Raw genomic sequence first — 65,100 nt, forward strand, 5'->3', positions numbered from 1 at the left:
TCTTCTATAATCTAGTCTCAGGAGTGGCATATAGCATTATTTCTGCCATGCATTGTTTCTGCGTGTGATCATGTAGGCCAATGCTGGTTTAGAGTGACAAGGGTCCATACAAGGATTTGAATACAAGAGGGAGGTCACTGAGGGCCAACTTAGAGCTGGCTATCGCCCATGTTAATGTATTACCAAATTCAAGTTCTTCTGTAAATTTAAAGAGATCACTGAGACATTCTCATTTAAATAAAAAAGAAACACAAAACCTACATGTTTCTATTATACATACATATGTAAAAATATAGAAAATGATCTGGGGGCTGGGGATGTGGCTCAAGTGGTAGTGCGCTCACTTGGCATGCGTGCGGCCCGGGTTCGATCCTCAGCACCACATACAGACAAAGATGTTGTGTCCGCCAAAAACTAAAAAATAAATGTTAAAAATTCTCTCTCTCTCTCTCTCTCTCTCTCTCTCTCTCTTTAAAAAAAATTGACTATGCTAGAAGTTCTTAAGCTGAGTGACATGCAGCTGTTAAGAAAAAAAAAAAGAAAATGATCTAGAAGGACACTGTTATATTATCTCCTGGAGAGGGAGATGGAATGGCAGGTATATTTTATTTTCTTCATTCGTTTTTTTTTTTTTTTTTTTTGTGGTGCTGGGGATTAAACCCAGGGCCTTGTGCATGTGAGGCAAGCAGTCTACCAACTGAGCCATAGCCCTAGTCCAGTAGGCATATTTTGAAAGGGAACTTACCATTTTTATACTGTTTTTCCATATGATTTAAATCATTTGCAATAACATTGTGTTCTTGGGTTGCTATTTTGACATTTTGTTGCTAGATAGCAAACCACCCCAAACTTATTGGCAGAAACAAGGCTTATATTCTGCTCATAGATTTGGTGGGTCAGAAAATTGTACAGGACACAGCATGACTAAAATATGGGGCTTAGCGAGGGCCTTTGACTAGAACACTACAAATGGCCTCAGTGTAGCTTGGGTTCCCTCACAGGATGGTTGCTAAGTTCCAACAGGAAGTATTCCAGGAGAAGTCATCTGGAGAGAGAATATTCCAGAAAAAACAGACAGTGCTGTGTGTCTCCTCCCCATGTCCCTGACCTCCTTGCCTAGTACTAGGGATTGAACCCAGGGCACTCTACCACTGATCTACATCTCCAGCCCTTTTTATTTTATTTTTATTTTTTTATGTTTTTTGGGGGTACTGAGGATTAAATTCAGGTCACTTGACCACTGAGCCACATCCTCAGCCTTATTTTGTATTTTATTTAGAGACAGGGTCTCACTGAGTTGCTGAGTGCCTTGCCGTTGCCGAGTCTGGCTTTGAACTCACAATTCTCCTGTCTCAGCCTCCTGAGCCACTGGGATTACAGGCAGAAGCCACTGTACCCAGCTCTCTATCTGTCTGTCTGTCTGTCTATCTATCTATCTATCTATCTGGATATTTATCTATTTATTTTTCTGTATGTGGTACTGGGGATCGAACCCAGGGCCTTGTGCATGCAAGGCAAGCACTCTACCAACTGAGCTATATCCCCAGCCCTCCTTTTTTATTTTTTGAGATGGAGTCTTGCTAAGTAGATAAGGCTGGCCTCAAACTTGCAATCCTCCTGCCTCAGCTTCCTGAGTCAATTGGATTACAGGCATGTGCCACTGTGCCATGCCAGACCTATGTCTTTTTTACCCAAACTTGGAAGTCATATTGTCAATTCTACCATACTCTATTCTTCTTTTTCTTTTCTTTTCTTTTTTTTTTTTTTTTTTTTTTTGGTACTGGGGATTGAACTCAGGGGCACTCAACCACTGAACTATGTCCGCAGCCCTATTTTGTATTTTATTCAGAGACAGGGTCTCAGTTGCTTAGCGCCTGAGGCACTGGGTGCAATCCTCACTACCATAGAAGAATAAATAAATGAATAAAAGGTTTTGTGTCCATCTACAACTAAAAAAGAAAGAAAGAAAGAAGGAAGGAAGGAAGGGGAAAAAAGAAAGAAAGAAAGAAAAAAGATTCAAGGAAAAAAAAAGACATTCTCCTCCAAGGGATGTCAAGGAATCTGTAGGTATTTTTATTTTTAAACTGCCTCAGTTAGCTGGGCAGGCCTGTAATCCCAGTGGCTGAGGCAGGAGGATCTCAAGTTCAAAGTCAGCCCCAGCAACTGAGTGAGGCTATAGGCAACTCAGTGAGACCCTGTCTCTAATAAAATACAAAAATAGGGGTTGGGTTGGAGTTGTGGCTCAGCGGTAGAGCGCTCGCCTAGCAAGTGCAAGGCCCTGGGTTTGATCCTTAGCACCACATAAAAATAAATAAAATAAAGATATTATGTCCAACTACACTAAAAAATAAATATTAAAAAAAAAAGTAGGGTATTCCACCTCTTGGGTCCCCTTCTTCCAAAGGAGAAGTCTTTTCTGTTGTCCTTTAATAAACTTCTACTTTCCACTCTGAAAAAAAAAAAAAAAAAAGTAGGGCTGGAGATGTGGCTTAGTGGTCAAATACCCCTGAGTTCAATCCCCAGTACAAAAAAAAAAAAAAAAAAACCCTGCCTCCGTTAGTTATAGAATCTAAAAATCTATTTTAAGAGTTGGAGATGGGCTGGGGATGTGGCTCAAGTGGTAGCGTGCTCGCCTGGCATGCGTGCGGCCCGGGTTCGATTCTCAGCACCACGTACAAAGATGTTGTGTCCGCCGATAACTAAAAAATAAATATTAAAAAATTCTCTCTCTCTCTCTCTCTCTCTCTCTCTCTCTCTCTCTCTCTCTCCCCCCTCTCTCACTCTCTCTTAAAAAAAAGAGTTGGAGATGACATTTGGAGGCTGCTTTTCCTAAGATGGCGGATGGGGAGCAGCTGGGAACCCACTCAAGGTGCTACATCCACACTCTTACTCCTTCTGTCCTTTTCTCCTTGAGCCTGAGCATTGTAGGGAAATTGAGACAACTTGTCAGTTGCAATTTACAATTAAAAAAAAAATACTTGGCATTGAACCCAGGGACACTCTATCACTGAGCTACATCCCCAACCCTTCCTTTTTTAAAAAAATGTTTCATTGTTTATTTATTTGTTCTAATCAATTGCACAGGACAGCAGAATGCTCTTAATTCATTGTACACAAATGGAGCACGAATTTTCACTTCTCTGGTTGTACACAAAGTAGGGTCACACCATTCATGCAATCATACATGTACTTAGGGTAATAATGTCTCATTCCACTATCTTTCCTTTCCCCATGCCCCCTCCCCACCCCTCTGTCCCCTTTGGCCAAACCAAAATTCCTCCACTCATCCCATCCCCCCCATTATGGATCAGCATCCACTTACCAGAGAAAACATTTTTCTTTGCTTAGCATGATATTCTCTTAACTCCATCCATTTACCTGCATCCATTTACCTCTTTTATTGCTGAGTAATATTCCATTGTGTAATATACTACAGTTTCTTTATCCACTCATCTATTGAAGGGCATCTAGGTTGATTTGACAGTTTAGCTACTGTAAATTATAATGCTATAAACCATGATGTCCAGCCCTTCCTTTTTATTTTGTACCTTGAGACAGAGTCTTGCTAAGTTGCTTAGGACCTTGCTAAATTGCTGAGGTTGGTTTTGAATTTGTAATCCTCCTGCCTCAGCCTCCAGAGTTGCTGAAATTACAAGAGTGTGCCACTGCTCCTGGCTATTATTTTTTGTTGTTGTTTCTTTTCAGTACCTAAAAACCAAGCCCTTAAAGCAAATATTAACATATAGATTTACTTGTTTCCCAGGCCTAACTCCAAAAAGAACTTGAGGAAGTCTGCAAGAATTCACACAGTATAATAATATGATTTAAAATCTATAAATATATCAAGAAACCAAGGTGATGGGAAAGGAAAAGTTGAAATAGTAAGATGAGACCAGAGGGGAAGTTAGTTATTAAAAATATAGGCTGCAAAGTCTTCAATAAGTATTTGCCTTTGTAGGAATGGAAGGAATTACATATGTTATGTGATCCACTTCCCCAACTGGGTTTTGAAATCCCTCTCCAACGACTCTGTCAGCCTGTTTGTTCAGTAAGGCATGTCTGGCCATTGGAATGTACAGACCCCAGATCCACAAACTCAAATGTCTCCAAGGGCCAGACAGGCAAGGAGAGGGAATGAGGCAGGTTTGGCAGGGATTGGTGCTGGGGTAGGGTGAGTGAATGTGCAATCCTTTACTCTGTAAAGCGTAAGGGGTGCTATTGTTACCCTCCAGCTAATTATTGTCGAGTGGGGACGTTGGTAGAATGTAGCCAGGTCTTTAGATCTGGGCTTTTCAAGAGAAGCTGAAAATCCCAGTTTTTATGGGACATCTCCTGGTTTTTATTTAGTCTCAATTTTGTAACACTGGGAAGGGCAAACAAAACGCAACTGTGGGTAGATGCTGGCCACAATCAGTTTGTGAATTCCAAAAAGGCCAAAGTCACAGGCTCTGAAGTTGAGTTAGAACAGGTTTGAATTTGGCTCTGAGACCTTTTCACTGGATAATGGGAGGCTCAATTCTCTTCTGTAAAATGGGGCTTTTCAGGAATACTTACCCATATTATTGAATGCTCTTCAAAAGTGTTTCTTTTTTTCCCCTTCCCCTTCCCCTACATACTGGGGATTGAACCCAGAGGTGCTTTACCAGTGGGCTACATCCGCATCCACAGCTCCCCCTCCACACTCTTTGTGTGTGTGACAGTCTCCCGAGATTTCTTAGGACCTCAGTGGCTAAGGCTGGCTGTGAACTTGGAATCTTCCTGTCTGTCTCCAGAGCTGCTGAGATTATAGGCATGTGCCACCATACCTGGCAAAAAACAACATTTTCCATGACAATATGGTATTTCCCCTCACCAACATTTCAACTCAGCTATCCATTCCCTCACGTTGGACATAATATTTCCCTGTTGTAAACAAAACCGAGATGAATATGCATGCGCCTACATCTTTGAGCATATTTCCTTGTTTCCTCAAAATCTGTTCCTAGATGTGGAATGGGCTGACTCAAATGCTTATTAATCATCATGATAATTTTCCTTACGATTTGTGCAGTTTCTCACTCCATCATCAGTGGGATAAAAACACTCTTCTGTCTATCCTTGCCAACACTGATTTATGCTTTGAAAAAAATCTGTGAATTTGAGACGTGAATGATGATAATGTATGTTTTATAATAAGTGTGCTGTGTGCTGCTGTGGGCCAGTCACAGAGGATCCAAACAAGTTAACACGAAACCCAGTCCAGAGACTCAGGTACAAGTCCCAGTTCTTCTATGGCCTCCTTCTGGCTCTAAGATTTTAATGTCACTGCTCTCTCATCCCTCGCCATTAACATGCTCTACACCTGGGACAGTTTTTCACACTCATTTCTTGGACAAATCCTCACAGCCACCCTGCAAAGGGGCAAATAGGGAAATGAGGTCTGAGAGGTGAACTAACTTGCCCAAGGTCACATAGCCCTTAAGTGCTTGGGAAGGAAGCAATTAGCAGCCAACTCTTGTCTGGCTTTCTTCAGAAACATCAAAGATGTGAATTTAGAAACCATTAGCTCAATTCCCAGCCTGGAGCCTCCCTCAGGTCCCTGAGTCTCATCCATATGGAACCTGGGCATGCAGCCAAGCAAGACCATCAAGTGTGTCTCAGGTGCTTGGCCTCCACCCAAATACAGCATCTTGTTTCTTCCTGAAAGGGGCTCTGGGATACCTCCTTGTATTCTAATAAATAATTCCTTTTGCAGTCTTTTTTACACAGCCCCTTTCAGTTCTCTTCCCCCAATACTATTAAATTTCCAAGAAGCCTGAACGCTCTCACCAGAAGGACTCCTCACATTCGCAATTATTATTTCCCTGGAGGACACCACGGTCCCACCCAATAAAGGAAGGAAAGAAATCTCCCATTTGTGGGACACATATTAGGTGGCAGGCATTGTCCCAGGCTGTATCTTATTCAATCCTCATGATAAACCTGAATAGTAGCATTTATAGCTCCATTTCGCAGATGAGAAAACTGAGTCTAATGAGGTCAGTAACTTGCGGTGAGTGGGTCACTCGGCTAGCTGGTGAGGCATGGAACTGGGATTCAAACCCAAGTCTCTTTGGACCTGACAGTTCCTCTTTGTCATTTTTCATAGCCCAGAGCTGTGGTGTCCAATATGGTTGTCACTAGCCACAGGTGATGATTTAGACATGAATTAATTAAATTAAGTAAACAGGATTCAGTTCCTCAGTAGTCTCATTTCAAATGCTCAATGGCCACATGTGACTGGTGTCTAGCAGACACCATCATGGTAGAAAGATTTGTTGAGTGGCAGCACTTCTAGAATGTCAGAGAAGGAGGCAGTCTAGTGATTTTACCCTTGCCTGGGAAGCCAATCCATGTCATTGGTCAGCTCTATAGGGAGTCCATCAGGAGTTCCTTTCTGTAAGCAAGGTCATAGTAAAGCCAGTCAGGGGTTTCTGGTCTGCGTTATGCGTTTCTCCTGGTTTGGGCTTCAATCAGTGCCAACAGGTTCCTTCCCATTTTCCCCTGCTGCCTCCCAATCCCCAGGTATCCAGTGGTCCTCCTTTATCACAGGGGATTAGGCTATCCCTGGTCACTAAAATTGGGGTGTCCCCACAGGAGAAAGCAGATGGGGATCAAGCAGTTTCACAACACAGTATACTTTGTCCTGGCTAGGTCACTGGGTGACATGCTTGCTTTTTGGAAGAGAGGGTCTCCCTGAGTAACTATGAGGTGCAGGACTGACCCACTCCTTGGCAAAGGGGACAGAAAACTGGTTAAAATGGGATGGCTTTTTCCTGCCCAGCAGCAAAACCTCCTTCCTGTGTTTGGGGAATCCTTGTTTATGCCTGGAAGGCAGAATTTCCCTCCTAGCTAGAAGCTCAAAGGGTCAGATATTTGCCTTTACAGCTTCTACTGCAAGCAGATGTGCATGTGGACCGGCTCAACCCATCTTTGAATGTGGGGAGGTTGCGTGCATGTTGCGTGCATGTTGCGGGGCGGTGCTGAGACACTGTCCATGGTCAAATGACCTGAACCTGGTGAAAGCTGGGGCATTTGGTGAACCCAAGGGACCGGCCCAGTACCATGTGGTCCCACATGACCTGAACTCTGTCCTTCCTGGCCACTTCTAGAAACCAGGACAGGTCAGCACTGCTCTAGAATGTCAGAGAAGAAAGAAAACTTGGTGATTTTCCCTGGCACAGGAACCAAAACATCTGCCATTTGTCAATCCTATAGGGAGTGCATCAGGAACTTCCTGGTAGTTTTGTGGACTTCCCATTGCCCCGCTAACAAATTCTTTTTCTACTACCATTAGTCTGGGTTGGTTTCTGTAGTTTCTGGTGAAATGACATGAGATGCTCACTGGAATTAGACCTCGTTTATAGGGTGGAGTTTCTCTAGGGGAAGCAGAGGGAAGGGTCTCCGCTCTGGTCCACCTGATCTTTCCAGATTGGGTCCCCTTGTCCACTTCTCCCTGGTGTCTTTCCCACTATTAAACTCTCAACATTTCTTCTCTTTAACAAATGGAGCGAATCTTCAGAACTGGAAGGTTTGGAAGCCTTGCTCTCACTTTTCAAGACTTCTTCATCCCCATTCAGACTTAGGAATCCAGAAAGTCCTTTCTCTATTTTTTTTTGCTGAAGCAACTCTTCTCTGAGTAATAAATGCCCCACCATCCAGGTTGAATGGAAAAGCAGGTAAGGTGTGAGAAAGAAATTCCAGGTGAAGCCAGAATTAGACAGGCAGTCAGCATAGATAGGTAAATCGAGTCAGGGCAGATCCAGGAGGCCAATTTTGAGTGAATCCGGGAAGTTGGAGACTGTCCCCTGAAGGATTGAAATGTTAATTCCTTCAGAGCCCTTCTTCCACCCTTGTCAAGAACCTGCCCCAGCACCAACCTGTTGCCAAGGTAACCTCCCTACAGGAAGCTATAAGGTTGTTAAGGTGTCCTTAGAACAAAGGAAGCCTAGGATTTACAAAAAGAGAAGACCTCACCTTGCTTCTTGGGATACCAGGATACCAGCTATGGCCCCCTTCTCCCTCCCTGGAGAAGTCTGTGGTACCCCTTTTTAAATAACCCCTGCTTTATGTGCTTGCCTCCACTCCTTTAAACTTCAACATGTGAGGAAGCAGAACTCCTCACCGATAGATAACCATAAGTATCACAGGAATGGAAACTCACAAGTCTGAGGGTCTCGAGTTTGAGACTACATCTCCACTGGTACTATATACTAATATACTGCTACTATATTAAAAAACAGGAGCCAGGCACAGTGGCACGTGACTGAAATTCTAGCAACTCAGGAGGCTGATCAGGACTGGAGGATTGCAAGTTATAGGCCAGCCTCACCAACTTAGTGAGACCCTGACTCAAAATTTAAAAAAAGTAAAAAAAAGGATTAAGGATGTAGTTCTGTAGCTCCGTGGTAAAGCTCCCCCTGTTCAGTCCCCACCCCCCAAAAAATTAGTGGGCTGGGGATGTAGCTCAAGCAGTAGCGCGCTCGCCTGGCATGCGCGGGGCGCTGGGTTCGATCCTCAACACCACATAAAAATAAAATAAAGATGTTGTGTCCACCGAAAACTAAAAAATGAATGTTTAAAAATAATTAGTGTTAATCCGGGAGTTGCTATGATCGGTTTAGCTTTTAGCAGCATTATTCTAGCATATCGTGAAAAATGGTTTGGCGGGGCAGGAGGAATAGAAGCAGATAGGCTACAGATGACAGTGCCTAGCCTTGCTTGGGGCGGCGCCACTGAAGATGGAGAAATAGAAGATATATCGAGAGGCAGACGAAGGGACCTGGGAATGCTGGAGGTGAGGAGTGAAGGGTCGAGGAAGCTGCTCAGGGGCAATCTGAGACACAAGTCGGATCATTCAGGTCCCAGCGCTCCAGGAAGGGTGCAGAGGCGGCAGGAACGGCATGGCGAGACCCAGGCAGTGCAGTGCATTCCGTCTTCCAGACCCCAGGCCAGGCGCAGGACGCCGGCGGGCTGACCAGCCACCCCGCGCGGAGCCGCTCCGGCTCCCGGGGCTGGGGAAACGCGGGCGCCGCAAGGCGCCGCCCAGACCCCGCCCCGCCCCACTCCGCCCCGCCCGGCCGGCAGGCTTTCCCTGGCTTTGCGCGTGTCCCAATAAAGTTATTGAAATTGACACCGGTTGCTAAGGAAGTGGGTCGCCGAGCCGGGTTGCTAAGGAAGTGAGCGGCCGCGGTCTCTCCCCATCCGGGGCAGTGGGGAATGGCTGAGCCCGGGATTTGCCGCTGTCGCCGCCGCCGCCGCCGTCGCCGCCGCCGCCGCCCGCTGTTGGCTCGGGCCGCAGGTGAGTCCGGAGGGGCCCGGTGTCCGCCGGGCCGATCCCTGCGGCCGCCTGGCGGCAGACACGGCGCCCGCGCCCGGCTTTGCTGCCCCGCGAGCCTGAGCATCCTCTGCCCTGCCTCCGGGCATCCTCCGGCGGTCCTGGAGTCCTCGCTCCTCCCCCAGGCGGGGTCGCAGCCCGACCCCCCCAGACTTGGCCGCCCAGGGTCACAGTCCCACAGGAGGGCCTGGGCCGGTGGTCAGGGACCCGTCTCGGAAGGATGACTGGGGAGCAAGAGCCTGGGGGACCACCTGGGCGCTGTCCCTGGCTCGCTGTGTGACCTTGGGCAAGTCCTTTCCTTGCTTTGCCCTCCGTTGACTTGTTTGTCTAATGGGTTCCTAACACCGTGCTCAGTTAACTAAGATGAGACGCATACGTGAAAGTGCCCTAAGTGGGAAGAGCGAGAATTCTTAGGGCGCCCTAGTGTGGGGCCAAGAGTCCTGTTTGAAGTCTGAGTGTCTTGAATTTGAGACTACATCTCCACTTAGTAACCGTGGCCTTGGGCAAGGTAACCTCCGTGAGCCTTCTTTTCCTTATCTCCAAAATGGGATGTTGGACTGCTGTGGGAATCCAGTGAGACAGGTATGTCAGCCAGTGTGCACATGGGAAGTGCACTTTGCGACAGGTAGGATTTAGGCCTGCCCTGTGCCAGCTCATATAGGTAGGTATTCCTACCACTGTTGACATCCTCCCAGCCCCAGTTTTACTTCTCCGTTCTGCTTAGAGCGCAGAAGGTTTCTGCAAGTAGTGACATGAAGTTCTTATAGATGGTTTGTGTTATGGTCATATTTTCTACTTGTGCCTTTTTGGTCATTTTAGAAGAAAATGTTGTTTATATATATATAAATTATTACTGTTTTAAGTATTTCCCCAAAGATATATACATAATATGTATATATCTTTGGGGAAATACTTAAAACAGTAATAATTATCTGTAAGTATATAATTAAAAAGAGCATTTCAGATATATTATCTCACTTAATTTTTACATAGACTGTCAAGTATTTGGTGATGTCATCCCCATTTTGCAGGTTAGAAACATGGTTGAGAAAATCAAATGAGAGTTGGCTGCAGTAGCACATGCATGAAATTCTAGCAAGTCAGGAGCCTGAGGCAGGAGGATTACAAGTTTGAGGCCAGCCTCTGCAAATTAGCAAGGCCCAAGCAATTTAGTGAGACCCTGTCTCAAAATAAATAAGTGCTGGGCATGTATCTCGGTGGAAAAGCAGCCCTGAGTCTAGCCCCAGTACCAAAAACAGAAAGAAAAAGAAATTCAAATAACATGTCTAAGAATCTTATGCCTATTATGTGATGGAGCCCTTACATGTTTCCAGGTAAATCCTTTGTGTGTGTGTGTGTGTGTGTGTGTGTGTGTGTGTGTGTGTGTTTTACTGGGGAGTGATCTCAGGACCTCATACATGGTAGGCAAGCACTCTTATCACTGAGCTACATCCCTGGCCCTTTTTATCTAATTAAATTAATTTATTTATTTATGACATTGGGGATTGAACCCAGGGGCAGTTAAGTACTAAGCCACATCCTCAGCCTTTTTATTTTTTTTATGTTGAGAACAGGGTGTTGCTAAATTGCTGAGGCAGATCTCGAATTTGAGATTTTCCAGCCTTAGCCTTACAACTAACTGGGATTATAGCTGGGCACTACTGTACCTGGCTAAATCCTGTATTTTATCCTCTGCTTTCTTAACTGTTAAGAACTTAACTGTATGGGCTGGGGTTGTGACTCAGTGATAGAGCGCTTGCCTAGCACGTGAGGTACTGGGTTCCATTTTTAGCGCCACAAATAAATAAATAAATGAAATAAAGGTCCATCAACAACTAAAAAAAAGAACTTAACTGTAGCTGTTACAAGGCCACAAGGGTATATTCTTTTGTCACTTCTAATTGCTTTCGCTACAGGCTTTTCTTCCAATGGCATGAAAATAAGATTTTTTTTTTTTAAGAGAGAGAGAAAGAGAGAGAGAGAGAGAGAGAGAGAGAATTTTAATATTTATTTATTTTCTTTAGTTTTCGGCAGACACAACATCTTTATTGTATGTGGTGCCGAGGATCGAACCCAGGCCGCACGCATGCCAGGCGAGCACACTACCACTTGAGCCACATCCCCAACCCCAAAAATAAGATTGTAAATAAAGCTTTATTTAAGTAGATACATCCAAAAAAGAGCTGGAAGGTTAAACTATGCTCCTTCGTCTCCTCCTCTTTAAAATGGTAGCAGTCAGCTAGATGATCCTGAAGGCCCTTAGAGGCCTGCTGTTTAGTTGTGGTTAAAAGCTGCCTTCAGGTCTGGCTTTTTATTTATTTATTTATTTTTTCCTTGTGGGGATCGAACCCAGGGCCTCGTGCATGCCAGGCAAGCACTCTACCAGCTGAGCTATATTCCCTAGCCCAGACTCCCGCCTTTTAACGTTGGTGCACACCTGTAATCCCAGGGGCTCAGGAGGCTGAGGCAGGAGGACCACGAGTTCAAAGCCAGCCTCAGCAACTTAGTAAGTCCCTAAGCAATTCTGCAAGACCCCGTCTCTAAATAAAATATTCAAAAAGGGGTTAGGAATGTGTCTCAGTTGTTGAGCATCCCTGAGTTCAATCCCCAGTACAAAAAGAAAAACCTGCCCTCAGGCTGCCTGGGTTAAAATCACAGTTTTCCCCTGTACCATTGAGCAGTTGACTTCACAGTTTGTGGTATAGTTTTCTCAATGGCAAAATGAGGATAAGGCAAGACTATTAAGATTTATTTGAGCCTAATCCATGTAAAGTGCCTGCATGTGTGGTCATTGTTAACTGTCATTATTTGGGTTTAACATGGCCCTAATACTATACTTTATATTCTATTTATAGTTGGTGAATGATTAAAGTATGTGATGATAATGCCAGGTCTGTCAGTCTCTCAAGGTCATTGCAAACATGAAACAGTAGTCATCACTGCGTTATGTATGTCGGTATTATTACAGGGTTGTCCCAAGACCGGCCCTTCCGTGCCAGAATGGATTGCAGAGAACTGGGAAGGCTGATGGGAGGATGCCAGGATTGGTAGCTTGACACCTAAATTCAGTAAATGTTTATTAAATCCCTCTGTGCCAGAGACATGGAGGACATTCCATCTCCATATCCTTCAAGGAACCCGAAGCATAGTTTACAGCTTACTGGCATTTGGCATGATTTGACTTCTTTAAATGAATTCCTATATTGTGTTTGTTCCAATCATAGAGTGAAGTTGGAGATTCACATCTCTTCTATTGTGTCCAGAGACTTCTGTTAGGGGGCTGGGGGAGAAGCCTCGGGTTCCTCCCTGTGCCTTTTCATCCACTAATTAATTGGTCCCTGGAAAAGAGCCTTCTCTTAGATCTTTAACAATACAGTGCTTTCTCTCCAGTGCCTAATGATTTTAAAAAGTTAAATGTGCCTTGGGCTGAGGCTGTGGCTCTGTGGTAGCACACTTGCCTGGCATGTGTGAGGCACCAGGTCGGTTCTCAGTATCATGTATAAATAGAATAAAGGTCTATCAACAACTAAAAAAATATTTAAAAAAAAATTAAATGTGCTGTTACTTATTTGGTTTTATTAGTAGTCCTTTATGCTGGTGTGGCACTTGCATAATCCTAGCCACTCTGGAGGCTGAGGCAGGAGAATGGCAAGTTCGAGGCCAGTTTGGGCAACTTAGCAACACCCAAAAATAAGAAGGGCTGGGGATGTAGCTCAGTGATGGAGCACTTGCCTAGCATGCGCGAGGTCCCAGGCTTTATCCCCCGTACCACGAAGAAACCAACTTCAAGGAAGATGAGGTGCAGACTAAGATCTCCATGATACAGTCAAGGAAGCTGAGTAAGAGAAGCCATGCAGAGGCTAGGGCTGGGACTGGGGCTCCGGGGCAGAGCCCTTGCCTAGCACGCGTGAGGCACTGGGTTTGATCCTCAGCACCACACGGAAATAAAACAAAGATATTGTGTCCACCTATAACTGAAAGCATATTAAAAATACCCAAAGAAGCCATGCAGCTAGGGAGTGGCCCCTTCATGTGGAGACCAGGTCTTCTGACTCCAAGTTCAACGCACTAGCCATGCTGCTCCCTCGGCTTCATTCCACATTCACTGTCATCTGGCATGTGCCAGCCCTGTGGGAACTTGGGGAAATGATGGTAGAAAGGTAGAGGGGTCCTTTTTTTGTGTGCAGCCTACATTCTAGTGGCAGCAAACGGAGAAATAAACCAGCCAATGAACAAGGTCATTGGAGTAGGAAAAAGTGCTCTGAAACAATACAAGAGTGGTCATGGCATAGAAATTGCCTTCTCTGGGGGACTGGGGACACTGCTACTTTAATTGGGTAAGGCAGTGACATTTTTTGCTGGGATTTGCTCCCAGGAAGGGGCCAGCCATTTGAAGATGTGTCAGAAGGAGCAGCCAGCGAAAAGGCTCGGAGGTGAGAACAGACTTTGTCAGTTCCAGGAACTGCAAGAAGGCCAGAGTGGCTGCAGTGGGTGAGTCCAGGCGAGAGAAGAGAGATGGTGGATGATGGTGGGGGTGTCTCAGGTTATATAGGACCTTGTTTGTAGGCTGGAGTAAGGAGTTGGATTTTCTTCTGAAAACAGTGGGGATGAGTGATGGCCTTTGGGATGGTGAGTGACATAATCTAGGTTTTTTTTGTTTTTTGTTTTTTTTAATTCCCTGTGGGCTGCATATGGTGGTCCAGATCTGTAATCCTGATGATTTAGGAGGCTGAGACAGGAGGATTGCAAGTTTGAGGCCAGCCTCAACAACTTAGAGAGACCATCTCAAAATAAAATAAAAAGGGCTGGGGATGTAGCTCAGTGGTAGAGTGCCGCTGGGCTCTCTCTCCAGTGCCACAGACACACACACACACATACACCAAAAAAAAAAAAAAAAAAAAATCTGAGGGCTGGGGTGTAACTGAGCAGTAGAGAGTGTGTATGGAATGCCTGGTGCCCTGCCTTGTATGCTCAGCACCACAAACAAAAAACCCTGGCCTCTATGTGCCTGGTGAATTTTGGAGGGCATTGGAGTGGCAGCCAGGAGACTAGTCGGGAGGCTAGGTGTGAGATGATGGTGGCAGTGGAGGTGGAAAAGAAGGATGGAGGGGTATGTTTTTAGTAGGATGGGGTAGGAGGTGAGAGGAATTTCATATGACTCCTGGGTCTTTGGTCTGAGGAATTAGGTAGATGTTGGAGGTACCATCTGCCTCTAAAATGACCGTAGAACTTTTGGGGGAGGTGCCCTGAAGAAGGACTGGCTGTGTTCCCTCTGAATTCTCCAGAGGAAAGGCACCAGCTGTGAATGTCATACCTCAGAATCTGTGGGGCAAGAAATCCCAGCTTCGGCTGGGAAAGAGAGCCAGGCACATCAGACCTAAGCCTTCACCTTGGCCACCCATCAGCTCTGCTTTTCTCCCAATCTGGCTCTTTGCCAGCTTGTGGAGTGGCAGGCGTGGACTTTGCCAGGGCGGTGCCCATCTGTCTCATGCTGTTGGCATCGCTGCCCTGACTCCATTCTTGGCTACTGGAGGCTGGAAGGAGGCTTGCCAGCTCTGGGAAGCAGAGTAGGATCACTAGCAGGTTTCACTCCCAGCGCCTCAAATGGCCATACCCTCCCTGCCAAAGCGGATCTTCCCTGGCCACGGAATGGTGATTCTAAAGTTTCAGGGCTTCTGATTTGGAAATCTTTGAAAAACTATTGTGTTCTGCCAGTATTCCTAGAGGATCCTTGAATGGAGTATCTTATCCTGAGTAAGAGAATTCAAGCCTCACTTTTATGTGTTTCAATAATCGTACTTGTAAATTTGGCATGTTGGTGTTGTAAATTCAACACTATGAATGGTGAGATCCGTAGTCTGACCACTGCCACTCATATAGCTTTGTTTGCAGTCAGTCAAAATCATGTGCAGTGTGTATTGTCCCATGTACAGATGAGAACATCGAAATGCATAAAAGTCATTCCTGTTTGTCAATAATATTAAGTACCTGTAGGTGCTGGGTTAGATAGATACTTGTTGCTCAGAGTGTGTTCTGTGTGACAGGGGTACCCATGTCTCTGGAACCTTAATGGAAATGCAGAATCTAAAGCTGGGCATGGTGGCACATGTCTGCAATCCCATCAGTTCGGAAGGTGAGACAGGAGGACTGTGAGTTCAAAGCCAGCCTCAATAACTTAGGGAGGCCCTAAGCAACTCATTGAGACCCTGTCTCTAAATAAAAAGGGCTGGGGATGTGGCTTGGTGGTTAAGTGCCCCTGGGTTGAATCTCTGGTACTAAAAAAAGAAAATCAATCAATCTAGGCCTAGTTCTAATAAAAACAGGTCTGCCTGTTTTTACCAAAATCTCCAGATGTTTTCTGTGCATGTTAACGTTAGCTAGGTAGTCAGATGGAAAACTAGGATTTGCCAGTGATGATGACAATAAAGTAATGTGAGTCACTAACATTTATTTAACCCGGCATTGTTCCTCAAATGTTGGCGCCTTCAGTCCTCACAGTAGCCCTGTAACACAGGTACCATTCATCCCACTTTCCAGAAGAGGAAACTAGAGACACAGAGAAGTCAAATAACTCCCCCATGTCGGCGGACTCCAAGTTCATTTCTCTTTCTACCACTTATTTGTTCATCTATTTTTCTTTCTTTTTTGGTACTAGGGATTGAACCCAGGGCCTCGTGTGTGCTGAGCCTGCACTCTACCTCTGAGCTACACCCCACCATCCCCACCTGTTTTTCATGTGGGTGGTGACACATCCTGATGTTGTGACTAATTTTAAGTGCTGATGCAAAAATGACTTCAAAGAACATATGAGGAAAGCAAGGGGAAAACCCTTACACTATTTTAGCGTAAAGATGGGTGTCAATGACTTGACTAAAGAGGCCACAGTTAGCCAACTTGGTAAGATAGCCTACTTCTCACACTTGATAGTGGTCTTACTCCAGGCGGGAACCAGTGAGCTTTTATTCTGAGTCAGCCTTAAATGGGTTCTTGATTCTGGTCCAAAGGCAATAGGTCCTGGGTAGAGGTGGGATTCTAGTAGCAATTCTGCCACTTGGTGTGTGCCTTGGAGTAAATAACTCAACCTCTCTGGACCTCAATATCTGTCTGTTTCTATCTCTGTGTTTATAAATACAAAATAGTGACATGGGGGTAGTCCTTTGCAAGGCCCTTCCAGCCCCGCCTAAAAGATTGAGCCTTGAGTTGATATTTTCTTGTCCCTAGGTGACTTCATGCTGGGTTTTTTCCCAGACCTGTGGGTGAGGCTCTTTGAGCATATTTCTTGGCCTTCAGGGGATGTTACACTCTGCTCATCTTATCAGCATCACACATCTACACTGCAGCTTGGAGTGTTCTTGTTTAAGGCTCACAGTGTGGTGACACATTGTGCCTCCTCACTTTGTCACACTGATTGTGGCCATTGAGCTCTTCACACACAGGCAGATCTATCTTTAGTATGCTGATTTATTTAAAACATAATTTGCATTGAAGAGTGAACCAGTGATAATGGCCTGGGGGTGTGGTTTTATTTTTAACATTTTGGCAAGATATTTGCAGCTCTTGCATTTTCTCACAAGGTGAACATAGCATGTGAATGGAAGCGGGTCCAAGTGAATTTAGGAATTGTCGGAGATTTGGGGGATTGGACCATGAACACGCTCTTATCCACCCTGGGTCCTTCATGTCACCTTCAGTAGTGGTTTTGGGAAAGGTTTGCTTGGGCTTTTGTGTTTGACATAAATTAAATGGAAACTAAAAGCTCATAGAATGATCTCCAGCAGCTTCATGAATTGCAGAGATTGTTACTTTTATAACACATTTTAAGAACCTAAGCAAAAAAATCTAGCTAGTAAATCATAAAAGATTCCACCCAACAAGGTAATATGTCAGCTTAAGTTGCTTAAGATAACCGCAAAAAGGTAGTATGTGGTGGAAGCAGATCCTGGTTTTGCAAGATCTGCAATAAGGTGTTAGATTCTAGCCTAAGAACTGTGTCCATTATTTTCACTTCGTTAGTTCCTCAATTATTGACTTTTCTAAAATAGAATTTTTCCTTCTTTATAAAGTAGTAATTATTATTCCATTGAGGAAAGGTGAGGAAAATCCTGAAAAGATCGAAGTAATAAGATTCAGCCAGGGGCTGGGGATGTGGCTCAAGCGGTAGTGCGCTCGCCTGGCATGCGTGCGGCCCGGGTTCGATCCTCAGCACCACATACAAAGATGTTGTGTCCACCGAAAAAGACCAAAAAATATATATATATTAAAATTCTCTTTCTTTCTCTCTCTCTCTCTCTCTCTTAAAAAAAAAAAAAAAAAAGATTCAGCCAGGCATGGTGACACATGCCTGTAATCCCAGCTGACTCTGAAGTCTGAGGCAGGAGGATCACAAATACAAGGCTAGCCTGGGCAATTTAGTGAGGTCCTGGCCCAAGATAGAAAATAAAAAGGTCTGGCAATGTAGTATAGGTGGTAAAGCACCTGTGGGTTCTGTCCCCAGTACTGCAAAAATAAATTAATAAAATAATATAAATAAGTTTATTCACCTGAAGTCCCATTACCCAGCAATAATCACTCTTACCTTTTTATTGCACATATACAAGTATATTCCTAAATATAGTTCTCTCATAGGTATATAGTTCTTATCTATTCCCCTGTTTTGTTGTCAGACAATGTTCAACATTTAAATACTATAAATAACACTACAGGGAACATTTTAATTATGGTTATCTTTATAATTATCCAGTTTGTGTAAAACTTTCTCTATTTTTGATGATTTCTTTAAATTAGATCCCTTAATCATTAAAGTTTTTTGCTGTGCTGGTGAGGGAATACAGGGCCCGCTCATGCTGGGCAAGTGCTCACCCAGGGCTGCACCCCCAGCCCTGGCAGCCTATTTCTTTTTTTAAAAAAAAAAAAAACACCTTTATTTTATTTGATTATTTTGTACTGGTGCCGGGGATGGAACTCAGTGCCGCACACATACTAGGCAAGTGCTCTACCACTGAGCCACAGCCCCAGCCCTGCCTATTTCTTAACACTTGCTAAGCTTCCTTTTTATTTATTTATTTTTGGTACCGGGGATTGAACTTAGCCACTGAGCCACATCCCCAGCCCTATTTTGTATTTTATTTAGAGACAGTTCTCACTGAGTTGCTTAGCACCTCACTTTTGCTGAGGTTGGTTTTGAACTTGAGATCCTCCTGATCCTCCTGCCTCACCTCGTGCACCACTGGGATTACAGGTGTATGCCACCGCATCCAGCCTCAAACCTCCTTTTTAACCCAGGTCTTAGGGAAGCTACGGTAGTTAACTAGACTTTAGTAACATTGATGTGTGTGCTTAACTTTATTTTCACAATTAGCTTCTATGTATAAGTGGTACTATTTCATTCATGGTAATGATACTATTTCTTTTAAAAAAGAAAAGAAGGGCTGGGGTTGTGGCAAGGTGGTAGAGCGCTTGCCTCCCACGTGAGAGACCCTGGGTTCAATTCTCAGCACCACATAAAAATAAATAAACAAAATAAAGATATTGTGTCCATGTATAACTAAAAAAAAATATTAAAAAAAAAAGAAAAGAAATCCTGAAGACTAGTACAGGTCTGGCACCATGGTACACATGTGTAATCCCAACTGCTTAGGAGGCTGAGATAGGCAGATCATGAATTCCAGGCCAGCCTGGGCAATTTAATGAGTCCCTGTCTCTACAAAATAAAGTTAATAAAAGTGCTGGGGCCAGATGCAGTGGCCGATGCCTATAATCCCAGCAATTTGGGAGACTGAGGGAGGAGGATTACAAGTTCAAGGCCAGCCTCAGCAATTTAGTGAGACCCTGTCTCAAAATAAAAAACAAAAAGGGCTGGGGATGTGACTCAGTGAGTGGTTAAGCGCCCCTGGGTTCAAACCCTGGTACTGCCTCATCCCCTCTCCCTCCGAAAAACAAAAAGTGCTGGGGATGTAGTTTAGTGGTAGAGCGAGTACTTGTCTAGCATATATGAGTCTCTGGATCCAATCCCTAGAACTTGGGGTCAGGGGAGGAAAAATAAAAAGACTACTATATGGCAGAAATTTGGAAGGGACAGTCAGATGACAGACACTTAGGGACATGCTGTTGTGGAAAAAAGACCATGGACTTTGGATGCTGGCCCCTGGTTTTGGCTTCTTTGTAGCTGATTAACTTTGGGCCCAGGCAATTTACCTGTCCCAGCCTCAGGTGTTTTTTTCCCTGCCATTTGGGTCAGGGCAGAAAGTTCCTCCGGTGGGTCAGACCCTGGTGCCTTTCTTACTCAGCTCCTAGGTGCAGGTTGTTAGTGTTGTTCCCAGTCTGCACACCAGGAAGTAGCTTAGAAGGGAGTGGAGCTTGCATGGAGTCTCAGAGTTAGGAACAGGAGAGCTGGGTTTCAATGGCAATGTGTCTGATTCTCTTTTTTGCTCTTTGGGCCACCTTCCCATTGTAGATTTTGCCTTAGCTCTCCGCCCAGCCAGGGGCAGCCTCATTAAAATGAAAAGCCACAGAGCACACACCCTTTTTACTGCAGCATTATTCACAAGAGCCAAGAGGCGGAGGCAGCCCAGATGTTCAGACAGATGAATGGAACAAAGAGAATGTGGTGATACACACAATGGAATATCCAGCTTTAAAAAGAAAGAAATCCCAGCCACATATTATAATATAGAGGGACCTTGAGGATGTTATGCTGAATGAAATAAGCCAGTCACAAAAGGACAAATGGGAGGCTGAAGCAGGAGGGATGCCTGGGTTGACAGTTTGGGAGACCCTGTCTCAAAATAGGAAATAAAAAGGACTGGAGGGCTGGGGTTGTACTCAGTGGTAGCTTGCCTTTCACGCATGAGGCCCTGGGTTCCATTCTCAGCACCACATAAAAATAAATAAAATAAAGGTACTGTGTCCAACTACAACTAAAAATATATCTTAAAAAAACAAAAGGACTGGAATGTGGCTCAGTGGAACAGCACTCCCGGGTTCAATCCCCTGTCCTGAAGGAAAAAAAAAAAAGGACAAATACTGTATGATTCCACTTATACGAGGCATCCAGAGCAATAGTCAAAATTATGGAAATAGTGTTGTTACCAGAGGCCGGAGGGAGAGGGAATGGGGGGTTGTTTCATAGGGATGAAGTTTTAATTTTAAAGGTGAAAAGTTCTAGAGATCTGGTGTACAACAATGTGAATGTATGTCTGTATATCTGTGTGAGTTTCACCATGTTGCCCAGACTAGTCTTGAACTCCTGGGCTCAAATGGTTCTCTCACATCAACATCCCCAGCAGCTGGGGTTCTAGGGATGAGCCACCTGCCCAGCTACTCTCTTCTCATTTTTAAGTATACACTTGGATACTGTTTATTATATTCATACTGAGGCCAGGTACAGTGGCATGTACCCTCAGCCTCAGCTACTCAAGAGTCTGATGGGGGGAGATAGATCACTTGAGCTCAGGAGTTCAAGACTAGCCCAGGCAGCATAGTGAGACCCCCATCTCAAAACAACAACAAAAATCTTTTACTGATTGATTGTGATTCTGGAAATTGAACCCAGGGCCTTACACATGTTAGGCAACTGTTCTACCACAGAGCTACTACATCCCTATCCTTTTTTTTTTTTTTTTTTTAAATATTTATTTTTTAGTTTTTCAGCGGACACAACATCTTTGTATGTGGTGCTGAGGATCGAACCCGGGCCGCACGCATGCCAGGCGAGCGCGCTACCGCTTGAGCCACATCCCCACCCCTACATCCCTACTAAGTTTATCTTTTTTTTTTTTTTTTAAAGAAAGAGGGAGAGAGGGAGAGAGAGAGGCAGAGAGAGAGAGAGAGAGAATTTTAATATTTATTTAATTTTTTTTTTAGTTTTTTTGGTGGACACAACATCTTTGTATGTGGTGCTGAGGATCGAACCCGGGCCGCACGCATGCCAGGCGAGCGCGCTACTGCTTGAGCCACATCCCCAGCCCTTCTTTTTTTTTAATATTTATTTTTTAGTTATAGGTGGACACAGTATCTTTATTTTTGAGGATCGAACCCAACACCTCAAGCATGCTAGGCAAGTGCTCTATCTCTGAGCCACAACCCCAGCCCCTAAGTTTATCTTTTATATATATATATTTTTTTTAGTTGTAGTTGGACACAATACCTTTATTTTATTTATTTTTTTGTGGTGCTGAGGATTGAACCCAGGGCCTCGCTTGTGCTAGGCGAGTGCTCTACCGCTAAGCCACAACCCCAGACCTAAGTTTATCTTTTTAATATATATATATATATATATATATTGTGTGTGTGTGATGGGGCCTTGGTGTGTTGGCCAGGTTAGCTTCAAGCTTCTGGGCTCAAGCAGTCCACCTTCCTCAGCCTCCTGAGTGCAGGGGCTGCAGGCACATGTCACCATGCTTGGCTTGTGTGGGATTTTTAAAATTATAATTAAAAAAGAATTTTAAATGAAAAGCCATTAGTCAGAGGGTAATTCCTCCAGCGTACAGAAAAGTAGAGTAGCATAGTGAGCCATGAGCCTGTTTCCCTGCTCGGCACATCACAGCCCTCTTTCCCCTGTAACCTCCCATTTCACTCCACCCCTGATTATTTTGAAACAAATTGTAGACAGCATATAACTTTATTTGAAAGTGATTTATTTATCTCTTAAAAAGATAAGAACCTTCGGGCTGGGGTTGTAGCTCAGTGGTAGAGTGCTTGCCTTGCATGTGTGAGGTCCTGGGTTCAATCACCTCACCACATTAAAATACATAAATAAATAAAAATAAGGATATTGTGTTCATCTACAACTAACAAAAAATTTTTAAAAAGATAAGAATTTTTTTTTAAAAAAATAAAACTATTTGGCCTGCGCAGTGATACACACCTGTAATCCCAGTGGTTTTAGAGGTTGAGGCAGGAGGATGACAAGTTCAAGGCCAACCTCAGCAACTTAGTGAGACCCTAAACAACTTAGGGAGACTCTGCCTCAAAAAATAAAAAGGGCTGGGGATGTGGCTCAGTGGCTAGGCACCCCTGGGTTCAATCCCCAGTAACTAAATAAATGAACTATTTTCACATTTCAAAAAGTAACAATGAAGATTGGGGATATGGCTCAGTGATAGATGTGTGCCCAGCATGCATATGGCCTTGAGTTCAATGCCCAGTACTGCAAAAAAACAAACAAATGAAACCTAAAACAAAACAATAAGGCAAGGTGCTGTGGCAAATACCTTTAATCCCAGCAATTTGGGAGGCTAAGGCAGGAGGACTGCAAGTTCAAAATTAGCCTCAGCAGCTTAGCAAGGTCCTTAACAATTTAGTGAGAACCTGTCTCAAAATTAACAAACAAGCAAACAATAAAAATGGGCTGGGGACCAGGGATATAGCTCAGTTGGTAGAGTGCTTGCCTCGCATGCACAAGGCCCTGGGTTCAATCAAAAAAATAAAAGAAAAATGGGCTGGGGATTTAGCTCAGTGGTAAAGCACCCTGGGTTCAATTTCCAGTACAAAATAAATAAATAAATAACATCGATTAATCCCTAAAGGTAAATAATAGAAGAACGAAAGGAAGCCTAGTAGAATAGAAGAGGGAACACAGGGTCAGGTCGGGGGAAGATGAGTGGGAAAAGGGGATTTCATGATTCATGAACTGAAATAGAATTCCATGTGCATATGAGTTTATTAAGATGAACTCAACTACTATGTATTATGTATAACTATAAAGCTCTAAGTAAATCAGGAACTCAAAAAATAATTAATTCCTTAACATCATTCACTACCTAGTATTCAAATCTTGATTATATTGTATATTTTTTGTAATTTATTTGAATCAAGATCAGTCCAAAAAGGGGCCCTAAATAAGAGCCATGCATCACATTAATTACGTGCCCCCTTTTTTTGGTACTAGGGATTGAACTCAGGGGTGCTTTACCACTGAGCCACATTCTCAGCCCTTTTTAATTTTTTGAGACAGGGTCTCACTAAGTTGCTAAGTCTGGCTTTAAAGCTGGGCTCCGTGGAGCATGTCTGTAATCCCAGCAGCTCTGGAGGCAGAGGCAGGAGGATCACAAGTTCAAAGCCAGTTTTAGCAAAAATGAGGTGCTAGGGGCCAGAGTTGTGGTTCAGTGGCAGAGCACTTGCCTAGCATGCATGAGGCACTGAGTTCGATCCCTGGCACCACATAAGAATAAATAAAATAAATGTTAAAAAAAAAAAAAAAGTGAGGTGCTAAGCAACTCAGTGAGACCCTGTCTTTAAATAAAATACCAAATAGGGCTGGGGATGAGGCTCAGTGGTCAAGTGCTCCTAGGTTCAATCCCAGGTTACCCCCTCCACCCCTCAAAAAAAGTCTGGCTTTGAAATTGAGATCTTCCTGGGGGCTGTGGATATAGCTCAGTTTGTAGAGTGCTTGCCTCACATGCACAAGGCCCTGGGTTCAATCCCCAGCATCACAAAAAAAAAAAAAAAAAGAAAGAAAAGAAAGAAATTGAGATCCTCCTGCCTCAGCTGGTAACACAGGCATGCACCACCACACCTAGCTGATTTAAGTTTCTTGCGGTGTAAATTTTTAGCAGAAAAATAACTTCATTTCTTTCCCAGAAACATGGAAAACCAGAATGTTTGGCCGGAATGCTCTTCCACTCATATCTTAGTGGGTGTTCAAAGCAAGGTCTGTCTGTCTGTCAAGGTCATGCAGGGAGTGGGTACACTGTTGAAGAGCCACAAGTGGGGTGGTCTGGGGAAGAGGCAAGATGGTGCCTTCTGTCAAAAAGGCACACGCCTAGCATTTTTACCTTGAGGAATGTATCTTGACAACACACTTCACCTTTCCTAAAGCTGTATGTCAGGATAGTCCCTGCAGCAGCAAAAGACAAGAACCAATCTGAAGGTCCCTTAACAGAGGACAACCATACCATGGCATTTACCCAGCTTTTTTTTTTTTTTTTTAAGGAGAGGGGCTTCTCTGAGATCTATATAGTAAGGCGTAGAATGGTATATAGTGCACTTTATCTGAGTTTTTTTTTATTCATAAGGGAATAAGGGAGCCATGCTGATACATTAATCTTTGCATATGCATCGAGTATCTAGGGTCTAGGGTTGTGGCTCAGTGGTGGAGAGCTTTCCTAGCACGCGTGAGGCACTGGGTTCGATCCTCAGCACCATAAATAAATAAACAAACAAACAGATAAATAAATAAAATAAAGGTGTCCATCTACAACTAAAAAAATTTTTTAAAAAAGTATCTCCCCTAGGGGTAGGGGGAAAAGGTATTTATTCACTCTATACTCCTCTGTACAGCTTGAATTATTTTAATCTGTTTAATTTTTTTTTTTTGTGTGTGTGTGTGTGTGTATTGAACCCAGTCATGAACACTTAGTGTGTTCCCTCACCTTAATTATAATAAACAAAATAAAGGCTGGGGATATAGGTCAGTTGGTAGAGTGCTTGTCTCGCATGCACAAGGCCCTGGGTTCAATCCCCAGCATCACACACACACACACACACACACACACACACACACGCCTTAGAGCTATAATAAACAAAATAATACGCCATCAAAAAAGTCCAAAGAAAGCATAAAAATCACTTCAAACTCACTACCCAGAGATCAATATTACTTGCATTTTCTGGGTGGTTTTTTTTTTTAATATTTATTTTTTAGTTGTAGTTGGACACAATACCTCTATTTATTTATTTATTTTATGTGGTGCTGAGGATCGAACTCAAGGCCTCACATATGCCAGGCAAGTGTGCTACTGCTGAGCCCCAGCCCCTTTCTGGGTGTTTTTATGCAGTGTGCACTAGGCCGTGTTTAACATTTATTAGTTTTATGTGGTTCCTAGAACAGTTCTTTAAAGTAGGTGCTGTTTTGTTTTGTTGGTATGGGGCGGGGATAGATTGAACTCAGGGGTACTTACCCACTGGGCCACACCCCCAGCCCTTTTTTGTATTTTATTTAGAGACGGGATCTCACTGAGTTGCCTAGGGCCTTGCTAAGTTGCTGAGGCTGGCTTTGAATCTGTGATCCTCCTGCCTCAGCTTCCCAAGCCAATGGATTACAGACATGTGCCACTGCACCTAGCATAGGTATTGTTTTTTTTTTTTTTTTTTTTTTTTTTTTTATGTTGCTGGAGATTGAACCCAGGGCCTTGTGCATGCAAGGTAAGCACTCTACCATATATCCCCAGCCCCACTAGGTGTTGTTTTTAACCCCATTTACAGAAGAAGATACTGGTTGATACCACTTTCAAGATTTTATACCTAGTAAGCAGGAGAGCAGAAATCCAAACCTAGACCTGTTGAACACTGGACCTCATGCTGGCTGTGTGTGTGTTAGTTACAAGGGGACCAAATTCAGAGGTGCTCTATTGCTGAACTACATCTCCAGCCCCCTATTTATTTTTTATTTTGAGATAGGGTCTTGCTAAGTTGCTGAGGCTGGCCTTGAACTTGGTGATCCTCCTGCCTCAGCCTCCAAATTGCTGAGTTACAGGCGTGTGCTTCCTTTGCCATCACACCCAGCAGAGCTCATGCTTTTCATTGCAACCTTACACTTTGTCCCCCCCATCTCTCTGCATGTGTGTGTACACATACATACACACATACATATTGCATCATAGTTATTCTTTTTGGTAGCCTGCTTTATGTCTTAAATACATGTAAATACCTAGAGGTTTATTGATTGTCCTTCTTAATAACTGTATAGTGTTACGTGGTATAGATATAATCTAATCAGTCCCTTTTTTAAAAAATATTTTTTTTAGTTGTAGTTGGACACAATACCTTTATTTTATTTATTTATTTTTATGTGGTGCTGAGGATCGAACCCCACGCCTCTCATGTGCTAGGCGAGTGCTCTACTGCTGAGCCACAACCCCAGCTCTAATCAGTCCCTTTTTTTTTTTTAAGATTTTTTTTTTTGTTTTTTAGAGAGAGAGAATTTTTTAATATTTATTTTTTAGTTTTCGGCGGACACAACATCTTTGTTTGTATGTGGTGCTAAGGATCAAACCCGGGCCGCATGCATGCCAGGCGAGCGCGCTACCGCTTGAGCCACATCCCCAGCCCCTAATCAGTCCCTTTTTGATGAGTATTTTAGCAGTTAGATATAAATGGAAAAAATGTACTACCACTCTGCACCTGTATTCAGTTAAGCAATTATGTCCTTAAAATAAACTAAGAAATGAAATTACTGCTTCAAAGAGGTATTTACATTTAGAGTTTTGGTATTGACAGCACAATTTCCTCAAATAAATTGTGCCAATTCAAGATGCTATGGATCTTATATTGTCCTGTAAGGGATATTTTGAAAAATTTCAGACCATTCACACACTGTTTGGCTTACGAAAAGATCAGCCTTATGTTTTGAACAGTGCCTGTAATTGCAATATATTTTACTTGTTTGTCATTCTGACATGTATACTCTGAATGCCTTTAAGAACTGAGGCCACATGACTCTTAAGTTGGAAAGTGAAAAATTCCATTGCTGTGGCCCTCATGGAAGTTCTTTTTGTTTTGTTTTGGTGTTAGGGATTGAACCCAGGGCATTGTGCCTGTGAGGCAAGCACTCTGCCAACTGTGCCAACTGAGCTATATCCCCAGCCCTCATGGAAGTTCTTGTATGATGCTTCTCCATAAAGTTGGACAAGGAGTTTTATTCCTAGGGTCCTCTGTTTGTTTGTTTTTTTAAAGAGAGAGTGAGAGAGGAGAGAGAGAGAGAGAATTTTTTTTTTTAAAGAAGTCTCTTGATTTGTACTTTTTTTTTTTAAAGAGAGAGAGAGAGAGAGGAGAGAGAGAAATTTTAATATTTTATTTTTTAGTTTTCGGCAGACACAACATCTTTGTATGTGGTGTTGAGGATCGAACCTGGGCCGCACGCATGCCAGGCGAGCGCGCTACCGCTTGAGCCACATCCCCAACCCGGGTCCTCTGTTTATCAACTAAAATGTTTTTATTAGCTTATATTCATGGTGGTCAGTAAAAGTGGATAGATAAAATGGAAAAATGAGTTGTAATGCCTAGACATTAGTTTACTTAATTTCACAAAACTTTTTTGACTAGGGAATATATTCATATGATTCCAAATTTAAGAGGTATAAAAGGGTATACAATGAAAAGTCTTTCTCTACCCTTGACCCTCAGAAACTCATCTCTTTTAGCGAAAACCAGTCTTATTATCTGACAGCTATTGTTATCTGGCTCTTTTTTTTTTTAAAGAGAGAGTGAGAGAGGGAGAGAGAGATAGAGAGAGAGAGAGAGAGAGAGAATTTTTAATATTTATTTTTCAGTTTTTGGCGGACACAACATCTTTGTATGTATGTGGTGTTGAGGATCGAACCCCGACCGCACGCATGCCAGGCGAGCGCGCTACCGCTTGAGCCACATCCCCAGCCTGTTATCTGGCTCTTACATACCCTCAAGATATATTTTATGCTCACAGAAGCAAATTCAGAATTATTCCCTCAGCACAAATACTGTATCCTTTTAAAAGTTCTGCAGTCAGTGTTGTTATTTTTCAACTGGAGATGGAAATATTGGTGTTTTGTTTTGTTTTTTATAACCCAGGGTTGCTTTACCACTGAGCCTGAGCCACCTCTTCATCCTTTTTTATTTTTTATTTTGAGACAGGGTCTCCCTAAGATGCTTAGGATTTTTTTAAGTTGTGGAGGTTGGATTTGAACTTTTAATCCTCCTGCTTCAGCTTCCCAAGATGCTGGGGTTATAGGTGTGCACTACCACGCCCAGTGGAAATCTTGTTTTGAAGAGTGCGTAACTCCCCTTGTGATAACTGGCCGTCAGAGAAACCAGAGACCCAGAATTGAACTTGCTGACTTGGTATGGTTCAGAGATTGCAAGTAAGAAACAAGGAGTCCTGATGCTTCAATAACAAGGAGAGAGGATTGTGAAAGAGAGCAGTGTTAGGGTAATGTGGTGGATACAGAATAAAAACAGTTACTCCTCCAGAGACACCTGTACAGGGAGTTGGCTTAGGCCAGTTAATAGGGAGTCACTTCTGTCTTCTTGCTCAAGTGTTGCTGTGCTTTTCTGATGGCTTGTGTGATCTGTGACTTGAGCTGCATCTCACATACTCTTGTGTCTTTGAACGCTGGGCTGGGCAGTTGGCAGGTGGTTGCCTGGTCTGACTGAGAGGATGTTGCCTTGGCATGCATTATTAGAGGTGTGTTAGTATGCACTCTGTGTGCTGCAGATTGCTCCTTCTTGCAGGCTGCTCCTGGGGAATTGCCAGACCTTCATTTTCCCATTCAAAGATAACCACATGCTTATTAAAGAGAATTTGGAAAATATGGAAATGTTGAAAGAGAAGGGCAAATCATCTGTTCTCCCATCACTTAAAGTGGGCCATTACTGAAGTTTTGATGTGTGTCTTATTTTTTATATAATTGTGATTGCATGTAGTCATTCAGTTTTTTTAAAAAAAACTTTTAGTTGTTAATGGACCTTTATTTATATGCGTTGCTGAGAATTGAACCCAGTGCCTCACACATGTGAGGCAAGTGCTCTACCACTGAGCTACAACCCCAGCCCCTAGTCATTTGACTTTATAAACTGCTTTTTCACTTATGAGCATTTTACATGTCATTTAAATGTTATTTTAAAAGATGGGCTAGCATGGCAGGACTTTTTTTAGGGGGGGCACTGGGGATTGAACTCAGGGGCATTTGACCACTGAGCCTCCCAGCCCTATTTTGTATTTTATTTAGAGACAGGATCTCACTGAGTTGCCTAAAGCCTCACTTTTGCTGAGGCTGGCTTTGAACTCGTGATCCTCCTGCCTCAGCCTCCCGAGCCGCTGGGATTACAGGCTGTGCCACCATGCCCGGCTAGGACTTCATAATCAGATCATATATACATGATTGGTTATGTATATATGGCTCCTACAGGAGCCAGGCAGGAAGTATAAATGAGCAAAGCATGCTGGGTGTGAAGCAGGAGGGAATGGGGGTTGGTGAGGACTGGAGGACCCAGATCCACCAGAGGGGCACTGTTGGTCAGCTCCCCTGGCTGCCACTTGGAGCTCTGGTCAAGGGCTGCCAGATACTTATATATATTTTATGTGAAACTGGTTGTTCTAATAGTATAGGAAACAGCCAGAATTGATGGTAATGTTTTCTCTTATTTATTTCAAAGTCTCATTTTCCCATTTTTATTTTTTAAAAGAAATGATAAATATGGGTTCAGGATTATGGCTCAGCGGTAGAGTGCTTGCCTAGCATGCATGAGGCACTGGGTTCATTCCCTGGCACCATATAAAAATAAATAAAATAAAGGTATTGTTTCCATTTTTAAAAAGGAAATGATAAAATATTATATATAAAATTGAAATATTCTTCTAATCCTCTGGTTTCATTTTCAGTACTTCCCACTGCCCAATTTGGGCAGCCACCATCATAAAATTAGTGCATACCCCTCTCTCCATTTTTTTTTTTTTTTTTTTTTTTGGTGCTGGGGATTGAACCCAGGGCCTTGTGCATGGGAGGCAAGCACTCTACCAACTGAGCTTTCTCCCCAGCCCATCTCCAACTTTTTTATACTTATACATACGTAAACAAGTCTATGTGCACCATATTATTTTGTTCTAATAAAAAATTACCACTCTGTAGCTTGTAACCTGTTTATTTATTCCTGTATATATATATATAAAACTCTAATTCAAGGCTTAGCAAATTTTTTCTGTAAAAGGCCAGATAGAAAATATTTTAGGCCGTATTGCCTCTGTTGTGCCACCTAGTTCTGCTATTTTATCATTAATGCGGCCATAGAGACATGCAGACAAAACTTACGGCTGTGTTCTGATGGAATTTTATTGGCAAAAATAGACTGTGTGTCAGATTGGCCTGTGGACTACAGTTTGCTGATCCATGCTCTAATTTATTCCTTTTAACCACTGACTAGTGTACTATCTTATCTATCATGTGAATGTACTATATTTTACTTTTTATTCTCCCATGTGTGGATGTGTAGGTGTCCAGTTTTCTTGCTGTTGTGCCAGTGCTGAAGGAAGCACCCTTGCCTGTGTGTGCACATATGCAAAGATTTTCACCAGTATGTGCATATAGAGAAGTTGGAATTGCTGAGCCTTTGCTGCTGCTGCTGCTGCTGCTGCTGCTGCTGCTGCTGCTGCTGTTATTGCTGTTGCTTTTGGTGCTGGAATTGATTGAATTCAGGACCTTAAGTGTGTACTGTACCCACTTGGCCACACCCTCAACTCTTTTTTGTTTGTTTCTTAATTAATTTTTGGATACCGGGGGATGAACTGAGGGGCACTCTACCACTGAGTCACATCCCCAGTCCTATTATTTTATTTTATTTTATTTAGAGACTGGGTCTCACTGAGTTGCTTAGCTCCTTGCTTTTGCTGAGGCTGACTTTGAACTCGTGATCCTCCTGCCTCAGCCTCCCAAGCTGCTGGGATTATGGCTATGTACCACTGTGCCCTACCTAATTTATTTATTTTTAATTTTTGGTACCAGGGATTGAACCCAGGACACATAACCACTGAGCAACATCCCCAAACCTTTTTATTTTGAGATAAGTTCTCACTTAGTTGCTGAGGCTGGCTTTGAATTTGGGATGCTCCTGCCTCAGCCTCCCAAATCTCTGGGATTATAGACAGGCACCACCATGCCCTGCAACTCTATTGTTTTTTAAAACACCAGGCAGGCAGGGCAAGGTGTTGCACATGTGTAATCCCAGCAGTTCAGGAGGCTGAGGCAGGAAGATTGCAAGTTCAAGGCTAGCCTCACAGCTTTGTGAGAATCTGTCTCAAAATAAAAAGAGCTAGGAATATAGCTCAGTGGTAGAGTGCCCCATGGGTTCGATCCCCAGTACTAGGGGTGGGATGGGAGATTTTCAGGTGGAGGTCTGGGGTTTAGCTTGGTGCTGGAGACTTGCCTAGTTTGTGCAAAGCTCTGGATTCCATGCCAGCACCACACATCCAAAAAAAGTTTCAGATGGAATTTGACCAGTTTGTGACCTCTGTCCTAGACTCTCCATGGAAATCAGTAGTTAACTAAGAACCTAATCCACTCCTAGTTCTAGACTTTGAAGTGAGACTCCATGAAAACAAGCAAAAGCAAGGTTGTCTGAATCCAAACAAGAAAGAGCTGGTGGCCGCCATGAGAATGGGGAGCTGATCTCAGCAGACAAAAGAGATGAGGCTGCGGAAGAGCTCAGCTTTTCAAGGATAATAGCCATTCAGATAGTGGGTGTTAACATTCAGTGACAGGTTCTAGCAGAAAAGGTATTCAGGAAGCAGGTGATGAGCGCTGACCTGTGGTTCCTTTTTTCCTGGCAACACTGTGAGTTCCTTTAAAGATTTATCACTCTGTAATTAGATCCACTAGAAGAGAATAAAGAAGGTAATAAAGAAAGAGTATCAGGGCGTCCTTCCAAGAAAACCGTCTCCTTTGAGGAGGACCCAGAACAAGACTGTAAGTCCTGATGGCAGGAAATTAAATTAGTCCATCTTCCTGAAATAATACATCAATAATACACGACTCCTTCGGGTGAGTCAGAAAAGAATGAATTCTATGTTCAGAGTTGGGGAGATTTAATTAAGAGGACTCTTGCTTTAGGAATTCCTTCCTTTTTAAGGGCTTTGAAGATTAATGTAGGTCATTATCATTCCTTTGTTTTTTATCATTTTGGAGAGCTTAAAAATACATGGAGCTGTATGAAGTAGCCCAGCCTCTAGGTTAGCTTGCTGAAGGCTTTTTTGAAAAGCAGGCTTGGGGCCACATTGCTTTGGATGGGTAAATGTTGGGTGGCTTTGCTCCTCAGGGCTGTGTGGTGAGAAGAATCGGTCCCTCCCTGCCATTGAATTTCTTTCAATCTATCAAGGCTAGAGTCTTGTCCGGCTTCCCACCACCACATCTGAGGCCTCCCCAAAGGAGGTTCGTGGGACTGGGGTTCTCACTCTGCACCCAGACCAGCTTTGGCTGGCATCTGTTGAAATGAAAGGAGAGACAGACCAGACCACGGGATTGACACAGCCAGGGCTTGGGGACTGTTCCCCTAGAAATGAAAAGGAGACACTAGAAACTGGCCATTCTGGCATCTGACTCTTCCTTCCCATCTGGCAAAATTCTTTTTTTTTTCTTTTTTTTGATTTTTTTAGTTGTAGATTGACACAATGCCTTTATTTAATCTCTAATTGAGATCCTCCTTCCTCAGTCTCCTGAGGCACTAGGATGACAGACTTGCGCCACTGGGCCTGGCATTAAATAAATATTTCTAATGATATTGTGTGCATATCAAGCATGCAACATGCACATATCCCTCCCCTTCTTAATATATATTTACTTGTTTGTTCTTCTTAGTAAACTTTATTTTTAGAGCAATTTTGGGATCACAGCACAATGGAACGGAAGATACAGAGATTTGCGCATACGCCCCACCCTGTTGCCGCAAGACCTCCCTTGTTACTAGCATCTCCCAGCAGAGTGGTGCATTTGTTAGAACTGAGGAACCTATGTTGCTATGTCATTATCACCCAAAGTCCCTCATTTATAACAGGGTTTGTTTGGCAAACCTCTTCGCATACTGTGTATACGGTACCCACTCTTCCTCACCTGCTTTTTAACAACATGTCTGGGCACAGGATTGTGTGTAGATTACCCCATTCTTATTAATAACTGCACAGGATTCCACTGTATGTATGTGTATATACGTACGTTTATATATAGGCATATATATATACATATATACACATATATATATATAATATATATATATATTGAATTTGATCAGTCCTCTCCTGATGAGAATTTAAATTTTCCACTACCTATTGTTACCACAAAGATGTCATGACAGGGATGGGGCTGGGGCTCACTGGTACAGCACTTGCCTGGCGTGTGTGAGGCACTGGGTTTGATCCTCAGCACCACATAGAAATAAATAAAATAAAGGTATTCTGTCCATCTACAACTAACTAAAAATATTTTTTAAAAAGATGCCATGACAGATATCCTAGTATATGTTCTCTGTACAAGACATATATCTGAAAGATAAGTTCTCAGAAATATAACTGCTAGGTCAAAGGTTTGTGCATTTTAAATTTTGATAGTTTTAAATTGCTTTCCTTAGAGGTTTAGTAGTTCGGCAGGGTATAAGATCATCCAGGCTTTTAAAAGATTTCCAGCTGCCTTGACCTGCAGTTAAGATTAAGTGTAGATTCAGGGGAGGGCACACTAGTTAACAGGATTGTCTTTCACTTCTGAAGCTGGTTAAGAGCCCATGAGGAAGTGCCCGTGTGGTGAGTTACTGCACACAGCCATCAGGTGGCAAAGTGGAGATGGCTTGTATGTGTCAGCCTCTGATGGCAGCTGTACTGTACTCACTTACTTTTGCTTTTTTCCTAGGACCTTAGCATCCTGAGACATTTTGGATTTACAGCCCTCAAGACTGACACAGTCAGAGCTCATCATGTCAAAGTTAAAAAGCTCAGAGTCAGTCCGGGTGGTGGTTCGCTGTCGGCCCATGAATGGCAAGGAAAAGGCCGCTTCCTACGACAAGGTGGTGGACGTGGATGTGAAGCTGGGTCAGGTGTCTGTGAAGAACCCCAAAGGCACAACCCATGAAATGCCCAAGACCTTCACCTTTGATGCAGTCTATGACTGGAACGCCAAGCAGTTTGAACTCTATGATGAGACATTCCGACCTCTCGTGGACTCTGTTCTGCAAGGTTTCAATGGGACAATTTTTGCCTATGGACAAACTGGGACTGGGAAAACCTACACTATGGAAGGAGTCCGAGGTGACCCTGAAAAACGAGGTGTCATTCCCAACTCATTTGACCACATCTTCACCCACATCTCTCGCTCGCAGAATCAGCAGTACCTCGTCAGGGCTTCCTACTTAGAGATCTACCAGGAGGAGATCCGAGACCTGCTCTCAAAAGACCAGACCAAACGGCTCGAGCTCAAAGAGAGGCCTGACACGGGAGTGTATGTGAAGGACTTGTCTTCCTTTGTCACCAAGAGTGTAAAGGAGATAGAGCACGTGATGAACGTGGGGAACCAGAACCGCTCCGTCGGGGCCACCAACATGAACGAGCACAGCTCGCGTTCCCATGCCATCTTTGTCATCACCATCGAGTGCAGCGAGGTGGGCCTTGATGGTGAGAACCACATCCGGGTGGGGAAGCTGAACCTGGTGGATCTTGCTGGCAGTGAACGGCAAGCCAAGACCGGGGCACAAGGGGAGAGACTGAAGGAGGCAACGAAGATCAACCTCTCCCTGTCAGCCCTGGGTAACGTCATCTCTGCCCTGGTGGACGGGAAAAGCACTCACATTCCCTATCGAGACTCAAAGCTTACCAGACTCCTCCAAGATTCCCTGGGTGGCAACGCCAAGACTGTGATGGTAGCCAACGTGGGACCTGCCTCGTACAATGTGGAAGAGACTCTGACCACCTTGAGATATGCCAACCGTGCCAAAAACATTAAGAATAAGCCAAGGGTCAATGAGGACCCAAAGGATGCCCTCCTTCGAGAATTTCAGGAAGAAATTGCTCGGCTCAAGGCCCAGCTGGAAAAGCGCTCCATTGGCAGGAGGAAGCGGCGAGAGAAGCGGAGGGAAGGTGGTGGCAGTGGTGGGGGTGGGGAAGAGGAGGAGGAGGAGGGAGAAGAGGGTGAGGAGGAAGGGGATGATAAGGATGATTACTGGAGGGAACAGCAAGAAAAACTGGAGATTGAGAAGCGGGCCATTGTGGAAGACCACAGCTTGGTTGCAGAGGAGAAGATGAGACTGCTAAAGGAGAAGGAGAAAAAGATGGAGGACCTGCGGCGGGAAAAGGATGCTGCTGAGATGCTGGGCGCCAAAATCAAGGTATCATGCCCTTCTTTCGGCCCTTTCCCCCATCAATGCCTTTTCTTTTATCACAAAAATGATATAAGGGCTGACCATGGTGGTGCCTGCCTGTAATCCTAGCTACTGGGGAGGCTAAGGCAGGAGGACCCAAGTTTGAGGCCATCCTGGACAAAATAGCAAGACCCTATGTTGAAATACAAAGGGCTGGGGGAGTAGCTCAGTGGTAGAGCACTTGCCCAGCATGCATGACACCCTGGGTTCCATCCCTCATACCACAAAAACAAAAAACTCAAGATGATGTATTTTTTGGTTTTTCCATTTCCAATAGCTCCATGATATCTGGTGCTCAATAAATATTTGTTGAATCAATATGAACAGAAAATTTTTAAAATTAAAAATTGGATCCATAATAATAATTATCACATATATGTACAGTATAAAGGACGGCAATAAAACTGTTAGCCGTGTACCCCCCAGGCCCAGTATAAGAATTAGAACAGCAGCTGCCAGATGTGGTGGTGTAGGCCTGTAATCCTAGCAGTTTGGGAGGCTGAGAGAGAAGGATCACAAGTTCAAAGCCAGCCTCAACTTAGCAAGGCCCTAAGCAACTGTCTCTAAATAAAACACAAATAAGGGCTGGGGATGTGGCTCAGTGGTTAAATACCCCCCCCCTAAATATAATACAGGTCAGTTTCATGTGATTTCTTTTGTATAAGTGAGCTGCCTGCAGTTTATTTTTATTTGCCCAGCGTTCTGTTCATGACATGAGTCTGTACTGATGCCTGTAACTGTGATTCATTCATTATTACTGTTCGGAGTATTCTGTGGCATTCCATTCTCCTAACGGTGTGGGTTGTTTCCATTTTCTGCTATGACCAACCACTTATTCTTGGCTCCAGGAGGACGTGTATGTGCAAGTTTCTTGTCTGGCACTTTTAGATCTTAGAGTACGTGCTGCTCCTACTTCACAGGATGAGAACAAGTGGTTTTCTAAAGTGACTGTGCAAGCTCTAGTTGCTCCCCTTCCTTGCCGACCCTTGTGATGATCAGACTCACACTTGTGTGCCTAGTGGGAATACAGGGGTATCTCACTGTACGTTTTAGGCTTCAGGACCCTGGTTCTAAAGACACAGAACACAATCCATCCTTGCTAGGATTTCCTCTTGCTGGTCCTTTGTAGTCATCCCCTTTTCTAACCTGATCTAATCATCAGTATACTTCCTGATGTCGACCTCGACTTCCCTAGGTGGCTGAGCAGTATTCTAGAGTGTGGAGGCTTCTGACATTCTGTGTCTTCTTTCTGGAGGGAGGATGCTGTTCCCTTAGGTGCCTGGCCTCTGGGCCGCCACTTGGCTATAGTGGCAAGGAGAGTACAAAAGTAGCCCTAGAGGTCCAAGATGGCCACTGGCTGACCCCAAGCCAGGATTCTCTTGAAGGGTGGGGTTCTTTCTTATTGAATTTATGCAGACTTTGGTTACAGCCTAGAAGGAAATATGTTCAAATTATCAGTATAAAAATGGTAAGTTTTCTCTCTCTCTCTTTTTTTTTTTTGCTTCATGAGCATATATTATTAGGAAGATAATCAACCATTACAGATGCACTCATAAATAGGAAACATTCTCTACAGCTAGAAGTAGTGCAGTAGAAGTAGATCTTACATTTTCATTAGACAGCCTTGGCTGGAATCCCAACTTTGCCCTCAGAGCTTTGGGTTCTAAGGCAGTTTGCCTATTTTTTTTCCCCATTTTTTAAAAATTTGTTTTAATTAGTTACACATGACAGTACAATGATCTTGACATATCATACATTTGAATCAGATGGGGTATAAGTTCTCCTTTTTCTGAGTGTACAGAATCACATTGGTCATGCAGTCATGTGTATACCCACAGCAATCATAATGTCTATTTTATTCTGCTGTCCTTCCATTCCCCACTTCCCCTCCCCTCCCATCACTTCTCTCTACCCAATCTAATGTGACACACTTCTTTTTTTTCTTTTCCCCTCACATCTTCATACCTGTATTCTGTATAACGAAGGGGGTCTCCTTCCCTCTTCCATGCAATTCCCCTTCTCCCTCCCTTTCCCTCCCACCTTTCTTCCCTATCTAGAGGTAATTTTCTTCTCATGCTCTTCCTCCCTATCCCGTTTTGAGTCACCCCCTTATATCAGAGAAGACATTCGGCATTTGTTTTTTTGGGATTGGCTAACTTCACTTAGCATAATATGCTCTAGTGCCATCCATTTCCCTGCAGATGCCATGATCTTGTTATTTTTTAGTGCTGAGTAATATTCTATTGTGTATAAATGCCACATTTTTTAATCCAGTCATCCATTGAAGGGCATCTAGGTTGGCTCCACAGTCTAGCTATTGTGAATTGTGCTGCTATAAACATTGATGTGGCTGTGTCCCTGTAGTGAGTATAGTCCGAGAAGAGGAATAGCTGGATCAAATGGTGGTTCCATTCCCAGTTTTCTAAGGAAGCTCCATACTGCTTTCCAAATTAGTTTTCTCTTTCTTGCCTCTCCTCCCCATGGTCTTCAAAGCCGTGCTGTTTATCTGTGGCTTCAGAGGAGCCTTTTCACAGAGCTGGCCACTATTTTACTGTAGAGGCAGAGACCTTAAAACCCTGAAAGCCCCTTCCAGGATTTTTCAGACCCCATGTGAAAACAGTCATACACCACCCAATTAGGAGGTAAATTTGTTTCAGGGAGGGGCTTACTGTGGGATTCCTTCATGTCAGATGTCACATCTCCCCTCCTCACTTGCTCTGGGAGTGTGACTGGGTGTGCCCACATTGATTTGCACACTGCTCTTCAGAATAACAGGCAGCATCAGGTCTGTTACTCGAGGCCAGGAACAGCTACACTCTAAACTACCTGGGGTGTTAGGGGAGCTCTCAGAGACCAAGTCTGGCTAGATTCAGCATTACCTCAAGGTCACTGCATTTCTTAGACATTTTATGTATGGAAGAATGATATGTCTTTCTCAGTCCCCGGATGCTGAAAACCATGGATATTTATATATTTAATTTTAGAGCTGAAGTGTGTGCATGTGGGGGTGGGGTGGTAATAATCTAGTCCAGACTCTTGGTTTTGAGAGAAGAGGAAATGGTCTCAAGGGACATAGTGAAAGATGGCGACAGGGCTACACTTAACATTTCTCAGAGGCCAGGTTGTAGCCTGGTGTAGTGGTACATGCCCACAGTCCCAGCTACTTGGGAGGCTAAGGCAGGTGGATCACAAGGCCAGCTGGGGCAACTTAGTGAGACCCTGTCTTAAAATAAAAGAATTAAATTAAAAAGGGTTGGGGAAGTAGCTCAGTGTGGAGCACCTCTGGGTTCAATCCCCCATACCACACACGCAGAAAAAAACAGTCACACAAACAGAAACCCAGGTGGCAGTGTGTTGACATCCATGCTTTACAGGTGCAAATCACTCTCACGGCCTCAGCCCCCTTCTAAATACTGACACCTCCCAAGGTGGATGTACAGTCCAGGACTGTCTCCTAAGGTCCAGGCCTGGTGGCCTTCTGCCTCCCAGACATCTCTACCGAGCTGCCCTTGACCACCCAGAGCCAGCTCCTGCCTTCTTACCCCAGTGAAGCTGGCCCCTGGCAGTTTCCTTGCAGCTGTCCCTCTTTCTCTGTCTATGGCCTTGTCGGTCCCACAGCCTGTGACTCCTGCCTCACTGGGTCTCTTAGACCAGCCGCTTTGCTGCATCCCACCCCTGCCGCCCACTCTGCACCCTGCAGCACCTTCCATCTGCTCTCCCCATCCAGCCTGCCCCTTCCCACTCATCCTTTTTATTGCAGGGAGTCATTTTTCTAAAACACAAATCTGATTGTGCGCCCTCATGCTCAAAGAACTCAGCAGCGGTTCCCTGACTATATTTAATCCTCAGGATTAAATACAGTCTCCTTGACAGAGCTTTGAGCAGACCCCCTGCGTGCTTTGCTAACTCTAAGCATCACTGCTCCCTGCCCTGCCCTTTCCTATCGCAGTCTCTCCACTTTTTTTCCCTTCTAGTTTTTACTTCAGCTTTCTGCATAGATGTCCCTTCAGACAGGAAGCTTTCCCCAACTTCTTCCAAAAGTCTGAATTCTCACCTGGGTGTGGTGGTACACACCTGTAATCCCAGTGACTCAGGAGGCTGAGACGGGAGGATCCAGAGTTCAAAGCCAGCCTCAGCAATGTAATGAGACCTTATCTCAAAATAAAAAAGAAAAAGGTCTGGGGATGTGGCTCAGTGGTTAAGCACCCCTGGATTCAATTTCTAGTACCAAAATAAATGAATAAATATTTTTTAAAAGTCTGAATTCTCAGGGCTGGTGATGTTAGCTCAGTTGATAGAGTGCTTGCCTTGCATGCAGAAGGCTCTGGGTTCAGTCCCCAGCATCAATCAATCAATCAATAAATAAACAAACAAACAAATAAATAAATAAATAAATAAAAAGTCTGAATTCTCTCTCTTCACTGTTTTTTCTTCTGTGAATTACTCTGCATGTTCCTTGTGATAGTGTCCCCCACCATCTGGTTAAAGCTGGCTTATTTGTCTGTATCCCTCAGTGACCGAATCTTGTGGTTCTCACTGACACTTGCATCCCCAGTACCTGGCACATAGGACACACTTAGCATGTTCTCAGTGGGGTTGATGCTTTGTCTCCACAAGCCAAAAAAGGATATTGTTAAAGAAAGCAGAGGTTCTTGTATGTAGGAGAAGCTGCACCTTCAATGTGACCAGGTGAAGTCCCAGCCCCCTCAGGAAGGGGACTGAGCACAATCTTTTTCTGCCTAGATTTTGTCCCCTTTGGCTCAGTTGTGAGCTCTTTATCTTTCTCAGGCTTCTCTTGAGGCGTTGTGCTCTGGGGAGACCATTCACAGCATGGATTCTACTTTGTTTCTCACTCAGGCCATGGAAAGTAAACTACTTGTTGGAGGAAAAAATATAGTAGATCATACAAATGAACAGCAGAAAATACTGGAACAGAAACGGCAAGAAATTGCAGAGCAGGTAACCTGGCATTCTTTCTTGGGGAGAGTAGGGTGGGCTAAGGTGCATTTGTGTCACTGAACACATACCTCTGGTATGAGTTGTGTCAGCTTCATGCTAACTGGAGACTGATTGGGAGCAGCCAGCCCCATGTTCTCCTACAGATAGTCTCTAGGGCAAGCTGATGGATTCTGTAATATTGCTCAGAAACGTCGAGAAAGAGAAATCCAGCAACAGATGGAAAGTCGAGATGAGGAGACCTTGGAACTTAAAGAGACGTACAGCTCACTGCAGCAAGAGGTGGACATCAAGACCAAAAAACTCAAAAAGGTAGGGAAGGAACAAGGCCAAATCAAGACACCTTGAGACCTAGGGTAAGGGGGACCTGGTTCATTGATTGGGCCCTCCTCACCTGCCTCTTCCCCTGGTTCCAGCTCTTCTCCAAGCTTCAAGCAGTGAAGGCTGAGATCCACGACCTCCAAGAAGAGCACATCAAGGAGCGCCAGGAGCTGGAGCAGACGCAGAACGAGCTCACCCGGGAGCTGAAGCTCAAGTAAGTGCAGGATGTTCCATGGTACCCTGCCCTTGCTGGCCAGTGGCATTGTCTGTCAAGTAGGAAACATCTTTGAGGACAGGTCCTTGCCCACTTCTCACCAGCTCATCTCCTGCCACCTTCCTCTCTTCTGCTTATTCCTGAGAAAGTCCCTGTCCATCTCTGGGTCCATGTTCTTTTCCGTCCTACTTTATTTATTTATTTTTGGTACTTGAGATTTAACTGAGGGGCACTTAACCACTAAGCCACATCCCTAGCCCTTTTTATTTTTTGAGACAGGGTATCACTAAGTTGCCGAGGCTGGCCATGAACTTGTGATCCTCCTGCCTCAGCTTCCCAAGTTGCCGGAATTATAGGTGTGCACCACCACACCCCACTTGTTTCTTTGATGTATTTCCTAAGCATTTGTCAGGCAGAAACTCTTCTCAGGAATGATTTTCCTCCTCTTGTGTTAAGGGACTGAAATCTCTTCAGTCTTCTCTTTACCCTGGTCATTTAAAATAGGCACTTTTCTTCTCATCCTCTTCCTCCCTATCCTTTGAGTCACCTCCCTTATATCAGAGAAGACATTCGGCCTTTGTTTTTTAGGGATTGGCTAACTTCACTTAGCCTAATCTGCTCTAATGCCATCCATTTCCCTGCAAATGCCATGATCTTGTTATTTTTTATTGCTGAGTAATATTCCATTGTGTAAAATGCCACATTTTTCTTTTAACCATTCAACCATTGAAGGGCATCTACGTTGGTTCTGCAGTCTAGCTATTGTGAATCGTGCTGCTATAAACATTGATGTGGCTGTATCCCTGTAGTATGCTCTTTTTAAGTCTTTTGGGTATAGTCCAAGAAGGGGAATAGCTGGGTCAAATGGTGGTTCCATTCCCAGCTTTCCAAGGAATCTCCATACTGCTTTCCAAATTGGCTGCACCAATTTGCAGTCCCACCAGCAATGTATGAGTGTACCTTTTTCCGCGCATCCTCACCAGCACTTGTTGTTTGACTTCATAATGGCTGCCATTCTGGGAAGATAGGTAGGAGGGAAAGGGAGGGAGAAGGGGAATTGCACAGAAGATGGAAAGAGACCCTCATAGTTATACAGATTACATGTATGATGATGTGAGGGGGGGAAAAAAGAAGTGTGTCACATTAGATTGGGTAGAGAGAAGGGAGGGGAGGGGAGGGGAGGGGAAGGGGGGATAGGAAGGGCAGCAGAATGAAATAGACACTAGTATTGCTGTATGTATATACGTGACTGCATGACCAATGTGATTCTGCAACCTGTACACTCAGAAAAATGAGAAATTATACCCATTTGATTCAAATGTATGATGTGTCAGGATCATGTACTGTCATGTGTAACTAATTAAAACAAATTAAAAAAAAGGAAAAAAATAGGCACTTTTCTAGTTTGGGCAACAAATTGTGGGACTGAACGAAGGCCATTTAATTTCTAATCTATGTTCAGCAATGACTTTGCTTAGCAGCCTCAGGGGCCCTCTTTTGGTGTGTGCACATGTGGTGGTAGGGATTGGACCCAGGGTCTTGCGATGCAAGGCAGGATTCTAGCACTCATATCCTCAGCTCTATTGGTTTTATTTTGCTAATTTATGCAGGCCGGCCTCAAATTTATAGTTGTCCTGCCTCTGCCTTCTGAGTAGTTGGGATTATGGGCAAGTACTACTACTCCCTGCCTCTAGTGGCCCTCTTAAAATTATTTTCAGTAGCAAATGTTCACCCCAGGATAGCCCAGAATAGCCCAGGTGTCACCTCCCTCTTCAGTCTGTTCACATCCTCATGCTGTTCCTCCTCGGGCAGAAGGGACAGACCACTCTTAGCAACTGTCAAACCTGAGTGCAAGGCTAGGACCAGGTGTCATTCATGGCTGTGTCTCAGCTCCATGTACAATGTTAGTCTCATAGTACCTGCTAAGTAACTGTTTGCTGAGTGACTTGACTCGGTTATCTAATTACTCAGTGGCACCAGATGCCAGTATTCTGAGTGTGTGTGTACGTGTGTTTGTGTGCATACACATGTTTGCATATGTGTTTGAATGCAGGGTCTCTTTATGTTGCCCAGGCTGGGATCCTGGGCTCAAGTGATCCTCCTGCCACGTCCTTCCAAGTAGCTGGGACTACAGACAAGTGCCACCACACTTGCTCTGTTCTTCATCTGTGTTTATCTATGTGTGTTCTCACAGGCATCTTATTATAGAAAACTTTATCCCTCTGGAGGAAAAAAGTAAAATTATGAATAGATCCTTCTTTGATGAAGAGGAAGATCATTGGAAGTTACACCCTATAACCAGACTTGAGTAAGTCACTCTTGATGTTAAGTAGACCTACAAGTGGGGAGGAAACAGAATGTTGATAAACTGCACTGGGCCAAAGGGATGTAGGGAGAACACAGTTTGATTTATTTAAACTCAGAATCAATTATACTTCTGACTTCGCGGCTGCCATTGATCCATTAGGTAAAGGTTGGGTGATATTAGCATGGTATTACGAATTGGAGGACTAACACCTTTCCCAGGTTCCTGAATTTCCATTTCCCCTGTCAAGTGAGGTATGCTCGGCCACATGATCAGCAGTACAGAGATGTTACCTTGTGTGTCAGTCTGAGCCTGGTTCTATGAGGGAAGTGGGAGAGATCCCCCCAGGATGCAGGGGTCAGGAGTGCAGACGGCTGTGCTTTGTGTCTGCTGTTTAAGAACTGGATGATGCTGACTAGCATCCCTCCCAGCTTAAAAGATGCCTGATGTGCACATCTGGAGCACACAGCAATTCAAGCAGAAAACAGAAGCAGCTGCTGCCCACTGTAGTTAGCCTGCAGTCCTGGGAATTACCACTTCAGGTTCTGTCCAGTTCAGGCTTCTGAGTGCTTGTTCCACAGGACCAAACGCTGGGCTCTGGGTCACAATTCAGCCAGGGCCTTAACCACTGCAGTGCCTTTGCAGGAATCAGCAGATGATGAAGCGGCCAGTCTCCGCGGTGGGATACAAGAGACCATTGAGCCAACACGCAAGAATGTCCATGATGATTCGTCCAGAGGCCCGATACAGGGTGAGAAGATTGTTCTTGGGTTTTTCTCCTCCGTTTTAGAGTAATTTAGGTTTGAGTAAACCCTCAGGCACCATTCAGCAAAGTCACAGAGTTTGTATCTTGACTTGCCAGAGATATTGAGGACATTTATAATAATTATAACAAGTAACCTGTGAATATAATAACAAATGAATAATGAATAATAAATGGAAAGGTACAGTGAGGCTTAGAAAATCAGGGTAGGTAAGAGGGGTGTATAAACATCCTGTCCATAGTGGCCAGTAAACATTAGCAGGAAGCTTCAGAATGAGTCTGTGGGAACATTGGAAAGAATACAGATGTCTCGTGACAGGACATGGGTCTGTGCTGAAGAACTTCTAATACTTTTTTTTATCATGTGTGTCAGTCATGAAGTTGGTTAAAATGACATAAATGAGGACTGTTTTATATTTTACAATTAAAATGCACATAGATTTGGTGTTTATTATACTTGCTGTTGCTGGGTCATCTCTGTCTTCTGTATGAGTTCTCCCATCCACTCTGTGCAGTCAGTCTGTTGCTCAACTTCAGGTAGTTGGTAATGGACAGAATGGGAGACAAAATATATTGTTTTGTTATGAAACAATTTATACTGAAAGTGTATATATGAATCAAAAGTTTATATAATATACATGAAAAAGTAAACCGGTTATCTCTAGTTAGTGGAAGTGTGTCTAATTTAAATTTTCTTCATTTTGCTTATCTGTATTTTGTAACTATCAATAGGAAAATTCTATTATTTTTTTTTCTCTATTATTTTTTATAATGAAAGATTTTAATTTAAAATTGTAAAAATGTTTTTGCATTTCCCTTGGATCCAGAGCAAATATCTCTTGTCAGAGATATTGGGATTTAGTTGACTCCTCTGATGCTATATTTCTTGGCACTGAGTTACTCACAAAAGCAAAAATATTTATTAGTCACTCCACCCCCCCATACTGGAAATTGCAACCAGGGATGCTCCACCATTGAGCTACACTCTAAGCCCTTTTTAAATTTTTTTACTTTGAGAAGGGGTTTCACTAAGTTGCTAAGGCTGGCCTTGAACTTGTGATCATCCTGCCTTCTGAGTACTGGGATTATAGGAGTGCATCACAGAGCCCGGCTAAGTGGAGTTTTATACAGTAGAAGATAAATAGGGTGTCAGAATCCTCAGGAGCATTTTCTAGAAGTTCCTGATGATGCATATCTTCCTAGGTTTTTCATATTTTAAGCCAAGTATATGATATTAAAATTCACAAATCGGCTGGGCACAGTGGCACAAAGTGTAATCCCAGCAGCTCGGGAGGCTGAGGCAGGAGGATCTCACATTCAAAGCCAGTCTTAGCAATTTAGCGAAACCCTGTCTCAGAATAAAAAAAATAAAAAGGACTGGAGATGGCTCAGTGGTTAAATGAACCTGGGTTCAATCCCTGGCATACCCCCTAAAAAAATCCACAAATCAAATATATGAGATTCCAGGGGGCCACCCTGGCCCAAAGGTAGAATTTAAAGCAGTGACTCTCGGATGTTTTCAGCATAAAATAAACAGAGATTTTATGCACTACTAAATATCTAAAACCAGTGAATGGAGCCACTCCCTGTTCTCACCTTCTCCCTTCAGTGGCCCTTCCTGCCCTCTCTGGAGCCCTGGGATGGACTCCATCAACTGGGAGGAGTCAAAGAAAAAGATGGAATGTGTGATCATGGGTGCTTCTCCTCCTTAAATTCGTCTCAGGAGGTAGGAAAGGCTCGCCACCAGATATCAAGTAGTCAATCTACAAGGCCAGTTATGAAGCAGGATTTTGTTAAATTGCTGAGGCTGACCTCAAACTTAAGATCTTCTAGCCTCAGCCTCCTAAGTCTCTGGGATTACAGGCATGTGCCAATGCACCTGACTCCCCAACAGTTTTTTTTTTTAAATGTAGTCACAAGCATCTTGGTGCAGTAGTGCATATCAATAATTCCAGTGACTTGGGAGGCTGAGGCAGGAGGATTGCAAGTTCAGATCAGCCTTGGCAATTTAGTGAGATCTTCAGCAATTTATCAAGACCCTGTCTCAAAATTTAAAAAATTATAATAATAAAAGGACTGGAGATGTAACTCAGTGGTAAAACACCCCTGGATCAATCCCCAGTACCTGCCCGCCCCCAATAAAAACCACATGAGGTTACAAGTACGTACACTGTCATGAACACCCTCCTCACCCACACTATGACTCTCTGATGACAACTATTTTATTCTTTACTTCTTTTTATATTTTCAAATTATACGTAATAAATAGGTTTTAGTGATTTTTCTGATTATTTCCCTTAGGGTATCATTTGCAATCCTTTTTAAGTATTTTTTTAGTTATACATGGCACAATATCTTTATTTTGTTTGTTTATTTTTGTGTGGTGCTGAGAATAGAACGCAGTGCCTTGCATATGCGAAGCAAGCACTCTGTCACTGAGCCACAAACCTAGTCCTCATTTGCAACCCTACCAGGAAAAAAGTTATAAAACTATATAACTATTCTAGCTAGACCCTTAGTAGGCTCTGAATGACAAGCAGTTTACAGGTGTGGTCTAGGTTGCTTGACTCTCTGTGTCTGATTGGAGACCAACCTACCTGGTAATGGCTGTGCTTCTTCTGCAGGCAGAAAATATTGTGCTCTTAGAGCTGGACATGCCCAGCCGGACCACCAGAGACTATGAGGGTCCAGCCATTGCCCCCAAGGTCCAGGCTGCACTGGATGCAGCTCTGCAGGATGAAGATGAGATACAGGTGGATGCATCATCCTTTGAAAGCACTGCAAATAAGAAATCCAAGGCCAGGTGAGTGGCTTTTAGTGACCTGTGTTTGAAACAAGGACATTTGATCAAGGACAAACCAAGTAGAGGGCAGTGAGAGTACTTGTTTATCATGGAGGGCTTTATAGAACACACTAGAAATTATTGCCATATTGCTTCTGTTTGTTTATTCCACAAATATTTACAGTTGAGACACTATGCCAGGTGAACTGGATACCAGAATACCTAATCACCTAGTCCCTGCCTGTGAAGGAGCACATGCTCTGGTGAAGTGAGGTCCGTTCTTTAGTTCCTACCAAGTGCCAGGTAGTTCTTTACAAAGATTCTCTTGATTTCCTTTAAAAAAAAAAAAAAAAAGTATATATATATATATATATATATATATATATATATATATATATATATATATATATGACCTTTAGTCCCATTTTACTGAGAAAATTGAGACCTAGAATTTTTGAGAAAGTAACCAGGTCCAAGGAAACCCAGCAAGTAAGTGGCAGAGCCTGAGTTCAAATCTGTGAGTCCCTTACTTCACAGCTCAGACTCTGACCCTGTATGCAGGCTATGTGTGACATAAGAATCCTATTTTAATAAATTCCACATTAGAAATTTAAGGAAAACAACTAGGTGGAAAACCAAAAGTGGAAGGAATTCTACCTGCCAAGTTAATTTTTTCTTGAGACAGGGTCTTGCTATGTTGCCCTGGCTAGTCATAAATCCCGGACTCCAGTGATCCTCTTGTCAGCCTCCTGAGTATCTGTGGCTATAGGTGCATGCCACCATGCCCAGCTTAATACCTTTTTACCAACTGGGAGAGGATGGTCAACCTTTTATTTTAACAGAAGACTTGCCAAGCGTCAGCATCCCTTCCCTCAGGTTTCACACCTCTGTTGGCAGGCCATGCTGATTGTGCACAGAGGGTGGTTTTCGTAGAAAGTATCCTGACTTCAGACCACTGAGGGGAAGCCACCTTGAAATGTGTGTGGCACTTGGAGACATGTGATATAAACATATGCTTGGCTTTTACAGGCCCAAGAGTGGAAGGAAGTCGGGATCCTCCTCCTCCTCCTCCTCAGGAACCCCTGCATCTCAACTGTATCCACAGTCTCGGGGGCTGGTTCCCAAGTAAGGCCGGTGCCTCCTCTCCCAGGGCGTGACAGCAGCATTGCCTTCTGAGAAAAGAGACGAGCACAAAGCTGCAGAGAGGACTTGAGCCAAACTCAGAACTGTTCCCCTGAGAAGAAGCGATGGCCTCTTTGCAGAGTAACCAACTTAATCTGGTCGAATGTGCTAGTCCTAATCTGGCACTCAGCTTCTCTGGGAAACATTCTTTAATTAGCATCTCAGAAATGCATGGGTAAGGTAAAGTGCGATAGTCGAAGTGGACAGCAAGAGAATGACCATGACCTTGCTTCACTTCTCCCTCTCCTCCTTCTTCCCTGCCCTCTCTCCCTCTCCCCTCTCCTTTTTGAGCCTGTTCTTCACATTGGGTTCCCTTCTTCTTGAACAATAGGGCAGAGTCAGGAGTCCCCTTAGCAGGACCATGTCTTTGGAGCTTTAGGATAAAATAACAACAAGGTTGAAAAGTGAAAGTCCTAAAACTTGAGTAGGTGCCTGTTCTTATAGGGAAAAAACCAAGAAATCTCATTTGAACCCAAGCCCCAGGAGGTGCGATCAGTAATCTTGCTTCCATGCCCCTCAGTAAGAAGTAGACCTGCCTTTGGGGTCTGCTGAATGAGGACGTCTCTTCCAGTGTCTGCTCCTGAAGGATTCAATGTCAGAAGCAATAGAAATAACATTTCCTTTGCCTCCTTGGAGAGTTTAGGGAAACAGCTTCTTTAGAACCTCAAAACCATGATGATCTGGTCAAAGACCTAGATCTGTAAGCTGATGCCACGTCCTTCCACCTTGTCACATTACTCTTCACTTGTCCCCATCTTTCCCGTGCATGCATCCTCTGAGTGTCCTTCTGTAGGGCCATCCTCCACCTCAGGAGCGTGTTCTGCCATGGGCCTGTTTTTGTGGGAGAGGCTCTGTCTTCTCTAATGGGACTAGCATTGAAGAAAGGTGGCACTTTTGGCACTTTAGTGGCACTTTTGAATTCCCCATTTTGTTCTATATTGGCCAAGAAAGCAGGAGAGTGAGTAGGCAGATGTAGAGATGGAGACATAAGACCCGGACAGTGGCGAGGGAAACAATACAGAGAGGCACAGGGTCCTGCCTGCCTTCAGCAGGGAGTGCACCCAATCCTGGCACTGCGGCTCCTCCTGGGCAGAGCTTAAGATGCTGGCAAGGAGCGGCTTGTGCTTGAACGGCTCAGAGGAGAGAGTTCAGAATTCCCGTTTACATAGACTGGTTTGGTTTGTAAGTTTTAGTTCTTCCTATTATTGAAGTTCAGAGTTTTGTTTTATGTTGGTCACTAGGTGAATGTTACTCATTTCCCCTCAAGAGCAGCTTGTGTGGGTGTGTGAGCGTGGCAGCCCCAATGAGTGTGTCTGTGTGTGTCTGAAGAGAGACAGAGACCAAGAACTTGCCCAGTTTTAGAAATACACTAATGTGCAGTTATTGCCTTTTGTCTGTGTTAAAGGCCCGTTGAATGATTAATCCAGGCTGAAAGCACTCCCACGTGGGTGTCTGAGTCCATGAGCCAAGCCTGAGGGGATAGTATGAGTCCCCAGGTCTGCCGCCCTGGCGCATCTTGCTGGCACGGTGCCTCAGGAATATGGCAACCGAGGTGGGCCTTGAGTTATGTTTTAACTCAGCTGCTCAGTTCCCAGGGCACATTTCTGGATCAGACCACATGGGGATTAGGAGGTACCAAGTGCAATGTCTTCACATTCTGCAAAATGGAGGTGTATTTTTTTGCAGCTTCTCTCCTTTTTAGTAACCATTCTTTCTGATCCCAGGGCCCTGTTCAGAAGTTCCCAGAACATAATGGGTCCTTCCCTTATTTTTCCTGCTTCTTTCTTATTTACTAAGATTTTCCTGGTTTGAATAAGAACCAGGTGATGAGGTGTGTGGCCCAAGATGGTTGTCTGCTGGCGATGCGTGTCTCTCTCTCACCACATTTCCTAAAAGCTATTCTGAATTCTGTAGGCTGAAAATTTATGTAAAAAATCTGAGAGTTGGTAACTGCAGATAACAGTGTACCTTAATACTGACATTCGAGGTAGTGGTCGTGACCAAGGGTGGTTAAGTGATACGTAGAACTTTTCCAAGAAGGCAGAAGAAAAAAGCCGAGTTGACAGGCGTGATTATTAAAACAAGCTCGCTTTGTGCTCAGGTCTGTGGAAACTAAGTGAAAGGACACTCACTTAGAGATGAAGCTGTCCCTTTCCAAGCAGTCTCTGGTGCTTTTCTTCTCTCAGAATGAAGAGAATAAACATTTGAATAAAAGCAGATGGCAAAATGACTTGCTGCCACCGGAATGCTGCTGCTTTGGGTTGTGAATTGAGCCCGACGTGTGGAGGACATACCAGGTCCACTAAGGGACCAGGTTTTCATGTCTGCACTTACGCTATTATGTTCCAGGACAGCACAGGGCCTTTGTACCAGCGGCAGCTAGTGAAGTCTGAAAGCAGCTCTTGAACAGGATCTAGGAAGACCATCTGGGAGGAGGAGTTTGAGACTGTGTATGCGACCCTCACCAGACCCCCTTTTGCTCTAATCAGCAGAGTGTATCTGACTTCATTATTTTTTAAAGTCACTTGTCTCCCAGACCCCTGGATTCAGAACCCAAGGCCACAAATCATAGGCATGAAGCACTTTCTTAAGACTCTGATGCAAGGTTGAATTGTTCCCGTCTAGGCCCGCATGCTGCTTGACCTGCTCCACCCACACCTCCACGACCAAGGGCGCCAGAGTGTTCTGCAGCTCAGGCACGGGCTGCTCTTTGCTTTTTCCGTCTGACTCTTGTAAGTCCTCCTTCACTGAATGTAGACTTGTTGCCAAGTTTCAGAGAAGTGTCGATTCCCTGTTAACGTAAGATATCAGTGCTGCCTCACATTTCCCACTTGAAGTCAAGGCTTACTGTGAACAACCTTGGATCATCTGAATATCATCAGCGGACAAAATTGGGGCTATTAAAGAACTCTAAAAGCCATACTGAACATGCTCAGAGGGAACTTGATGAGAATGGCGGGCCTGGCCGTTGTCTGTCGTGCAAGGCTTTGTCCTGTGTTGTTCAGAAATCAGGCACCTCTCTCCCTGCCCTTGTTTCTTAAATGAAATGCTTTTGGGGTTATTTATGAAAGCACTGATCCTGGGCAGGCAGCAGGCTTTATGGCTCTTTGGAGTTACTGTGGATCTTGACCTTCTCTTTGGCTACCTTTAGACAAAGAATATGCCAATACTTGGGGCTCTGAGTTTTACAGTTGATATTTATTTGTATCATCTCTTTGTCTAGGAATGTAAAAGTGATTCTAAACTAAGATGTGTAATAAAAATCAGATTTATTGTACCTACTAAAAGTTGTCCTCGTTAATTACCTAATGCTTTTGAAAATGACATTCCTGAGTTGACATACTGCCATTTTCTTTTAATTGTTTTAATTGTTCTAGTTAAAGGAGGGTAGGGGTGGAAAATGAAGACTGAGTTGCAATGCTAGCATTTTAAAATGTAGCAGAAAATGAAAGGGACATAACATGAAGAGGGACAGGGCTGGGGGGTGTGGCTCAGTGGTGCTCGCTCAGCACGCCTGCAGCCCTGGCTTCCTCCTCTGCACCCAGAAACAAACCACCCCCTCAGGTCTGGGCCACAGGGATGAAATTTGTTTTCACCTTGTGTTTTACTTTTTAAATTCCTTTAATTAATTGATTTATTGATTATTTATTTATTTATTGGTACTGGGGATTGAACTCAGGGAAACTTGACCACTGAGCCACATCCCCAGCCCTATTTTGTATTTTATTTAGAGACAGGGTCTCACTGGGTTACTTAGGTCCTCGCTAAGTTGCAGAGGCTGGTCTCAAACTTGTGATCCCCCTGCCTCAGCCTTCAGAGTCACCGGGATTATAGCCATGCACCACCATGCCTGGCTTCCATGTCTTTATCTTAACACAAAACTATTTCATGTTTTCCATCAGGAAAAAAAATTAAAAATTAACAGAAATGGGCCACATGTTGGTTTATGGTTTCTCATATTCTTCGGGTCTGGTCTGCTGGGGTGCACTCCAGGAGTAGTAAGGTTGGACTGAGTGGAAGCACCAATTCTGGAATTTGACTGCTGGCCTTGCCAGTGCTTGCTAGCTCTATGACTATAAGGAATTTTTTTTTTTTAAATATTTATTTATTTTTAGTTCTCGGCAGACACAACATCTTTGTTGGTATGTGGTGCTGAGGATCGAACCCGAGCCGCACGCATGCCAGGCGAGCACGCTACTGCTTGAGCCACATCCCCAGCCCCGACTATAAGGAATTTAATTTACCCCTCTCTGTCCTGGGGACCTTATCTGTCAAGTGGGGAGATAATTCCCACCTTACAAGGGCACTTCAAGGATTAACAGTACATCTAAAGCAACAAGCATGGTGTGCGCACTAGAGCAGGCATTGAATAGGGTGGTCAGTGTGGCGATAAGACCCTTTGTTGAGAAGATGCCATGAAGAATTTGTATCCCAAGAAACCAGAAGTCAGTACTGGGAATGTCATCTTTAGAAAACCCTAAAAAAAAAGCAGCTAACCAATTAACAAATGTTGAGTATGTACTGTGTGCCAAGCAGTTCTAGGCACTGGGTATACAGATGTATTAGCAACATGATTCCTGCCTGCACGGAGCTGCACTGTAAAGGGCAAGAATGGGGAGTAAATGTTGACTAAATGCACACACACATGTAAGTATGAATTGTAATAAATCTCATGAAGTAATATTATAGGATATAATAGTGGGGACCTAATTTATTTAATTAATTTATTTAGGGTACTGGGGATTTAACCTAGGTGTCATTTACCACTGAGCTATATCCATAGCTCTTTTTATTTTTTTATTTTGAGACAGGGTCTCATTAAGTTGCTTAGGGCCTTGCAAAGTTCCTGAGGCTGGCCTCAAATTTGTGATCCTCCCTGCCTCAGCCTCCCAAGCCACTGGGATTAAAGGCATGTGCTACTGCAGTGGATATGGACCTAATTTAGAGAGGGTAGGTATATAAAGGTAAGACTTTCTGAAGAAATGGTATTTATGGTGAGATCTAGAGGACTGCAGAGGGGGTAGCTGGGTGCTCTCAGAGGAGAGGAGGGAATGGAATTTGCAAAGAGATGGGGAACAGCATTTTTAAAGTCCTCATAGGGCATAGAAGAATTATTTCACAAAGTGTCTGCAATCTTTTTGTTTTAATTTTTTGACAATGCTGGGGATCAAACCCATGACCTCTTATGTACAAGGCAAACACTACAATAAACTGTATCTCCAGTCCCCTGCAGGCCTTTTTTACCCTCACTAGTGGGAAATTCCTGCCCAGAGAACAGCTGTAGAAAAAATTATAGTATAAGATTTTAAAAAAAATACCAATAAGAAATTTAAGGGCTGGGGAGATAGCTCAGTTGGTAGAGTGCTTGCCTAGCATGCACAAGGCCCTGGGTTCAATCCCCAGCACCACACACAAAAAAGAAAGAAATTTAAAGAACACAAAGAGGGCATTGGCCTTAGACAAACATTCTTATGTTTCTTCATAAGGTGTCCTTCAACCATGTGTAACATCCCTTTACCCTCCCTACTTCTGTTGAAAAAGAATTAAAAACGATAGCTTAAGCTGGGCACAGTGGTGCACGCCTGTAATTCCAGCATCTTGGGAGGCTGAGGCAGGAGGATCACAAATTCAAGGCCAGCCTTAGCAACTTAGTGAGGCCCTAAGCATCTTAGTGAGACCCTGTCTTAAAATACAACATAAAAAGGGCTGGGGATGTTGCTCAGTGGTAGAGCACTCCTGGGTTAAATCCCCAGTAACAACAACAACAGCTTGGCTTGGCCTAAGTCATTATAAGTTTAAAATAGCTTAGAATCCATTAGCCTGAAAGCAAGAGTTCAAAGGGTGATTTAAAGAATTATGTGTTCTTGAAAATGTCAGAATCTCAGGGTTAGGCCAGGGACTAATTCATCAGGGGAGATACAGGACAGGACATCCAGGCAACTTGTAAATTCCTGCCCACTCAATTTTGTTCTCATCCTCTAGATTATTATTATTTAAAAAAAAAAAACTGAGAATTAGTAAATCTTGGAAACTATTTTGAACTTCAAACTGGTAATATTATCTTGGCCTCTGGGTTTTGGCAGGCCCTCTTAGACTAGAGTTGCCATCTAATTATAAAGTTTTACCCTGAGAACCTGGTCTCCAAGAACCATGTGGTTGTCACATCTGCCAGCTTGGTTGTCAGTGGCATTTGTGAAGCATATAACCATGGCTCTTGCAGCTGCTCCTGTTCAGCCTTGGTTTCTATCACTAGTCTTGTGGTTAACCGGTGTCTGGGTGCATCAGTTAGGTGAGCCAACTGGGACTTGCTGTTGGGGTGGGGAGTGGGCAGAGCGAGAGGCCACTCGTTGCATCTGGGCACTTGTTGAAAGCTCATAGGCACTTATTGAAAGCCCATCATGCACCAGGGATCTTGTTCTCACTGGAGATAGGGAGAGGAGTAGGAGAAAAGCAGAAATACAAAGGCAGTGATTCAGGACCCTTGGTACCTCAGAGAAGGCCTCCTCATCTCCTCCCCACTGTTCCAGGCCTCCAAGGTTGGGCTACACAGGCTTCCACTGGGTTCCTGGCCAGCACCTTCACCTGCACTGTGCCTTCTGCCTGAAACACTTCCGCTTGACTAACTCCTACTTATTTGTCAGGAACCACTTTAACATCAGCTCCTCAGAGAACCCCTCCCCAGTTAACTATTCTGTTTTTTCCCCCTTCTCCACCTGGCTATATGGCTAAAAGCCCTTTCCCCAGTTTGCAATTATATCTGTCTCTGCCACATTCCCTGAGGGCATGATCTATTGTCTTCTGGAGCCTAGAATGTAGATGAGTTGGATGGTGGCTGGGTGCTGTTCTGCTAGGGCTCAGAACAAAGTGTCAGAGGAAGGAGCCCAGTGCCTGGAGAGGTGGAGGAAAGTTTTGCAGAGAAGGAAGAGTAACCTACTTGGGAAGGAGGGAAGAGTGTGCCAGATCAAGGGAACAATCTGAACGGTGCACATGTGAGTCCTGGACTGTAGAATGGAGAACAGAGCTGGGAAGGGTCTGACTCCATGGCACTTGTCGTAGATAAGGGACAGCACTGGAAGGCTGGGGGGGGGGGGGCGGGAAGCACAGCCCTCTTTACACTTAGAGATAATAGAAAACAATTTTACTAAGTGTCTGCTTTGAGTTTGCCTGCTGTTCACATGGGTTTTCCTGGCTCATTTGGCAAATTCTAGTCTGCCAGGGTTTTTTTTTTGTGGCGTAGCTCACTCTCTGAGGAATTCCAAGGGGCACTTCAGCTTGACTCTAAGGTCTCAGTTCCCTAGGAATGAGCCCCAGGCCTTTTCAGAGTAGCAGGCTGGAAGGTGGTTGCTTTTCTGCATTTGGGAACAATAAAATTCTTCTATTGGTTCTGAAATGCATCTTCCTTGTCTAGGCAAACAAAAGATTTCCATATGCTGTTTATATGGGTTATGGGTAATACAAGGCCTTCCCAAACTCCTGTTCTGATAAGGAATTATCACCATTCGCAAATTAGAAAAGTCAAGGTGAGTAGTGGCACCAATGTGACAGAGGGGGTCCCAGATTTTGATGAGGTACATGTTAAATGTAGTGATCAGCCTTGAAGTGAGAGAAGCCAGGTTTTGGCATCAGATTCATGTATTTTTTTTTTTTTTATACTGGAGATTGAATCCAGGGGTGTTCTAGCCCTTTTTTATTTTTTTATTGGGTTTAAGTTGCTTAGGGCCTTGCAAAGTTGCTGAGGCTGGCCTTGAACTTGTGAACCTCCTGCCTCGGCTTCCCATGTTGCTGGGATTATAGGCATGTGTTACTTGTATTCATGTTTACAGCATCTACTACATAGTGTCCATTGTTATAGGTGTTAGGGAAACAGGGTGAAGTCCTGCTCCAAGGGATGTCACATCCAATGGTGGAGACGATCATTAACCAAGTCATATGTGCTGTGCCAGATGGTCAGAGTGCTCTGGAGAAAAACAAGGCAGGTCAGGGGCTAGAGAGTGCCATGCTGGGGGAGTGGCTAGGCTAGACTAGGAGGTCAGGGAAGGCATCTCCAGAGCAGAGGCCTGAGTGAAACAAGGGAACAAGCCTGGCCAACATCTAGTGCCTGGAGGAGGTGCCAAGGTCCAGGCGGGTGGGGGGGGGTGGGAGCGCAAGGGGCAGGTGTGCTGAGCAGGTAGTGGACATGGATGGGGCCAAACTGAACTGTCAGGAAATTGTATTTTTAGGCCACTGGAGGATTTTGAGCAGAAGAGGGAGATGTTCTGACAGGAGTGCTCTACATGGATCCTCTGGCTGCTCTGTGGAGACAGACCATGGGGAGCAAGGTGGGAACCAAGGAGGTGCTATAGTTCAGATGCAAGAAGGTGACTTGAACCAAGATGTGGGGGACAGAAGTGTTTTGCTTGCTGGTAATCAGATGTGAGAGGTGAGAGAAAAAGAAGAAGAAACAATAGTTCCAAGACTTGATTTGAAATTCTACTCTGCCACTTCCTTTCATGTGGCCTCCCCTTAACAACAACAACAAAACACAATAACAAACAAAAAACAGGCTGGGGATGTGCTGAGTGGTGTAGCACTTGCCTAGCATGGGTGAGACCCTGGGTTCAGTTTCTAGTATTGCAAAACAAAATGAATCCCACAAAGATTTACTAAGATAAAATTCACTTATCATACAATTCACCCTTTTTTTATTTAATTGATTTTATTTTTTTAAATACATGACAGTGGAATGCATTACAATTCTTTTTTTATCCAAATTCAACAATTTATTAATTTTCATGGATACTGTTTTTTCATAATATCTTAACATGCTCTAAGAAGTAAGTCAACATTATTATTCATATCATCAATTTCATTAATTTCAAGTATTTGTTGATTATGTCTATTTTTCATATGTAGCATATCACTTTGTAATACCATTACTTTTTTAAAAATTTATTTCTTTCATATATAACAATAGTCGAATGCATTAAATTCATAATTATCCATTCACAGCACAATTTTTGTAACTCTGTATACAAAGTATGTTCACACCAAATTATGCCATTATACATGAGCCTCTCTTATTTTTTTTGCATTATAATTCTTATTACACATATATACCACAATTTTTCATATCTGTTTGTATATAAAGAAGGTTGACAACCAATTCGTATCTTCATCAGTTTACCCATTGAAAGTGTGCATTTTAGTATTTTAGAGTATATTCAGTTTTGCAACCATCACCACCACCAATTTTAAAATATTTTCATCAAACCAAAAAGCAGCCATTAACAGCCATTCCCCACTTCCTCTCAAGCCTGTAGCTCTAGGCAACTGCTAATCTACTTTCACTCTCCTTCTAGCTATTTTGGGCCACCTCAGAAATCTGTTTTCTTATGAGTAACTTCACAAGTGATGATAAAGTTCCTCTGCCCCAGTACTGGGATTGAACTCAGGAGGTGATGAACCACTGAACCACATCCCCAGTACTTTTTATTTTTCATTTTGAGACAGGGTCTTGCTAAGTTGCTTAGGGTCTCATGAAGTTGCTGAGGATGGCTCTAAACTTGTTTGTTTGTTTGTTTTAGAGAGAGAGAGAGAGAGAGAATTTTTTAATATTTATTTTTTTTTTAGTTTTCGGCAGACAACATCTTTGTTTGTATGTGGTGCTAAGGATCGAACCCGCGCCACACGCATGCCAGGCGAGCCTGCTACGGCTTGAGCCACATCCCCAGCCCCGGCTCTAAATTTGTAATCCTCTGGCCTCAGCCTCCCAAGCCACTGGGATTACAGGTATGCCCACTGCACCCATTGTGGGGTTTTAAGAGAATAACATGAATAGAAAACCCAAGAGCAAGTCTGACAGGCCAAGCAGTAGACATGCTCCAAAAACGCCACCCTCCTTCTGCTTCAACCCCTGGTTTGTCATCCTAGAATAGATCAGCCACCGTGTGAGTACAGCAGCGGGGTGCTGATGAAAAGTGTGGAGGCTGGACCCAGACCACTGGGCTGTGACTTCTGGACTCACCATTTACTAGCTTTGCAATTTGAGAAACGTTTAACCTCCCTAGGGCCTCAAATTCCTCAACTGTCAAAAACAGATCATAGCATCCTAAGTTACTGTGAGTCAAAGCATGTGCCTGGCTGGAACAGGGCCTGCTGTGCAGCCAAGGCTCAGAAAATGTTAACTGTTGTGATGGCGAACTCATTGTCAATTAAGGAGTCCTGAGGGCAGGTGGTGGCTCCCACTTCAAGGCCCGGATGGGTATTTCTGAATCCAGGCAGTTGCAAATGTAATGAGACCACTGACCTATTTTTAGTCATGGCTGTACCTTTTGTTGGATCTGCACCTTTGGAAAAGTTGCCTGTTCTCCTAAATCTCAACTTACCTTCTGTAAAGTAGGGTTAAAATCCTCCTCCTGGGGCTCTGTGGAGAATTTAGCGACTTATTTATTTATTTATTTTTTTTAAGACAAGGTCTGGCTGTGTTGCTCTTGACTGGCCCCAAATACCTGGGCTCAAGTGGTCTCCTCCTGTCTCAGCCTCCCAAGTAGCTGGGACTACAGTGTCACAACCCAGCTTATTGTTATTTGTGGTACTGGTAACTGAACCCAGGGGTGCTTTACCATTGAGCTATTCCCCTTGCCTTTTTGTGATACTAGGGATTGAAGGTGGAGCACACTACCTCTGAGCTACATCCCCAGCCTTTTTTATTTTTTATTTTATTATTTTTTGGACTGGGGATTGAACCCAAGGGTGCTCAACCACTGAGCCACATCCTCAGCCCTCTTTTTATTTAGAGACAGGGTCTCACGGAGTCACTTAGGGCCTCACTAAACTACTGAGGTTGGCTCCGAACTTGCAATTCTCCTGCCTTAGCCACCCAAGCCACTGGGATTACAGGCATGTACCACCACCATGCCCAACTATATTTTTTATTTTGAAACAGAGACTTGCTATGTTATTCAGGCTGGCTTCCAATTTACAATTCTTCTCCTTTAGCCTTCTGATTCACTGGGATTATAGGCATGGGCCACTATGACCAGCTAGTTTATTACATATTTTTTTCTGAAATTTTTTTTTAAAGATTGTGTTTTTTAAATGGGAAAAAGAACACATGAAATATATTGCATGCTAAGCATGGGAGTATTAGATTTCATTAGAGACCTTTGTAGTACCTACTGTGTGCAAGGCACTGTTCCGAACACAATAGATTTAAAAACCCTCGCCTTCCCGGAGCTTGTGTGAAACTACTGGAGACAAAAAGTAAATAATATTTATGGCAATCATATTAAATAAAAGATACATAGGGGCTGGAGGTGTAGCTCAGTGGTGGAGTATGTGCTTAGCATGCGAGAGCCCCTGGGTTCTATCCTCAGCACCACCAAAAAACAACACACAAACTACACAAATAAGAACGAACATGGGAAAAGCAGTGGCTGGCACGTGGTATGCTCCCCATACGTGGCAGCAGCTGGGATTAGGTACTGGTTGAAGCTGAATAGCACAGCCCAGAAATAGGTCTCGAGGTGACAGTGCCAGCCTATTGCCTTCCCTTAAGCTTTACCTCATCTCTGCCCAATTAAATTGCACTTGTCTCCAAGACCCTTTCTTGTTGCCTGGTCGACATCTTTGACTCTCACGGTGTAGTTTTGATCTCTCCTCCCTTAGGTGGCATTTATGGATGCTCTTTTGCACCAGGCTCATTCTGCTGAATGCTGGGGCTGCTGAGCTACATGGTCCAGGAAGAGTGTGGCCCTCCCGAACCCGGGCTGCGCATGCCAGGCGAGCGTGCTACCGCTTGAACCACATTCCCCAGCCCCTGGCTGCTTGGTTTTATTCTGCCCCAGGAGACTATGAAAGGCTTCAGAGCTGGAGTCACTTAGGGCCTCACTAAACTGCTGAGCTGGCCCCAAACTTGCAATTCTCCTGCCTTAGCCACCCATGCCGCTGGGATTATAGGCATGTAATTGGGAGATTAACTAAAATTCTTATTTAAATGCTATACAATAGAGGCTGGGGATGTGGCTCAAGTGGTAGCGCACTCGCCCAGCATGCATAAGGCACTGGGTTCTATTCTCAGCACCACATAAAAATAAAATAAAGATACTGTGTCCACCTAAAACTAAAAAATAAATATTAAAAATAAATAAATACTATACAATAAAAGTAATATCTGCATTATGGTTAAATGTATAATCTATGTATAAGTGCTATAATCAAAGCAAAGAGCTGTAAGATGGAGATGTAAGGACTTTTTTGAGGAGCAGAGTGTTCAGGAAATGTGAAGAGAGGATGCTACCAGGTCAGCAGGAAAGATGGCAAAAGGGAATAGGGAGCTGGACACGGTGGTGCACGCCTGTAATCCCAGCGGCTTGGGAGGCTGAGGCAGGAGGATCATGAGTTCAAAGCCAGCTTCAGCAATTTTGCAAGGCCCTAAGTAACTCAGACTCTATTTCTAAATAGAATACAAAAAAAAAGAGCTGGGGATTGGCTCAGTGGTTAAGTACCCCTGGATTCACTCCCCACAAAAAAAGAAAAAGAAAAAAAAAAAAGGAGCTGGGAGGTTTAAGAGCCAGATAAATATGGGTGAGTACTTAACTACCTGCAGCAACCTCCTATACATTTGTGGGCAGGTTCATATCAACTCTGCAGAGCTGCTGAAAGGATTAAAGAAACATCCCTCAAGTGCCTGACACTAGGCACATAATAGGAGGCATATATTAATCAATATTAATAGTGATATTATTAGAAGTGCAGCATTATGGAAAGAGCTCTTATGTAAGCCAGACCTGTGTCCAAATCCTGATACATCCAACTGGGCGTGGTGGCACATGCCCATAATCCCAGTGATTTGAGAGGCTGAGGCAGCAGGAGGCTGAGGCAGAGGCTCCAAGTTTGGAGCCAGCCTCAGCAACTTAGTGAGACCCTGTCTAAGGACTAGAGATGTAGCTTACTGGTATAGTGCCTCAGGATTCAATCCCCAGTACCACAACAAAACAAAACAGTCTCCCCCTCAAATAACCAAAAACCAAATACTGATAAATTCAGAGTAAGTTGTTTAATCTAAGTCTTGGGTTGGCTCATTTGTAAAATGAATGAATAACACCCTCACTTGTATTAGGTAGGGGAAAATGTGATAATATAGAATTTCTAGGCTATAGAGTAGGTGTTCAGTTAAGTTTTAAAATAACTATGCAGTGAGCTTTACCAATTATTTGTATAAAAATTATGTATTCCAATGGTAAATTCGAATACTACAGAAATAATTACAAATCATTGGAAATTCCACTTCCCAGAGCTGGTGACACTCCTTTAAGGGATCTATGTGCATACCCTTTTAATTTGACCTTCATAGTACACATAGGGGGTGTAAATCAGTGATAGGAATAGGATCATGCTTAGTATGCTCCTGGCCATGGGTTCAGTTGCCAACATCAAGAACAAAAACAACGCTCCAACAACCTTGTTGTTGTAGTTTTTACTTGGTTGTTGTTTTTACTTTGCATGTTGCAGACATATATCTACTTAATATATACAGATTTATATTGTTAATGGTTGTCTAATATTCTATTGCATTGTACCAGAAATTATTTAACACTCTTGATAGTCACTGAGGCTATTTCTGGATTTTTAATGTTTTGTACAATGCTGTTTTAGCAACCTTGGACTGAAGATAATTGTTCATTTGTTTCATTTTTTTCCCTGGAATAAATCTCTAAGTGATTTATTATATCAAAGAGTTTCTGCTGGGTGCAGTGGCGCATGCCTGTAATCCCAGTGGCTCAGGAGGCTGAAACACGAGGATTGCAAGCTCAAAGCCAGCCTCAGCAAAAGCGAGGAGCTTAAGCAATTCAGTGAGACCCTGTCTCTAAATAAAATACAAAACAGGGATGGGGATGTGGCTCAGTGGTCGAGTACCCCTGAGTTCAATCCCTGGTACAAAAAAAAAAAAAAAAAAAAAAAAGTTTCCCGTTATTTAATTGGACACAATACCTTTATCTTATTTATTTATTTATTTTCACGGGGTGCTGAGGATCGAACCCAGGGCCTCGCATGTGCTAGATGAGCTCTCAACAGCTGAGCCACAACTCCAGTCTCTATTATAATTTTTTATGTCACCCAGACCTGTGTTCAAATCCCACTACACCCAGAGCAAGACTAATTCTTTTGGGCTGGTATTGTGGCTCAGTGGTAGAGCGCTTGCCTCACACATGTGAGGTACTGGATTCAATCCTCAGCATCACATAAAAATAAATAAATATATTGTGTCCATCTACAGCTAAAATAATAATAATTCTTTTACATATTGCCCAATCACCTTCTAAAACAACTATGAATTTGCATACTCAAGAACAGTGTGAAAGGGGCTGGGATTGTGGCTCAGCAGTAGACCACTCGATTAGCATGAGCGGGACCTGGTTTAGATTCTCAGCACCACATAAAAATAAAGGTATTGTGTCCATCTACAGAAAAAAAAAAAAAAGATTCTCTCTCTCTCTCTCTCTTTAAAAAAAAAAAAAGAACAGTGTGTAAATGGTGCCCATTTCCCTGTATCCCTGCTGAAACTAAATTCTGCCAATCATTTTAGATTTGCCAATCTCATCTACTGAAAAGTAGTGTATGAACTTTGTTTTAATCTATAGTTCCAAGATATCTAATGATGTTGGAAGTCTTTTCAAGTGCTTATTTCCATTTGCATCTCTTTTTTGACCACTCGAGGTGTTTCCTACTTCTTTTTTGGGGGGGTGGTGCTGCTGGAATTGGAACCCAGGGCCTTGTGTATTCGAGGCAACTACTCTACCACCTGAGCTATATCCCCAGCCCTCCTACTATTAACAAATCTTCATTTATTAAGAAACTTAATCCTTTGTTATTTGTGACAAGTACTTCTCTTCCCTTTATTGTCTATCTCTAACATTATGTATGGCAAATTGATGCCATGTAAGAATTTTAATTTTACGTAGTCAAATCTATTGATTTACTGATCTTATTTATTTTTTTTTTTTTTAATGTGGTACAGGAGGTTGAACCCAGCGGCACTCTATCACTGACCTACATTCTCAATACTATTTATTTATTTGTTGTAGATGGATACAATACCTTTATTTATTTTATTTATTTTTATGTGGTGTGGAGGATTGAACCCAGGGACTTGCATGTGCTGGGCCTTGCACGTGCTAGGTGAGCACTCTACTGCTGAGCCACAACCCTAGGCCTCAACCTTTTTTCTTTTGATACCAGGGATTGAACCCCAGGGCACTTAACAACTGAGCCACATCCCAGCCCCTTTTATTTTTTATTTTGAGACAGTGTCCAAGTTGTATAAAGCCTCACTAACTTGCTGATGCTGGCTTTGAGCCTATGATCCTCCTGCCTCAGTTTCCTGAACTGCCTGGATTATTGGTGTGCACCCCCATGCACGGCCCCTTTTTCTTTTTTCTTTTGAGACAGGGTCTCTCTTAAATTGAGGAGGTTGGCTTCAAACTTGTGATCCTCCTGCCTCAGCCTCCTCCAGTCATGAGATTACAGGCATGAGCCACCATGCCCACCTATGTGATTTTTAAAATATTTTTTAGTAATATCTTTATTTTATTTATTTATTTTTATGTGGTGCTAAGGATATAACCCAGAGCCTTGCACATGCTATGCAGGTGCTCTACCACTTGTGACCCCCACCCCCACCTACTTAATTTTTAAAAAACTTCCATATCATGCTTAGAAAGACTTCCAATTCCATGATTATAAACGTTCACTTTTTTCTTCCAACACTTTTATTGTTTCTTTCATCACATGTAAATCTTTGTTGTAGGTAGATTTAGAGTTAAGGAAGGAGGTGGAGTTCCAAATTATTTTTTAATTCAAATGGCTGACCTGCGGTTAGTCCAATTTTGCTTAATGATGTTCAATTTTTCTCTACCAGTGTGAAATGTCGGCTGGCACGCCAGTCCTTAGAACTCCTTATCCATCACATGGCTCTACTATGTTCAGTTTAATAGGTCTGTCTGTTCTTTTCAAAATCATAATGTTTTAGTTTTTGTAGCTGACTATTACATTTTAATATTTGGTAGAACCCCAGTTTATTAATCTTAAAACTTCTGGTAGCAGAGCAGAGTGGTTAACTTTACAGAGCCTGTGGTCAGCCATTCTGAGCTTTAATTCCAGCTTGGCACTTACTATGAGACCTTGAGCAAGTTAGTTCTCTCTTAGAATCTCTGCTTCCTTATCTATACAGTGTTACTAATAATATTTACCTCATGGTGTTTTTGTGAAAATGAGATGCAGCGTAACAAGTCCTCAGACGGGACCCAGCACGTGGTAAGTGGTCCATAAATGTTAGTGATTTTGCTATGAAAATGATGCATGTGTTTCTTCAGTTGAATTTTACAATCATTTTGGCAATAAAATCTCACTTTGATCTTCATTAGGATGATATTTACTTGGTAGGCAAATTTTGAGATCATTAATATTCATATGCTATGGGATCTTCTCATCTAAAGCAAGCTCTGATTTCCATTGGTCTAGAACTTTATGCTCCCTGGTATAATTTTATAGTTTTCTTCATATAAGACCCACACATTTTGTTAACTTTATTTCCAGATGGTAAAATATTTTTTATTGGTTTTGTGAATTAATGGGATTATTGTTAGTACAAAAGAACATCATTATTAAAAATAACTTTTTTTGGTACTAGGGATTGAACCTAGGGGCATTTAACTACTGAGCCTCATCCCCATCTTTTTTTGGTATTTTTTCAGTTGTTGATGGACCTTTATTTATTATGTGGTGCTGAGAATCGAACTCAGTACCTCACACATGCTAGGTAAGTGCTCTCTACCACTGAGCCAGAAACCCAGCCCTCTGTTTTGTATTTTACTTAGAAACATGGTTTTGGTTTTGCTAAGTTGCTGAAGCTGGCTTTGAACTTTCGATTCTCCTGCCTCAGCCTCCTGAGCTAATGGGATTAAGGTATGTGCCAGGCAAGAAAGTTATTAATTCTTGAGCATATATTTTGTACTCAAATTAACCATAATTGTTAACTTATAGTTATAAGTACAATAATAATAATAGGAAAATAATATATCCCCCAGCTCATGTCAGCCCTGAGACATCCCTTCTCTCTGCTGAAAACAATGCAGGCTTCTCTCTGTACAGGCACTATTGCATCAGCTTGCCATTACTTGTAATCCATCCATGTAATGCAGGAATTGTGTCTAATTAAGTTGAAAGTCCCCAGGGCTCAGATCCCAGTAGGAGGTTATCAGTGCCAATGAAAGGAGGTGTTCCATGCAGTATTTCTGCTGTTTTCTGAGATAGAGGAGTCCCTCTGCCAGGATGAAGGGCAGGACAGCAACTAAACCAGTAGTCTCTGACCTTAGCTGGC

General features: G+C 43.4%; 1 protein-coding gene and 1 non-coding gene across 2 annotated transcripts; one reads left to right on the forward strand and one right to left on the reverse strand.

Annotated features, from left to right (window-relative positions):
* Positions 1-1,472: 1,472 nt before the first annotated feature.
* Trnaa-ugc (transfer RNA alanine (anticodon UGC)) lies at positions 1,473-1,546 on the reverse strand. The gene has a single exon. It is a non-coding gene; the product is annotated as a tRNA-Ala (tRNA).
* Positions 1,547-9,214: 7,668 nt separating this feature from the next.
* Positions 9,215-50,985, forward strand: Kif3b (kinesin family member 3B). Its single transcript, XM_076851683.1, has 9 exons — positions 9,215-9,319; positions 33,718-35,185; positions 40,076-40,177; positions 40,364-40,486; positions 40,591-40,709; positions 42,904-43,017; positions 43,660-43,765; positions 46,402-46,580; positions 47,589-50,985. Exons 2-9 carry the CDS (start codon positions 33,782-33,784, stop codon positions 47,686-47,688), a joined length of 2,247 nt encoding a protein of 748 aa, XP_076707798.1. The 5' UTR covers positions 9,215-9,319; positions 33,718-33,781; the 3' UTR covers positions 47,689-50,985.
* Positions 50,986-65,100: the final 14,115 nt, after the last annotated feature.

Source organism: Callospermophilus lateralis, chromosome 3 (assembly GCF_048772815.1).
Source record: "Callospermophilus lateralis isolate mCalLat2 chromosome 3, mCalLat2.hap1, whole genome shotgun sequence".
Taxonomy (NCBI): domain Eukaryota; kingdom Metazoa; phylum Chordata; class Mammalia; order Rodentia; family Sciuridae; genus Callospermophilus; species Callospermophilus lateralis.

Bases quoted from the DNA above. Each gene is read 5' to 3' on its own strand.
- Kif3b (XM_076851683.1), top strand. From the start codon at position 33,782: ATGTCAAAGTTAAAAAGCTCAGAGTCAGTCCGGGTGGTGGTTCGCTGT. The intron at 35,186-40,075 runs GTATCATGCCCT...TTTCTCACTCAG, and splicing joins TGCTGGGCGCCAAAATCAAG to GCCATGGAAAGTAAACTACT. The intron at 40,178-40,363 runs GTAACCTGGCAT...AATATTGCTCAG, and splicing joins GGCAAGAAATTGCAGAGCAG to AAACGTCGAGAAAGAGAAAT.